Source organism: Neolamprologus multifasciatus, chromosome 11 (assembly GCF_963576455.1).
Source record: "Neolamprologus multifasciatus chromosome 11, fNeoMul1.2, whole genome shotgun sequence".
Lineage (NCBI taxonomy): Eukaryota > Metazoa > Chordata > Actinopteri > Cichliformes > Cichlidae > Neolamprologus > Neolamprologus multifasciatus.
Window position 1 is genome coordinate 5,577,529 of NC_140449.1, and position 72,089 is coordinate 5,649,617.

The 72,089-nt window shown below is 39.0% G+C and overlaps 2 protein-coding genes across 3 annotated transcripts; one reads left to right on the forward strand and one right to left on the reverse strand.

The window, feature by feature from the left end:
• Positions 1-19,105: 19,105 nt before the first annotated feature.
• On the reverse strand, positions 19,106-51,135 carry LOC146507673 (melanocortin receptor 5-like). Its single transcript, XM_085178418.1, has 5 exons — positions 50,588-51,135; positions 37,318-37,544; positions 37,095-37,201; positions 32,455-32,643; positions 19,106-28,585 (listed from the first exon to the last, which is right to left on the reverse strand). The coding sequence occupies exons 2-5, from the start codon at positions 37,507-37,509 to the stop codon at positions 28,015-28,017; spliced, it is 1,059 nt and encodes a 352-aa protein (XP_085034544.1). The 5' UTR covers positions 37,510-37,544; positions 50,588-51,135; the 3' UTR covers positions 19,106-28,014.
• Positions 20,075-27,322, forward strand: mc2r (melanocortin 2 receptor). 2 transcript variants are annotated; one of them, XM_085178432.1, is made up of 3 exons: positions 20,075-20,427; positions 21,974-22,525; positions 26,903-27,322. In XM_085178432.1, coding segments are annotated over exons 1-3 (906 nt in total). In that variant the 3' UTR covers positions 26,904-27,322. The 2 variants fall into 2 exon arrangements, with proteins under 2 accessions (XP_085034558.1, XP_085034557.1); XM_085178431.1 differs by lacking the exon at positions 26,903-27,322 and having other exon boundaries at positions 21,974-24,360.
• Positions 51,136-72,089: the final 20,954 nt, after the last annotated feature.

Here is a 72,089-nt window from a genome sequence, read left to right on the forward strand (position 1 = left end):
GTAACTACAGCCCAGCCCATGCAGCAGTATATGAATGACTAACCTCGTATTGTGGATGGATTATCTCAGTTGTTCTCCTGGCTGAAGTTTGGTCCTTTTACAGCATCCTGCCATGCGATTACATTTGTTCCTGACCACGAGAACACTCACGTTAACTTTTATCGAGTGGAAAAAAGTTAGCTTGTTTATATTATGCTAACATAGCTGTGTCGCTAGCGGTCACGTAGCACATCATTATATACCAGCTAGCCAAACTTCAGTAACCCTACAAACGTCACTGCTGTTTAGTTTTCTGTCTTCATTTATGTTGGAAGTGAATACAGAGCTGTACGTTTTAGTTTGTTTCCAAAACCCCGCAGTCAGGACATGCTATAGTGTATTTAGATGGAAGCTAGCGAGCTAACTTCCTGCTAACTTCTAACTCCGTTAAATGTCATAAATTCCGTTTTCATGGATGCCTGGATGTTAAACTCAATTGTTACACCTGGTAGAGCAGAACGCTGATCATTTTATTAAAGATGAAAGACTTTAGACAGTTTTTCAACTCTCAGTAATGCCACAGTGATCATTTGATATATGGACCTGCAGCAGAGTTTAGGCCCAGACACGGCTAGTGACGTCAGACTTAACGATCTGATATTTTCTCTGTTTTCCTCTGCGCTTTGTTTAAGTGTCTGTTTGCCTACCCTTGTGTTTCCATGTTCCTAGTGGTCCAGGTTTTCATGATTAGTTCCTTGGTTGTTTTGGTTTTCTTATCCATGACAACGGCTCTCCTTTTGTTAAAATTTGTTCTTGCCTACTTTGTCTGCATTTGGGTGCTCACTCTCGACTCCACAGGATCTGCTGCCTGCAGATCCTGGCAGGTTCCCTCCAATAATCTCACTCATTACACATTAGGAGTGAAATTCGTTCTACTTCTTGTGATCAATTTTCACTTTCACAAAACTGTTTAATATTTTACCCACTTATGTAAACAATTTCAGGGTGAAATATTTCATGGAACTGTCAAAATAGTTTGACTGTCTGTTACGTCTCACCTTTGCTAACTTCAGTCACTTACCTAGACTGCTATACTGTCATTGTACTTGTACTTAACTGACAAGTAAAATGGCCTCTTAAGGTACAGCTTAAACGAGAAACTCTGCTCCAGTTTTGGTGAGTGACTGTCAAAGGGAAATTGTTTTTATATAATGTGATCAGCTTCATGAAATGTGCTTTTTATTGATCACTAAGCAATCTACATGTCTACGTGACTTTTCACCTAATAACTTTTGTGATGATGAACTTATTCAGCTACTAACCACTTCCTGTCTTCAGGGAACATACAGATGTAGAAAAGAGAAAAACCCATTGCTCTGAGTGACGTTGTTATTTTTGTACACACACACACACACACACACACACACACAGACACACAGAAAAGTATAAATAAAGCACGCAGACAGTGATGAGACGCAGGTCGTGCGTCCATGGCAAGGTTATTATCGTTAACGAAAACTAACGAAATAACGAAAACTAGAAGTGAAAAAACATTTTTGTTAACGGAAATAAAAATAAAAACAAAAAAAGGAAAACTAACTAAAACTGTAATGAGTGTTCACAAAACTAACTAAAATTAACTGAATTTATAGCAAAAATGTGTTTAGTTTTCATTGATGTGTGCGTGTCATACAATAGTCAAGGGTGAAAATGAAGTTTAGTTTACAGATTTTTTTCTTGCTGTGTCTCATTATGCCAGCAGGTGGCAGTACGTTAGTCGAGTCGTCTGTGTTGCTGCTCCGTCCACGCGCAGAATCATGTCAGGAAAAGTCGGGAGAAAGCGCCAGAGTCCAATTTGGGATTACTTTGAATATGACTGTGTATTGGATAAAGCAAGTGTCTTGTAGTGGAAAGAGACAAATTATGAGGGACATTTCTAAAGGGAAAAAAATCCCACAAACCTTAAAGTGCACTTGAAAAGCTCACACAAGAAGGCTAACCTAGCTTACCTTGAGAAGGTAAGGGAGCACACTCAACCCTCATCCCCAGAAAACAGAAGCTAACCCCAGGCAAGGCAGCGTGATGCATCCCGAGACAACAGGACGGGGATATCTACACAACTGTGTGCGTCAATTACCTTCAAAAAGTTTATCAATTCACTTGAACCAAAATTACGAACACCCGGTGCTGCAAGAGTTAATAGTCTCATTGGGGCCAAGATATACATTTTATAGTTGCCTGGTATCGATGGTTGTTCATCTGCCTTTATTTATTTATTTAAAGAACCCATAGGTGGGAATGTGAGTTGTCTGTCTCTGCATGTTAGCCCTGCGACAGACAGGCGACCTGTCCAGGGTGCAGTATGGTAGCTGGAATAGCAACATACCCAAGGATGAGCAGAAGAGAATGACTGATATGATGAAACTGGGATTTTGTTACACTTAATTATTGCAAACACAACTAAAACTATAACTGAAACTAATCAAAACTAAACTGAAACTAAGGATTTTCAAAAAATAAAAACTAAACTAAACTAGCAAACAATTGGTAAAAACTAATTAAAACGATATAAAATTGAAAATCTGAAGTCAAAACTAAATAAAAATAAAAACTAATGAAAATTGCAAAACTATTAAAACCCTGGTCCATGGCTGCCCTCGCGAGTGAAAGACAATTGCAGTGTTTGTGTTTTCTAACTCAGGTGTCTCAAGCTGAAGAGCTGCGGGGTGATTCTTAGAAATCCTCTGTCAGTGACATTATAGTATTTTCTGTTACTTGGCACTAATCCCAGATAGCAAGTCTACATTGAAAAAATGTTGACTTTTCATCTGAATCATCATTGTGGTTGAGAATGAAATCTCCATGCTACGTAAATGCTGGACCAACTTAAAAATACTGATGAAATAACATTGTTATAATTTATTAATCATCTGTTTATAGTTCACTAGGTGAAAACAGTGAGTTTGAAAAAGCATGTGTATGGTGCGCGTGGTCAGTCTGTCAAGCGCTAGCTATGGTCAGTGCTAGCGGTCCAAGTGGAGGAGCAGAGGAGTTTGCGGTATTTAAGCAGCCCTTTGCTGCCCAATCCGACCGGGCTAAAGCTATTACAGAAGCTATTGGGGTGTTTAGCTGCAGAAAGGAGGCCGTATTCTGTTGTGCAAAACAAGGGGTTTAAACTAGTCAACACGTTAGTTGACGCATTGACACCGTGCAGCCCCACGCACATTAGTTAATGGACATTTGCCACGTTAATGCAGTTATGGCATTAACATCATTTTAACAAGATTTACGCTGGCAGCACTAGTTTAAACTATGATGAACATGCTTGAGCCACGCTATGATATCCCGTTGCGCGTCCACTTCAGTGACAAGATCGTTCCAAGCATGTATGAGCAGGAAAAGTTTAAAGTTATGGCTGAACTGTCCCAGGAATCTTCTGTTGCCCTAACTACAAATGGGTGGACCTCCACGGCAACGGAAAGCTACGTGACCGTGACCGCTCATTATATCACAGCGGAGTGGTAGATAGAAAGCGCTGTACTGCCCTATATTGCATCTTAATTTGTTTTTATATAATTGCGTGGAATGAGTCTTGAGTTGAATGTTTTTTAATAGGCAAAAAATACTTAAATAAGTAAATGGCGAGTTAAATTTTTGTCTTCTTTTTTTTCTGCTGTTTTGAAAATTGATCCGATGTGAGACAAAAAACACTTGATCCGATCCGAGAGACTTTTGATCCGTTGCACCACTAATAGAAAGCATATATAACGATGAATGAGAGAAAATGTAACCCTAGAGTGTATTTTTGCTCCCTGCCTGTTGCCCAGTGAATTTATTGTGATCTCATGTATAGTCCAGGAATCAGATTAATGTTAACTGAAGGCGTAAAAGTAGTAAAAACCTGATGGCGTTGAGCCATATTTTCATCCCCAGTCAGCTCACACACACACACACACACACACACACACACACACACACACACACACACACACACACACACACACACACACACACACAGACAGGTATTTACTGTTCTTACTGTATTCTGTAACCATGGCAGATGTAGTTCTTATTTGTCAAACAGCATTCGGAAAGTCACTCGTCGTGCTGTTGTTGACCTCTTTTCCAAGGCAACACATCTCATAAAGGCAGCCTGGTTGTGTGCACCTTGATTTATTTCAGATTTCCGTAACTATGGTAGCTTAGTAGTGGTGTCCACTGATACTAGACCACTGATGTCACTAACATCTGCAGAGGTCTGGCTAAACACAGACTTAAACCAGTTTGTTCCAGTTAGCAGGCAAGCTAAGCTAAGGAAAGCCAGTTTTATCTGTAGACAGTATCTAAAACATGGAAATAGCAACTGTAACGTCACCCACTGGTCAGTTTTAAAGCCCTGAGCTAAACATTCACACCATCACCATTTTGGTGAGTTAAGGTGGAAAATCGTGGAAAATCAAGGAATGCAACACTCTCATTAGATAACAACTTCTAATGAATTGTCTCTTCAAATAAGAATTTTTGGTGTCATATGAAGCTTGGGCATTTCATTTATGGAGAGGTTTGTTCGATTACTGAATTTTTTTTCTTCTTCTTCTTTTGGCGATTGCCACAGCAGATCATCTGCCTCCAACTCATCCTACCCCTGGTATCCTCCTCTGTCACATCAATCCTCTGCATGTCCTCCTTCACTTCATCCATGAACCTCCTCTGAGGCCTTCATCCTGCCTGGCAGCTCTACAGTATATACAGCTTTTGTTCAGTATATCAGCTATCCCTTCTCTGTGCATGTCCATATGATTTCAGCCCTGCCTTTCTCAATTTGTTTCCAGGCTCAACCTGAGCTGTCCCTCTCATGTTATGACTAATTGACTCCTATTCTTTTTTTTTTTTTTCAAAAACACTGAACTCAAATACATCACAATAGATCTCACTACCATCATGCAAACATTTCCTTTCACTCTTGTTACTATCCTTCATCGCAAATGATCCCTGACACTCATTTACACCAGTGTTGAGTTTAATGCATTCTAAGGTAATCTGTAATCACTGTAATCACATTACATTTTTCTGTTACGTGTTAATGTAACCTGTTAATGTAACCTGTTACTGTAACGTGTTACTGTACTAAATACAGCAATTGCATTACAGTTACATTTATGTTATTACTTTAGTTACAAAAGTTCTCCAGTTATCAGTGCAACAGGTGGATAGAAAGGCTGAAAAAAACTCGCACACTTTTTTCTTCCTTCACACTTGCTTCAATCAGCTGAGTTAAGTTTTTATGCAGGAAGATGAAAATGATGGAGCAGTCATAGCTTTATAGGAGTGAAGATGTTGACATTGGTTTTATTTTTATTGCTCAAAAGGATGATGGTGAACGGCAAACTGCAACCAGAACAGAAACTATGTTATGTTGCTAACACAACACCGGGTCTTTGGTAACTGGTTCTTATATAGCACTTTTCTACGTGCGTTCTACGTTTATTCACCCAATCACACCAGCACTTCCTCTAAGCTGACTCACCAAAGCCCACACTATGTCACCTTCTGATCCTGTCTGCCTCAGAGCTCACACTTTATGAATGTCACTTTATATCTGGCATTATCTCTCTCTGTCTGGCTCCACTTTTTTCCCCGTTGCTCTATCTTTCAGCCTTTCTATAGAATCACCCAAATTAAATTCAATTCAATTTTATTTATATAGCACCAAATCACAACAAAAGTCGCCTCAAGGCACTTCATAGATACAGAGAAAAACCCAACAATCATATGACCCCCTATGAGCAAGCACTTTGGCGACAGTGGGAAGTAAAAACTCCCTTTTAACAGGAAGAAACCTCCGGCAGAACCAGGCTCAGGGAGGGGCGGCCATCTGCTGCGACCGGTTGGGGTGAGAGAAGGAAGACAGGATAAAAGACATGCTGTGGAAGAGAGACAGAGATTAATAACAGATACGATTCAATACAGAGAGGTCTGTTAACACATAGTGAGTGAGAAAGGTGACTGGAAAGGAAAAACTCAATGCATCATGGGAATCCCCCGGCAGCCTACGTCTATTGCAGCATAACTAAGGGAGGATTCAGGGTCACCTGGTCCAGCCCTAACTATATGCTTTAGCAAAAAGGAAAGTTTTAAACCTAATCTTAAAAGTAGAGATAGTGTCTGTCTCCCGAATCCAAACTGGAAGCTGGTTCCACAGAAGAGGGGCCTGAAAACTGAAGGCTCTCCCTCCCATTCTACTTTTAAATACTCTGGGAACAACAAGTAGGCCTGCAGTGCGAGAGCGAAGTGCTCTAATAGGGTGATATGGTACTACAAGGTCATTAAGGTAAGATGGGGCCTGATTATTTAAGACCTTGTATGTGCGGAGCAGGATTTTGAATTCAATTCTGGATTTAACAGGAAGCCAATGAAGGGGACAGATTCTAGACTTGAGGTTTTGCTATCACTGATGTACCGTAATGGTTTTCTCTAATTGTCAGAAGGTCAGCAATCTGTTATCAAAAAGTCTCTGATAGGGGGCTTGGGTTTGATTACTTTTCAGAAGAAGAAATCCTTGCACTCTGTTCGATGACCCAATATGTCATGACTCATTGGCATTCATTATGGGAATTCTTAAAGCTTAAATGTTAGTCTTCCATCCAATATCAACACTTTTGCTTTATTGCAGATGCAAAACATTTTAATTATAGAGCAAAAATCACAGTATTACATAGAAGAGAAGGCCATTTCTCTGCTTGATTGTAGTAGTAATAGTCTTTAATTATAGCAGGCAAAGGCGGAGTGGAAAATGTTTCTTCCACCTGCCAAATTTCTGATCTCTGTTGATTGCAACAGTTATCTGACCTTTCACAGCAATCAGCCACAATATTACGAACTAACAGGTGAAGTGAACAGCATTCATGATCTCTTTGTAATGCACCATCCTGCAAAACCTAGCATTTATTGAGATATTAGTTGAAATGTACCACCCACATAACCACCAGTGCAGACCAGCGAATTATCTGGACTGGGCTGTGGACACACATGTATTATGGGCCGAAAGAAATACAATCTCGGTGCCCTGCAAAAGTCTTCTTAAAATAATGAACCACCAAAGGCAGGAACCTGGGAGCGAGAGGAGGCGGGGGGGGGGGGGGGGGGGGGGGGGGGGGGTTGAGAGAGAGAGAGAGAGAGAGAGAGAGAGAACATACCCAAGGAGGGAGAATTCACAAGAGAAAAAAAATAAACACTGACTTCGGTTCTCTCACAGACAGTCATTGACTTGTCTTACACACTGATCTTAAAAGGTTCTTAATTTGTAGGTGTCTGCACCCTCTATATACACTGAGTGGATGCTTTATCGAGTAGAGTCGCTTTTGCCTTCTCAACTGCCTTAATTCTTTGCTGTACAGATTCAACAGGGTGCTGGAAATATTCCCCAGAGATTTTGGACCACATTGCATAAAGCATCATGCATCTATGCTGCACGCGCACAGTGTTGGGAATTACACTTCATACTGTACATTAATGCCACTGTTTCGCACAATATCCAACTACAAACCTCTGTATATTTTATGTATTTTATTTTATTGTTTACTCTATTTAATTTGTAAAATATGTATACACACACACACACACGTAGAAAAACATATTTAGTATACACATCCAGTAATGCATATACTATTATATATTGTACATATATTTATTAGTCTCAGATTTAGCCATTCTTATATTTTGCTTGTTTTACGTTATTGTATTTTTGCACAACTCTGTTGCTTGTGAAGCTCGCACACAAGAATGTCACACACATGTACTTTACCAGTGTACCTGCACATGTGATGTGACAATAAAAGTGATTTGATTTGATTTGATTTGAATTACAAGAAATTACAAAATAAACTGGAAAAATCTTGAAATAAACAAAATCTATCAGTGTGATGATTTTGCATTTATCAGAACATAAACATTAGGTTAGAGTAGAATTACTTGAATTTTGATTCTGCTAACATTACTGCTACTACTGTTATTATAGTTTAGGTAGATTTATTACATTTGCCAGACTAATTTTGCTGCATAAAAAGTCGCCATCCTCAGGCAAGCTCCCTGTGTTTACTGCTGCTTTAAAAAAAGAGTTTGGGGTCACACAGCATGTTCTATATTTTTTTATTTTTTAGAAAATACAGAGACTATTTGTTTCAGCAATGATTACTGCAGTGTTCCAGTGGCACATTGATTTAAATAATGCAAGTTCAACATATGAAAAAGCTGACTGTTTTAGTCATCTTAATGACAACTGACGGTGGTGTGCTTGTTGTCTAGACATGCAAATGATTGCAGCTGCAATGATAGTTTAATTAAGAAAAAATGTAAAAGTGTTGCCATTCTTTAAAACTGTCACGTCTAGGAAAGGAATGAACAAAAACTGAAATCTCAGTGAAACACTGATGGAGAGCCATTTCTAATATATATTCTTCAACCTCAGATTGTTTGAATCCCACTTTTAGGCTACCAATAGAAAAATAAAGTATTTTTTTCCTGAGAGACAAAGAGAGAAGCGGAGGAGAGCGAGGGCAGTATACCAGCTGCCCTTATACTGCTCTCACAAATAGAGATGCTGACGCAAAAGAAAAACAAAATAACATGCAGCACAAACAGAACAGCCTTGGTGAGGAAGCCTTTCAAGGGTGCAATAACAGTGGCCACTATCTATTGCACAACGTCCTCTTGAACACGGGTTCATTTGGTGGCTTTTATAAAGATGCTCTACAAAGGCGATGACAAAAAAAGAGATCATCTAAAAGGCTGGCAGTGGACTGAGAAACAAGTAAGGCTTTTATTTGATATTTCGCTTGATTTAAAGTTCTACATTTGACCAAGGACTCAGCAAGACTACTCAAGTTAAATCTTCATCTATGTCTTGTCGTCAGATGAAGAATAAAGAAGTGCATTACCTTAAGTGCATGCTCACTCAGCTGTAAGTAGCAGAAATAACTTTTTTCTGAGTTATTGGAACCTGCAAAATTCTTTGTTCAGGTTGATATATCTAAAGTGGCAGCAGACCTGAAAGAAGAAAACAATCCTATCACAAATATATTTTGGTGAAAGACATTTTAGCCTAAAGTATAAGCAAAAAACCCAGCTAATATCTGAACAAATGAAAGCACAGCAGGCAGAGGTGGATAGGGCTGGCATTATGTGGAGATATAACTAAAGCTCTACCCATTACCATTGTTGCTCCCACTTTGTGCCCTTCTGGCTGATTCATAGGGCTTTGATCATCTTTCAATGGAAAGCCTCTTTTGACGGTCGAATTTTCCATCATCACAACACACTTGAGCAACTGTTCTAATAGTGATCATTGTTAGGGGGGAAAGCAGAAAATTCAACAAACCCCTTTAATACTTCAGCTCACTTACGAAAACTTTACAAAATCTGCAAAAAAACCCGAACATCGCTATCCTGTCTGTGGCGTCACTGGTCTTTGTGCCATGCAAACTATGTGCACGCCTTTTCCAGCTAATGACACTAAATGATCCAATCAAACCAGCTGCAGTACCCTAAAGATGTCATTAGAGTCTTGCTGCTTTAGCTGTGGGGGTTTTGTGTGGCTTGATATGCAGAGTGGGAGGATAAATCATATAGTCAGGCCCTGTAAAGCTAGCTGTTTGATCTTTGGCACAGGAAAAAAGATCCTGTGCAGAAACTAGGGATGCAGTGCATTGGAATAAATCCATAAATGTCTAAGACAGAAGAATGCTTGTGCAAATTAGAGGTCTGGGGCATTAGGAAGGGATGGAGACAAAAGATAATGAGTGGCTTTGTTTTGATTGAGAGTTTTATGTCATGCTTGTGCCTAAACAGCAGCTTAATGCATTATAAAGCACGAAAACACAGATACCAGTCTTGAAGCCCAGCCTGGTAGGATCATAGTAGACTTGAGTTGATTCAATTGACTAAAATGTAAAGTTTGAAAGTTTATTGTGTTTCTCCGGTGAGAGTTGCTCCACACGGTATATAAAGCATCTTATTTTCCTTGACGTCAAATGTGAAAAGTGTCCATATGTCTGCTCTTCTCTTCGTCCCAGGCATTTTCATGAAACATGGAACATAGGAGCGAGCTGTACCGTTTCCTGGGGGCAGCTCAAATGTGCATTTCTAACCTTAATGCAAAAAGAGATCACTTCTAAACTTGTCCCACTTTTCTACACAATCATCTTGTTTTTATCCGTTGACAAAAGTGACAATACATTTCATTGTAGTTTTTGTCCTTGTGCATTAGTTTTGTTTTTGTCAGAAAAAAGAAGATTATTCATTGAAATTAACACTGCTCTGTGCTGCTGGTGTACAAGACATATCCTGAAGGAAACCTGTCACAATGTGGTAATTACGTTTTGTTTAAACAAATTAATAAGCAATATTTTACCCAATTTATTTTCATATTTAACCAAACACAGTTTCTATATTCATAAAATCTAATGATTTATATTGTAGGTCATAAAAATATAAAATCCATTATCTCAATTGTTTTTAGAATACTTGTCTGTATCCTCCTCCTCCTCATAATCAGGACAGGAGAATTGTCTGACCAATCAAGCACAAAAATAACACAGTTAGCTGGAAAAGTGAGCAGACTTCCGTCTGCTCACTTTTCCAGCAGAACTTAGCACCTGCCCACAGCACCAACCACTATCAGATGGTTTGCTAACTGTGTTATTTTTGTGCTTGATTGGTCAGACAATTCTCCTGTCCTGATTATGAGGAGGACGAGGATACAGTCAAGTATTCTAAAAACAATTGAGATAATGGATTTTATATTTTTATGACCTACAATATAAATGAAGTGGTCTAATTTGGTCTTGATTTTGGACTTAATAAAGGACAGTGGACCAGTCGCCAGCAGCACCAGCAGATGATACAGCACCCCAAATCATCACAGACTGTAGAAACTTCACAGTGGACTTAAAACACATTGGGTTGTGTGCCTCTCCTCTTTTCCTCAAAACTCCAGGTCTTTACTTTCCAGATGAAATGCAAATTTTACTTTCATCTGAAAAGAGGACTTTAAATCTTTGAGATACCAAATTGTATTCCCAATTCCTGAAGATATCTGTGCATGGTGCCTCTTAATGCATTCACACCAGCTCTTGAGTTAACTTTTGCTGCCAGTGGTCTCAGGATTGTGGTCACCCTTGCTGCTTGTCCATCTTTTCCTATCACACTTTTGCCTTCTAATTAACTTTCCATTAATGGACTTGGATACAGCACTCTGCGAAGAGCCAGCTTTTTCAGCAGTGACCTTCTGTGGCTTACACTCTTTGTGGCAGGTAAACTGTCAAAGTTACCAGTGACTGTGATTGCGTTTGCTGAACTAGACTACACCATTAGATGTTACCTTTGTTGGTACGTTGGGTGGCACTATTGAAATTGTCTTCAACTGTGGTCAAACAAGAGATTATACAAACAAAATTGTACTTAGTTTACCCCAATGCATATCTCAAATAACACTAATGTTGCTGAATCAACCATGTATCACCCCAACCGGTCGCAGCAGATGGCCGCCCCTCCCTGAGCCTGGTTCTGCTGGAGGTTTCTTCCTGTTAAAAGGGAGTTTTTCCTTCCCACTGTCGCCAAAGTGCTTGCTCATAGGGGGTCATATGATTGTTGGGTTTTTCTCTGTATCTATGAAGCGCCTTGAGACGACTTTTGTTGTGATTTGGCGCTATATAAATAAAATTGAAATTGAAATTGAAATTATATTTCCCTTGCCATTTTGAATATGATGTCTCAGTACACAAAATCATTAAAGAAAGTATTTTCTAGTTTTGCAAAGAAGACACCTATAGCTCAAACTTTACACCCATTAAAAACAACAAGTCCTTTGAATTAATCCACCATGTATAGCTGTGACCTGACTTTAACCAACATCAAACACCTTTTATCAGACTCTGCTCAAACTCACAAAAGTTAACAGTATGATTTGTAATATTTGGATTTAGGATTTTTTGGGGGGAACTATCCATCCAAACTCCCTGTTACATCGACTTTATCACTGTCTTTAGACAGAAAAGGCTCATCTGAAGTAACGTGATGACATATTATTTAAAGCCCTAAATACTATATTCCACTGCTGCTAATAGATTCTCCTTTAACATCACTGTCAGGATGCACAAAGCCAGGTACATGTGTGAATTAATTGGTTTGCCGGTGAATCGGAGTGATATGCACATAAATATGAACTCAGCATCACCCACTATCTCTAAGGTGATCAGGAAAGTCAAATGTTTAGAATCTAAATCTAATTATTGCTGAACATTTCTTAAGCTCTCCTGTTATAACAGCACATAAATGCCAATGTTTTTAGAATGAAAAACTCAACAAAGGCGTGGTGAATCCATGCTTACCAGTGATATTAATGTATGCTGAATCTATGAGAATCTGTGAGTATGTTAATGTTCCAAAGTTTTTCTTTAGCTGGTACTCCTATCATACTGGGGATTTTATTAAGTCAAATCCATCGAACCACCCAGTCATTCTCTTTTGCTTATACTTGTCAGCATCGTGGAGGGGCTGAAGCCTATCCGAGCTACCATTGGGCAAGGGGCAGGGTAAACCCTGGACAGGTCGCCAGTCTGTAGCAGGGCTTACACATAGAAACAGACAGCCATTTACACTCACATTCACACCTATACGCAATTCAGAATTACCAATTAACCCCACTGAACAAGTAACTCTTGATTTTTCAGGTCAGAATACAGAGATAATATTTTTACATCAAGGCCATACTTCTGTACAAAGTTATTTGCCAATGTCAAGTGCCTTATACCAGAGGAATCATGAGCACCCTTTATTAATGCTTAACCCTCTCCAGGCAGGCGTTGCAGATTTGCAACAAGTAAAAGCTAACAACCTGATTACCCCACATACATATTTTATGAGTTTTTTTTTTACTCAGAAGTACCACTGCAGGTATTCTGTTGTGCATTAGCAACAAAAACTTAATTTGAGCCTGAGAGGGTTAACTCCAGGCATGTGGCATAAATGACACAGGAAATCAGCAGGGAGATCTCTTCAGAGTGTTAAATCAATTTCATGTTGCCATTTAATCAATAGCTGCCCCCCTGCACATTGCCCTCCAAGGCTTGTCTGACCTTAAGTTTAATGGCATCTGAATACTGACCACGTGCCAAAGATACACATAGTTGTGCATCTGTGTCTTCCGAGCTCATTACATTGATTTAGATTTATTTCAGTGAGACTCACTTTAACCTTAACCATAACCGTTACTTGCAATAACATTAGGATAAATTTAATAATTAACCTTTTGTCCCACATGACTCTGTAACTCTGTAACCATTGACTCCTGTAACACTAATTCATAGTTCCAATTAACAGTTAGTAATAACTGGACATCGCACTCAGACACACATACAAATATCAAATACTATGATATCATTTCTTAAACTATTTAGAGCAGCAGCTAAAGGAACATTAACTACTTTAAACAAATGCAAAATAAAACTGAGGTAACATCCGGTCTGAAGCATACAGGACACACTTTGACAAGTTGGCAGTTAAACATTGTTTTTTTTTTATTTCCGTTGTTGTTGTTTTTTTAAATTAAGATCCACTTAAGAACGCTTAACACATAATCCATCGATGACAATTTGGCAACATGGCAGTCGACCACATCTGCTGGCTGTTGACATAACAAGCATGGAGCTATGCCCACAGCGCATCTCCAAAACCACCTACCCTAAACTGTGAAATTATGATAATAGCAGGAGAAAAACAGAGTGCCTTTTCTTAAATGGCGAGAACTAATCGGGAATGGGTGAGTCACCACCTTGGTCAAGGCTGAAACAGCTTGGACAAATATCTCTGTGCATCAGCCAGCTAAAGCTCAAACCAGTGACTCAGCCAATATGTGGAGCCCACAGTAATAATATATTTTCTCAAGTGTTTTCTCATGAGAGTGAGAAAGCTCATACACTGATGAAGAGTAATACTAGGACTGTATATAACCGTGATTACTTTGATCAACCGGGAGACCGTGACTACCTGCCATGAATCATTTAAGTGACAAAAATGTTTTGTTGCACTGTCATGTAAACAGAACACGGCTTTCACATCTGTAGAAATCTTAGCTTCAAAATATTCACCTAGCTTCCTTATTCACCTAGATTCAGCATCTCTCTTAGAAGGAAAACAAAAGAATATTTAAAAAATGAATCAAAGTTTAACACAAGATTCAATAATCGCTATAGATTCTTCTTTTCACTGCAATTGGACAGCTGTAACATAACTTTGTTTTCCCTCTGTGGGATTTTGTACACAGCATGGATAGTATCATTGTAGCAAAATATGAAATAATCTTTCACCCAGTAGGACGATCATTTTCCTGGAGCCTTTGTTACTCACTGAGTCCAGTGAACAGATTTCGTTGAGCAAATGGAATTTCTTCTCGGTTAACATCACGTGTGGCAAATCTGATGGTCTGCAAGGGACAAGAGCTTCAACTTCTGCTGTGCCAAGATGTTAGAATTGTGTTGTATATCTGTCTTTAAATATTGTGTTACTCATCAAAACTGTTGTTTTGATGAGTAACATGAACAGTTGTGACTGGGGCATGCAGGCCTGTGATCAGGCACTGATTTAGGAAGCACTGGCAAAGCACACATTTTATGTATTGTGATCACGTTCACTGGAAGCCAAAATCATGACTGAGGCTGAATTTAATGAATTGTGCAGCCGTACTTAATAACATGTGGACTGTTATGAAACTTTACTCAAAGACTGCTACAGACAGCAGGATTGCCTCTAGTAGGTTTTGTGGGCTTTTAGCATGTCCATCAAATACATTAAGTGTAAAAATCGATTGTCAAATGAAGCTTATGACACTGAATAAATATAAAGTAATGACAAAGTGCTAATTTGCAATTATTAGAATCCTTATGCAGTGTTGGGGAGTAACGGAATACATGTACCGCCGTTACGTATTTAAAATACAAAATATGAGTAACTGTATTCCGTTACAGTTACCGTTTAAAAAGGTGGTATTTAGAATACAGTTACTTTGTTGAAATAAATGGATTACACGGCGGTACTTCCCTGTTTCATATTGTCGCAGGTCAGGACTGTTTGGATTTTGTTTGACAGCTACGTTCTGTTGTTCCAGGTGGCAGCGTTACGGTTGCCATGGTTACAGGGTGACACTCTCTCTGCGTGTTTCCTGGGTGAGAGAGCGCCTTTTTTGTTGTTGTTGTGCTAAGCTAATAGGCAGAATGCTACAGGTATAGCTCTAAAGAATGTAGCATCATAGGCAGTGTAGTCCGTGCTGCAGGGAGAATGGACTGCCATACCCGTTATGTGTCTGTGAGCGAGGGAGGGAGAAAAAGGAAAAGTAAGAGCTGTCATCGAGCAAAAACGGGAGCTGGAAGCATGTAAATATAATAATAACCACTGCAGCCAAGAAGAGAGCCTGACGAGCCCAGTTGTAAGTAAGCTATTAAGACTCGACTGTACACCGTGTTCGTGTTTTCCTCCAAAAACAATAAGGTCCGTTGGAGCAGCCTTTCAACGCCTCTCTCTGTCTCTCGCTAGCAAAGTTGACCCAGACAACAAAGTAAAGCTAGTTTTCAGCTACGAGCCCGACACAGAACCCACCATATTAGCCAGAGGTCCCTTTACTACGGTTCGGAGCCGCGGACCTTCAGTAACAGTAATAAATCACAGCAATAGTACATTCATGTAGTTGTAAACAGCATGATAATATATTAAGTAATCCAAAGTATTCAGAATACGTTACTCTCGTTGAGTAACGTAACGGAATACGTTACAGAATACATTTTGGGGCATGTATTCTGTAATCTGTAGTGGAATACATTTTAAAAGTAACCTTCCCAACACTGTCCTTATGCACGAAACAAAGACTATGAGCATGACAATTATCAGTGTTGGCATTAGCTCTGATGCAGTCTCTAAGTAGACTTTTTAAGCAATGCAAGGGTTAGTTTTGAAGTTTGCTCAAGAGTGGAGCATAGAATGGGAGGTTGATAGATGAATTGGTGTGCAGATGCTGTACTGGTCTGTTGTGGTGAACAGAGAGCTGTCTGTAAAAGCAAACCTCTCAATTTACCACACCATCTATATGACGGGATTGTGACCGAAAGATTGAGGCATGCCTTGGTGTCCACACAGATGAGCTGGAGGAGGTGTTTAGGAAGAGGGTTGTCTGGGCTTCTCTGTTTACCCTGGTGCCACCACAAGCTAGAGCCAAACAAGTGGCAGAAAAATGGAAAACTGGAATTCACTAGTGGTGCCACGGATCGAAAATCTCACGGTTCGGATCGGAGTTTTTTAAGTCACGGATTGGATCAATTTTCGGATCAGCAAAAAAAGAAAAAAGACAAAAATGTAACATTTACTTATTGAAGTATTTTTTGCCTGTTAAAAACATTCAACTCAAGACTCATTCCACACAATTATTTAAAAAAAAGTTATGATACAATATAGGGAAGTACAGGGCTTTGTATCTACCACTCAATTCAATTCAATTCAATTTTATTTATAAAGCGCCAAATCACAACAACAGTCGCCTCAAGGCGCTTTATATTGTAAGGTAGACCCTACAATAATACACACAGCTCATTATATCGCACTTCGCTGTGATATAATGAGCGGTCACGGTCACGTAGCTTTCCGTTGCCCTGGAGGTCCACCCATTTGTAGTAGTTAGGGCAACAGAAGATGCCTGGGACAGTTCAGCCAAAACTTAAATCTTTTCCTGCTCATACATGCTTGGAACGATCATTGCGTGGCTCAAGCACGATCATCATAGTTTAAACCCCTTGTTTTGCACAACAGAATACGGCCTCCCGTCTGCAGCTAAACACCCCAGTAGCTTTTGTAATAGCTTTAGCCCGGTCGGACTGGGCAGCAAAGGGCTGCTTAAATGCCGCAAACTCCTCAGCTCCTCCACTTGGACCGCTAGCGCTGGCCACAACTATCGCTTGACAGACTAGAATTTACCCAAATGAATATCAGCAAATGCTCATTAACATTTACTAAAATGCTCCAAGCCCATTCTTGACACCATTTCAAAGCTTAGTTGACTGGATGTTGTAAAAAAAAGAGTGTTAACCTAAAGCAGAAGTTTGCATACAGGTCAACAGCCAAGATGAAATAGTTTTGCATGGAAACATATGAGATCTTACAGTTAGAATTTCAGTAGTGTAATGGCTGAAGCAAGCAGTGAGAGCTTGTTATTTTTTCATTTACTTGGCGAAGTTTTCCAAGTGACTTCTCGCTTCTGGCATCAACTGCTGGCAGGACTGACTCACCGGGAAACTGGGTTTCCCTGGAGCAGGATTTAACTGGGAAGTACGCCTAAGGCAGGTTTGGGGAGGACAAACAGCTCCCGCTGAACATTCACTGCTCAGTATGAATACAGACCATGAAAGCATGACTTTACAATACTTTTCATAACATGTCCTACAGGGATACCTGTCTTGTGGCGTCCAAATGTGACATTTGTTAGCCACCATTCCTCAGTAGCTCCGATGCGCTGCATTACAACTTGATTTCTTTCTATTATAGAAAATCTTTCATTTCAGAATAAAATACATAGCTTAAAATGAGCTAAAAGTGACATGCAGCAAACGTTAGCTTTTAGGTTTATTTATTATTACATCAGGATAAATTGACCTGCAGCAAATGTTAGGCTTTTCCTCAAGACCAATCAGTTGTTAATTTGAGAACGGGCTGTAATTTAAGAGTAGATATAATTTATTTTCTTGGCTTGGCAGCATGCCTAGTTAGCATGTTGACATGTAGCTCAAACAGTCAGCTGATTACGATACTGCTAGAAGCAGCTGGCATGTATTTAGAAAAATATAGTCATCTTCAAATGTGTGCACCATCAAAAACACTTGCTTCACTAGTATACACAGCACAGTTTTCCATGTCAGACATTGACATATACGGCGGGCTTATCCTTATATTATCAGAATATATACCATATAATTAGTTTTTCAAAGTTAAGCACGTGTTTGTTACCTAAGCTTAATAAAATGATAACTGAAAGATAAAAATGAAAAGAAAGCGAACAGTGGCAAATGTGGCAATTTGGAAACATGACATGAGTTTGCCATGGAAATGCCAATAGTCTCATTGAAAGGCTATTTAAAAACTATTATGCTTATATGGTAAAATAAACTAGAAAACATAAAAAATCAAAGTTGCTTTAACTGGATTTAATGCGGCATCTTTGCGAGGACTGAAGCTGCTCTGAGAATGTCATAATAAAAAGGGATCAGACGCTTTTGGATATAATTATTATAATAATCTTCTGACTGCAGCCTGACAGGAATTCTGAGTCACAGCCGAGATCACAGAGTACTTTCTTTATATAAAACGACAGTGTTCAATTACAAAGGTGGGACTAAATGCATTCAAATGGAATGGCAGAATACACAGACATCGGGCGAGCTGTGAGACTTTAAATTAAAGGTCACACAACTCGTCACAGACAAAGCTCAAGATAAATGTTGTACGCTATATGATTCACAGTGAATTGAACAGTCAAACAATGCATGTAGAATCTCTAACACATTTAAAAGAAGAAGAATTTTAATAACATGCTTGTTTTTTACAGGTGAAAGCATCACGTAAACATCTGCACCACACTCAAAGACAAGAAGACCACCAAACACAGCACTGCAATCCCACGTAAAGCAGTTTGGCAATAACATCTGTGAGCTCTGAACAAACAGAATGAAAAAAATCGATTGTCCCTCATGTGAACAGCAGAGACGCTGATGTGGCCACAGCTGACTGAGGTGTACCGGAGCCAGCACGCCTCGATTTAAACCTGGACATATATGAGAAAGACACTTTGTTCCATGGGAGCTGCAGCGAGCTGCCTGTTTTCAGCGGCCCTGTGCGTGTTTTCTTAAACGTGACCTTCGCTCTTGCGATTACCCAGTGGAGGACAGCTGAAAACAACCCACGGCCTCCACTTGAGGTCAGACTAAACTCTTGCTGTAACACGTGGAGCAATTTTTGTTTCTTGGTCTTTTATATTTTTTATATATATTATATTTATATTTTATTTTTTTGTTTCACTCAACAAAAATCAATTATATTTTAAGGTAACAATAGATGAACTTTTGTAATTATTTCCAAACTCAGAACCACTTTGTTTCTATCGTTTCTCATCTAGCATTAATGTTTCTTTACTGCAGACAAGCTGCATACTACTATTTTACTTTCTCACTAAAACATGATATATTGTCTAAGCTTAGCTTAAAAGGAAAACCCCAAATCTGACCTAACATGGTCATATTTCTTTAGTGAAAACTACTGCAAATAGTTATTTTTCCAATTTTTAAAATGTATTTTTAATCTTTATAGCACTTCTACAAAGCCAGTTACAAAGTCTTTCACCTCCTGGATAAATAGGTTATAGGTCAAAGGTTGTGACAGTCCTGATCTAATTAACCATAAACTAAGGTTCGTTCTTTGTAATAGCAACACAAAAGAAAGCCAGTTAAAAGCAACATTAATATTATGTCATTATGTAGCATGTGACATTATTATTTTATTTTTTATATATGTAAACCTGCTGCCTGTATTTTTGTAGTTTAGCTCCATTGTTTTGTTTGGTAGCTGTGCATAAATTTAGTCAGTAAGTCTCATACCATTAATTTGTGTTTTAAATTCAAATTTGTATCTATAAAAAACAATTGTTACTTTTTGTTGACTTTTTTTAGGTTTTCAGAAAATATTTTTGTCATGATTTCATGAAATTATTGATGACAAGAAAGTTGAAGGATATTGCAAAGTGTGTAAATCTAAATTTTGAGACCTTTATAGGACTCATTAAGTCACAGGTATCAGTTTAAACCTGATCTCTATGTTAAAAACAGGTCAGCAGGTAAAATGTTTTTGTAAATGTAAGAATGAAGGCAGTTTAAAATGTACTGCAACTATTTAAACCAATTCTTGAAACAATATTATTAAACTTAATCAACTTTCAATGCAAAATAGCCCCAAAGTAAACATCTGCCTTTAATCAGCATTTAATCCTGGACGACCACTGTCTTGACCAACAATGAACAGCTCTATATTGAACCAATCGCACTGTCCTGAGGTGGTGGTTCCCAACCCCGTCTTCTTCACCATCGGAGCGGTGAGCTTTGCTGAGAACTTCCTTGTTGTGGTAGCTGTCATACGGAACAGAAACCTCCACTCGCCAATGTACTGCTTCATCTGCAGCCTGGCAGCCTTCCACGCCATCGCCAGCCTGACCAAAACCTTGGAAAACCTCATGATTGTGTTTGCTGATGTGGGACACTTGAATAAGAAAGGCTCTTCTGAGACCACGCTGGACGATGCAATCGACTCCCTGCTGTGCATGTCATTTTTGGGGTCCTTTTTCAGTATCCTGGCCATTGCCGTGGACCGGTATGTATGGAGCTCTTGGATATGGAAACAAATATCTTATCTTAAAATGGTTTATTTTATAGTGTGAAGAATGGTTTTCATGGCGAGATGAACATATTCCACTCTAGGCTACTCATCCCCCAAAATCTCATTTTCTAAGGCATAACAATGCTTTGGGCTATTTGAACCCTTTTAAAGAAAGAACTGACTGCTACTTACAGGAACCCACAACCATGTTATATTTGCCATATAACGAATGATTTATTCTATTTGCTGCTAATCCAGATGTTCTAAATTGTTTCTCTATGGATCTGTGGCCCCGTAATGATTTATCCTCTGCTGATATTTATATAAGGAGAATTTAAAAAGCTTTCCACTGGGCTCGGACTCTTTGATGTACAGTTAAAGGCTTACTGCAGTGGCTTCCATCATCTCTACCCAAAAATCATGAATACTTTATCACTGCAATGATACTGTTTCTCCACATTTTAGGCAGCTATCCAAATTTTAAAATCAGTCAAAGAAAAAGAGAATGCGGGGTGGCTGTAGCTCAGGTGGTAGCGCAGGTTCTACTGATTGGAAGGTTGGTGGTTCGATTCCTGGCTTCCCCTAGTCTGCATGCCAAATATCCTTGGGCAAGATACTAACCCCAAATTGCTCTCCAATGCATCCATCGGAGTATGAATGTGTGCGAATGTTAGCTATAAAGCACTTAGAAAGATGTGCTTGTGCGAATGGGTCTGAATGGGTGAATGCACAAGTAAAGCGCTTTGAGTGCTCAGATGAGTAGAAAAGCGCTATATAAGAACCAGTCCACTTACCAATGCAACATATGCACATTTATTTATAGTTCTTTTTTTTTAAAAAAGGGAACTCTGCTTACTTTCACTTATTTTTCAGTTATATCTACAGTTGAAATACTAAATGCTCGTATGGAACACAGCCGTCTTCAGTAGTTTTCCAAGTAATCCTGTGAGCCAAAAGAAAAGCTCTCTAAAAAAGAGCTGATATCCTTCATATATTCATCTCAGGATTTCACCTCTGGTTGTGAGAATAGAAGCGTCACTTGCCCCCCATTAAAACATGTTATTTATAAGAGGCAGCCAGTCACAAAAAGCTTAACTAGCAGTGGCATTAGGAGAATATAATGAGCAAAATAAAATAATTTTGTCCACTTCTGGGCTGAACAACAAGCTAATGATAATGTTCATGACCATGTCCCACATTTTTCACACAATTGGTCACCCAATTAATGCTTATGCGGCTGATATGCATTCAACTCTTAACTCTGTTTTGGGTTTCACTATCTCCTGAGAAAACAAAAAAACTTTTGACTCTTACAAAACATGTCATCCAGTGTGGATTAAATGCATTTAGGATTATTTTGTGGCACAAAGCTCCCTGCTAATGGTAATGCACCGCAGTATCATGTTATGGTTCAGTTAATGTCTTAAATTTAGGCGACCGAACTGAGTGAGGAAGCTGCAGTGAAGTTAAACGTGGTCACTCAATCCTTGACAGCCTGTGATAAGTTATGAGATAATGAAATGATTTGTTTCTCTTCCAGTTACATCACCATCTTCCATGCACTCCGATACCACAACATCATGACAATGCAGCGCACTGGGGCCATCTTGGGCATCATCTGGACTGTATGCCTGGGCTTGGGCGTGCTGATGATATTGTTCTTTGACTTCAAGCTCATCATGATCTGCTTCGTCGTATTGTTTTTCATCTCCTTGGTGATTATCTGCTCCCTGTATGTCTACATGTTCATGCTGGCGCGCATCCATGCCAGAAAGATTGCAGCGTTACCGGTTGGTGGCAGGAACAATCATCACCAGCAGCGGTGGGGGAGCAACATGAGAGGGGCCCAGACCGTCACCATCCTGTTTGGGACGCTGGTGGTTTGCTGGTCGCCATTTTTTTTCCACCTCGTCATCATCATGGTGTGCCCCACGAACCCCTACTGCGAGTGTTACCGATCGCTGTTCCAGCTGCATGTGGCGCTGCTGACGAGCCACGCCCTCTTCGATCCGGCCATATACGCCTTCCGCATCGCCGAGCTCAGGCACACCTTGAGGAAGATGCTGCTTTGTTCTGACTGGAAGCTCTGCTGGTAGAGACACCTGATTGCTTATTTTATTTTAGTCTGTTTATCCAGTCAAATGTTAGCTTTTCATCAAAGTGTCCTTCGCTCAGTTGAATATTCAAATTTTAGAGTGAACTGTGAACTTTGTTGCCGCTAAGCAGCTGTTTCTCCAAAGGGAATTCTTTAGAGACATTCTAACATCCTGTGTATTTGAATAGGCACTGTGGCACTGACTACTGTCCGCCAATCTCCTCTCTGTTTTGCTTGACTCCACTGTCTCCTCCTTTCTCCCAACACTTGGATGTTACCTACTTTCACACCAAGTGTCAATGCATTCATGTTTGAAATGAACCTCCTGTGCTAACATCCCGATGCATCCATTTTAGAGAGCCTGTTACCAATGAACATGCATTTTTTTCTCAAACCTGAGTGACACGATGTCCACATTTACAAATGTGAAAATTAAATTGACAACGCTCTCATTTTACTATCTGCTTTTATTCAGACACAATAAAAATAAGTCATCTTAAGCCAGCAAAACATCACTTATTTGAACTGAAGCTCACGTTTACATTTCTTCGTGCCATCGCCGAACACGAAACATGATCCCACAGCTGTTTGCATTGTGTCACTGCACATATACACAGAACTTAGCATGCAACTAGCAATCAAAACACAAGCTAAACCTTGATCCAGGAACATATAATGTTCAGTGTTGTTGCTGCTGCTTTTTGTGGGAACGAAAACAGAGCACTTCACAATAATCAGCAACAATCAATCATTCTGCAAAACTGCACAAATGCTACACTGGAAGTGGATGTACACTTAGCAAAATATTTGTTATCTTTACTAATTAAACTTACAATGGAGACAAAACAATGTACAGTTTTACATCAATATTCAAAGCACTTTTCATTGTGTTATACTTTTTTGATCTTACATTTTCAAAGTACTTGCAATAAACATTAAAGGAAATAACAGTAAGGCAATTACAAGACTGAACGAAGAAAAACATCCTTCTAGCGCTGTTGTTTTCTCTTAAAACAACTCTTATATTACTTTCCATCCACAAACCAAAAGGCATCAGCCTGAAAACATCAACAATATAAACAAATTCTCTGTTTTTGCAATAAATACTGATACGTAACAGCAAATAACTCATTTCTTTTAGTATCTACTGCACAGCAACATTCTGTATGAAAGAGCAGTTTCAGCAGATGGCTGCATTTCCGGTAAAAATCTGTCAAGCTTCTCAGTTTGGAGGTAGACACCACCAACACACCCTTACAGAAGGTATAGTGAAGCTATTTGTACATTCATTTTTACATTTCAAGCAGCTTTACATAGCTTTATACAGCAGGGTGGCATTGAGAAGTGATCACTGGGGGTCACAGTGACTCAACAGAGCAGTGACTTTACATTCAGATCATAGCAGAGACTGCTGTGCTACCGGGCGGATTTGAGACATTTGCTTGTTAAGTGTAGCACTAATGCAGCACAGGGCGAACAGCAGCAGGCAGAAAACTGGCTGATGACAAGTGATGTCAAAAGTTCAGCTTAGCAGGGCAGACAACTTCTCCCATGTACAGATAACAAGCAAGATGTTTGCAGTGAGGCCATTTACAAATAATGTGCAACTGGTGGGTCTGCTTGCATTGGGTGTAAACACATAATCCTCCAGAGGAACACTGAGTCCATTAAGTGTATGAGAAGAAAAAGAATCAGCTCAATATGCAATTCCTGTTTGTCGAAGAGTGCTCATATACCTCCTTTAGAACATGTGCATGCAATCTGAGCGGCATTAGTTCAAAATATGTTTTCCTCCTAAAATGACAAACTATTATAAAAACCCTGAAGATGTGCTAAAACCTATAAGAATCAGAATTGGTCAGATAGTCACCGCTCTGTAACCACCAGAATTTTGGAGGTAGACGACCTCTCAAATCTGTCAGTATTCTTGCATTAGAGCAGTGCACTGGCCTTTTGGGGGCTTTCATGGTGTGTTAGGCAACATTTTACCTCCATCACATTGCCATCATCGCACACTAGTATTATGAAATCACTTTTACAGCTGCAGGTGGTGCTTCTGTTGAGCCGTATGTGCCTTCTGCATCACTAGACGGAAGGTGCCCCTTTGTTTTAAAAATGTCTTTATAAATCGACTATATTTATGTAGCTTTTATTTATTCTAAATATGAAAACAGTTGCTTTATAATGGCACAACCCAAATGTTAGACCTGTACTACCACTGATCAGGGTTTTTACTGTGAAATGAGTTAGGCATACTCAAGATATCTTCTTGTTATCTGGTTTCACAAAGCCTCCCATCAGCAGTCATGTTAAGTGGCTATGCCAGTGGTCATTAGCTCAGTAAGTCAACCCAGAATCCCCCAATTCTACATGTAAGAATCCATATAAAAGGAGCGATGATATAGATCATTCTAGAGCTGCCTGTTTGTCTTCTCTTACAACCTGTTTTCTTAAGAATGAAGAAATTAAAAACACAATACAGGCTAAAAGGAACAAATGATTAATACATTAATAAAGTAAATTATTTGTATTCTTACTAGTAAATGATTTGTGAGCAAGTAAAGAACAAAGTCAACACTTGAAAGGATTTACTGCTTTAATCAGTTTCTTTTGAAGATTTTTGCCGCGACACAAAAGGCTATAGATAAATTAAATTGCTTTGCAGTCACCAGGAAAAAAAGTTAGAAAGTTTTCCTCTCAAACCACATCCCGCTTTGTAGTTAAGGGCCGAAGCTATCTCTTGAATCTTAAAAGCAAATGATTCCCTTTCTTCCTTCAGTTTTTCCAGCTTGGCGTCAGAGGCAGACTAAAGATTTCTCAAGACAAAATTTCTAATCGACAAAATGACACTATTTGACATAAAGCCGTTCCATATAATGGTAGCTGGCTCATTTGACCATTATCCTCTCCAACAACAGGTTCATTCAGGCAGAAAAATCCAGGAGTAAAAGAAGAATTACAGTCATGCTAGTAAGAAAACCAATAAACTGGATGGTAGTCTTCCATGCTAAAGCCAGTTGTTTCTGTTAAATCAATACATGGGGCTACTTTGATGGCTGCATGGTCCTACAGGATCTAGTGAAAAAACATTTAGTTTTTGTTCATAAAGTCACGAAGTAAAAAAGAACTGTTAAGCTTTGAAAAATAGAAATTTACTTTCTGTGGTAAAAAGTAATCTATGTGATCGATGACGTATTTGTTTGACCTTGTCATTACTTACCTACAGCGCAACGTATTCAATATGTTCACGTTAAGACTTGTTTTCTTCTTGTTCGACTATTTTCAATATAAATATATGGCTGCATCACCATTTTTCAAGCCTTAAAACCATGTGATGTTGATGGAAAAGTCCTTGACCACCCAAGCAGCCATCCAGGCTGTGCAGATCCATAAAAAAGTTCATAAGACCATAAGAGGGTCTGATTTTAACCATAAGAGATTTTATATTTATAAATTATGCTGAAACTGGTGGGAAATGAGAGGATTTGACTTTCTTGAAATATAAAATAAGCTGCCAGTTTTCCGCTTCATTTCATAACCTTCATAACCATTTTCTGCAAACCTCCACTTTCCTCTGTTTAATACACCTGAATTATTTCTGCCTCTCTTTTATGTTTTTACATATGCTGACAGCCTTGTGCATCTTGCTACTTTACTGTACTCTGGCATTACAATTCAATTTTATTTATAGAGCACCAATTCATAACAAAGGCCATCTCAAGGCACTCAATATTGTAAGCTAAAGATCCTACAATGTTTGAAAGACACGCCAACGATCACACGGCCCTCTATGAGCAAGCAATTAATGACAATGGAAGAAAAAACTCCCATTTGACAGGAAGAACCATCCAGCAGAACCAGGCTCATCTACCATGATTGATTGGGGGTGAGGAGAATGAGAAGAGAACAGAGCGAGACAGGACAAAAGCAAAACTATAGCAGAGAAAGCCAGAGTTTAATAATGGTTAATGATTAAATTCAGTAGTGGTGCACAAGAAGCGCTCTGTGCATCATAGTAACTTTGTAGCGTGGCTGCCTGTGAGGATCATTAATAGCCATTAAATACTCAACATTGATTTCTTGCAAGTGGTGAAACTATCCAGACTATCCAGGTGGCACCAAGGGGAACTGCCGTTTTTGCCATCTTAAAATTGTCTTTGTTTTTGTTTGCCAAGGTCCAGTCTTTGTTACCAGGACATGTACACACCAAAGAAAATAAGTGAAACTGTAGATTCCAGTACCTAATAGACAAACAGAGTATAGGCAACTGCAGCTACAAATAAGAGCATTTTACAGGGTTAGTTCAGCCAACATGAATGATGTCTGAGAGATCACTTTCACTTTAGTAATGTTTTAATTGATGTCTGTTTTTAGATTTAACTGGACAACCATTGCTGGCCCTGATGGAGCACCCAGTGAGTGACAGAGAGTCTTCTATGCAGAGGACGTGCTACTCTTTTTCTCTGACCCTCCTGAAATTCAAAATAATTATTTAGCATCTCAAACAGATTTGGTAGAGGACTCTGTGAAAGGTGTGGAAAAGATTTTTGATTATTATATTCAAAATCTGAATAAATATAAGTGTTGTTTCACTTGTGCTTGTTTTATGTGTGACTCTGCATTCAATATTGGAAAATATTCAGTTCATAACTGACAGTGAACTAAAACATAATTCACTGCCCTGATATGCACATGCTGTTCTAGGTAGACTGTTACATTGTCACAATTTAAAGCTTAAGGGTCTTTAAAAAAAACTAGATACTACTTACTAACCGAAGCACTACTCTCCATGACTGGGAAACAGACTTTGATGTGTAAAACTGTTGTTTTAATTTGTAGTCACGGCTTGAAAGAAAAGCAAAAAAACCCCCAAAAAACTCACTAACATATGGATGTGGATAATTCTTACCACACCTTCCCCAACTTTTGCTGACTTCATTGCCTTTGTTAATTTATGCATGTCAGGTTAATGTTCACGGAAGTACATCCAGCCGTCTAAATTAACATTTGGGTACATTTGGCAGCAATTCTGTAATTTAAAGCCAGTATATGAGCACTCTTGCAGCACTGAAAGAAAAATATCCTGTCTATCCATTTGGCTACTGCATCAGACATATTCTGGGAACAGAGAATAATAATCTTGCCTATTAAAAAAGAAAGGACAAAGAAAAAAAGATAAAAGAAATGTCAGGGAGAATGAAAAGCAGGCCACAAACAGTTTTGTATGACACACGTTACTATGAATCATGGGTTTCGACTTTAGATGATCCTAACTAAGACTTAAAATAATGCATCTAGTAAACTTTTTGTGTACATGGTGGACGCATTAGGAGATAACTCAATGTTCCAGTCTCTTTTCCAGCTTATAGTTTTCAATAGTTGCTTGTTTGACGGTACACTGTACTGTCTGAAAAGTGCAGTGAACCAGTCCTCGGGTAGTAGTATTTCTATTCCAGCGTCATCCTTTCACTGGTCTTTTCTATTTCTCAGTACTTACCAGTCAAAGCACAGATGTTCGTGCAGACGTTTCTCACACTGTAACAGCAGATGATCTCCTTAAACGTCTTCCTCATCTCCTGACTCCTGAAGGCATAGATCAGCGGGTCAATCACTGAGTTGCACATGATGAGGATGAGGTACATGTTGAAGTGGGACATGAAGCACACGCAGTAGAGATTCCGTGGGCAAGAGATCATCAGGATGAGGTGGAGAAAGAAGGGAGCCCAGCAGACGATAAAGATCCCCAGAAGGATGGTCAGTGTGATAGCCCCCTTCATGCTGGTGCGCTGATGGATGGAGTTGTAGCCGGGCAGGGCAGCAATGCGCTTCACGTGCGAGCGAGCGAGCATGAACATGTGACTATAGAGGGAGGCCATGATGAGCAGCATGGCAAAAAACATAGAGATCAGGCAGATGATCACAGGAGTGGAGTCTGAGTAGATAATGAAGACAATCCCGCAGCCAGTGCAGAAGGTCCAGATTCCCCCGATGATACAGCCAGCTCTCCTCACCGTCATGATGTTGTGGTACCTCAGTGCATAGAAGATGGTGACGTACCTGCGGATAATAACATAGTATCCACCTCAGTAACCTCTAATTTTATATCAACATTTATTGCTCACTGATGAATTACAAAAAGTCAGAAAACTTGACATTTAAACATAACGGGGACGGTGTGTGTGCTGAATACAATAACTCACAGAGAGCGAACCAGACTACAGGTCACATGAAGTGAGACATTTATTCTTGAGACATTCAATATTTAATGAGGATAACGTTAGGCAACCTCGGGTTGTTGATCACGCATAACGTACATTTATACATAAAAGGTGCAATTTTGTTATTTGGTGGCTCTGTTGTAACCTCTGGTATGAATGTAATTTATATGTCTTTGAGACAATCTCGTAAATATTAAATGTCACTGAGAAACCAAACGAATATCATATTGTCAAGTTGTCCTGATTCTTGTACACCATGTATTTATACCTGATCCATATACTGAATCAGAGTCAGCCTAATATGGACCCGAGTCCACCTCTTTCAAACAGCCTCTGGGGATGGTACAGTAGTATCCAGTATGATGATCTATGCAATGTTTGCAGTTTTATACGTGCTCCAGTACATGAAGGAATAGCAAGCATGGAAAAGGGAACAAAAGGAATGCCTATGTGTTAGAAAGAGTAAGATTTAACTCAGTTAATTCAATTCAATTCAATTCAATTTTATTTATATAGCGCCAAATCACAACAAAAGTCGCCTCAAGGCGCTTCATAGATACAGAGAAAAACCCAACAATCATATGATCCCCTATGAGCAAGCACTTTGGCGACAGTGGGAAAGAAAAACTCCCTTTTAACAGGAAGAAACCTCCGGCAGAACCAGGCTCAGGGAGGGGCGGCCATCCGCTGCGACCAGTTGGGGCGAGAGAAGGAAGTTAAATGTATATGGATCAAATATCAACATGTCTGACAAACATTTAAAAAAGAACAGTTTTTCCAGTTATTCTACATTCATTATTAAGCAGACAATTGATTAAATGGTAATCAATGGTAACAAAGACACACTTTTAAAATAGTGATCACATGCTAACTGTAGCTGTGAATGGTTGTGTGCAAACAGGACGAACTAATAAAGAACAAGGCACTGAATAGTTTGAAGGCCTTATTGCAATTCTTCCAATTATTGTCATTTGTTAGGTTCTAGAACTAAGTTATAAAATTACTGTGTCAGAGAAAATTTTAGAGTGGCATACTGGTGCTCCGTAAACCTGCGTGGGTTCTTTGGCTTCCACCCGCAGTCCAAAGACTTGCATGGTAGTAGTGATGGGATTTCCGGCTCTTTTTAGGGATCCGGCTCTTCCGGCTCGGCTCACTAAAAAGAGCCGGCTCTTTCGGCTCCGAACCGGCTCTTCAGGTTGTTTTGTTGCTTTAATTATTTAATCATTAACAATAATATAAAATTATGCAGAAAAGGAATTACTAATGTAAAAAAAGTGGTTTTATTTATATATGTTTATATATGGCCCCTAGAGACAAAGCACGTACAAACTCTAAAGCATATACAAACTCCAAAAAGCACGTACAAACTCCAAAACACATTTCTAGCGTTTACTGAACTTCCAAAACAGAGCTACCCAGATCACTTAAATTACACAATTGAAAGCATGTGTGTATTGTTTGTGTATTTATAGACAAGCACTCATATTTATTCAAATAATTTAAAAAAAAAAGTTCATTTACCTGTTACTACCACACACCAAATCCGGTTGTTGATACTTCCTGGCTTGTGTAGCCACTAGGTAACAAAAGCTCAACACTGCGCCCAGCATCCTGAAGCACTTCTGTTGTCTTTTGTACGTGATTCTGAGTTTGTACGTGATTCTGAGTTTTTACGTGTTTTGGAGTTTGTACGTGCTTCTGAGTTTTTACGTATTTTGGAGTTTGTACGTGCTTCTGAGTTTTTACGTGTTTTGGAGTTTTTACGTGTTTTGGAGTTTGTACATGCTTAGGAGTTTGTACGTGTTTTGGAGTTTGTACGTGCTTTGTCTCTAAGGGCCACCATAAATATACTTTATTTATTCACTCCACATAAAATGTAATAAATAAATCATATAATACAAAAAACAACTATTTACATTTTGAACTTTTAACTATTTAAATTTTCAGCTTTTTCCTTTTAAACAAATTTAACGTGAAACAACACAAAACACTGCAAACCACAACACAATTAAATATAAATTAAAATATTAAAACAAAAAGAAGATGCACATTCTCTGTCATAAGGGCCTGCATGATTTCTGAATCCTTTATAATCTGCAACTGAAAATAGTGGATGATTACTATACCTTTCTAATGTGACGTTGTTGTCCCTCGCTCTCTTTCTCTCTGGCTCTGTTCCTGAGCTACTGCAAGTGTAACTAACGCCCCTCCCCCCTCTGCCCAGCGCAAAGTACAGGCGCGCATGCGGAGTTTAGCGGAAAAAGGGCGAGAGAGAGGGTGAGAGAAAGAAAAAAAAAAACCCTCACGGCTCCCAATAAGGAGCCGGCTCGCGTCGTTCACTTCAAAGAGTCGGCTCTAAGAGCTATTTCGTTCGCGAACGACCCATCACTACATGGTAGGTTAACCCACCGAATTAGGAGATTTGAGACAGACGTTTTTGAAATAGAAAGGTCAAAATGAAAGCACAAGATCAAGAAATTACCAGTGTGCCATCGGTGCCTATGAAATATTCAACTCTTAATAATAATACAGCTTTGCTGTTAAATATTCAGGCTCCAAGGTGAGCTCAAGCTCAGATGAAATTAAAAGATCCATTTTTGTCAATGTGAAAAGACCATAAACAGACACGAATGGTGAAGATGAAAAAAACCTGCACATTTCAAGGATTTAAAATCTACTTCACAAGCATACAAAAAAGGAAAAGGATGAAGAGGGAAATCAGAGAAAGATGGACATTTTCTCAGTTTTCTGTCTTGCCAGATAATTTATTGCAAAGTAAAAAGTAAAAAAAGTAAAATTTTCTGTCTGTCTTATTTGCACAGATGCATTAGAGGAAGCAGCGATGTTAAATGGCCTGTATTTATATAGCGCTTTACTAGTCCCTAAGGACCCCAAAGCGCTTTACATATCCAGTCATCCACCCATTCACACACACATTCACACACTGGTGATGGCAAGCTACATTGTAGCCACAGCCACCCTGGGGCGCACTGACAGAAGCGATCCCCATGATGAATGAACCAAATTTGTTGTGTGTATCAGAGAAAGAAGGTGGAAATTAAATAAAATGTCAATTTAAAACAAAAAATGAAACTGGATCAATGCTGGTTTACTCATCTGCTTAAAATTAAATTCATTCACACAGTGAGACAACAAAAACACTTTGATCTGTTCAGCAGTGACAACTAAGATTTAGTGCGAGCAGTATTTTTCATTCATTGGAATTGTCTCTCCTCTTTACCCCATATGTGTATTTGTACAGGTATATAATGACTTTAATATATTCCCTTTGGGGTTTTTTCTTTCTTTCTTTTTTGTTTGCTTTGTTATGTTTTATGCTTTTCTTGATAATGAATAAAAACTGTTTAAAGAGAGAGAAAAAAAAGGAATTGTCAGAGGAACACATGACAGGAATTAACTGAAGGAGTGCCAAATAAGCACTGCCTCGATTTTCCTTAAAATTAATCATAAAATTACAGGGTCCTTTTTTGTTGTTATAAATTATAAAACGTCAGTTATGTTAAAGAACATTATTAGGAAACTGGGGGCGGTGGTGTTGGGCTGATGGATGAGGATTAGTTGTGACTAGAGCCTTCAATTAAAACTTCAGTTCCCTTAAAAACATTTCAAAAGGAAACTATTAAGAAACAATAGCAAAAAAAAGAAAAACAAAGATATATTTGTGCTTATACTCCCTTCCATCATTACCTGTCCACAGCAATGGCCAGCAGGCTACACATGGATGCAACGACAGAGATGCAGATCATGGAGTCCACCATGTTGTCCATCTGCCTGATAAAGTGATCCTCCACCACCAGCTGTCTGTTGTTGAGAAGATAAATGATGATGGTCTCCCAGGCGTTGGACACACTCACCAGCATGTCTGCTACTGCCAAACTGCAAAAAAAACCAAAATACTTTGTACAACCTTTATTCCGCAAACAGATGTTCAAATAAATGTTTCTATATGCACTTCCTTCTGTGTATTCAGGAGCTGACAGAATAGCGTCAGCTGCATTCGCCCTCCTGTTGTGTAAACACTTTCTTCTCACAGTCATACTGGGAAAACCAATTAATTGATTTAATGCCTGAGTACAGTCTTTCACATTCTCCGGAGGTGCAGTTGAGGCAATGCTTTGACAGTCACATGCACTCACAGCCTTTGCACAAACAACAAAGCCAGCAAAGATGGTGGAAAAATGGATCCTATCTCCCCAGTTAAAAGTGGTCACGGAAAAAAAAACTGCACTGCCGGCAGGCAGACAGATGCTTGATGCTGTTTCCAAATACTGTTACTAAATAATACTAATATTTTAAGAGCTTCTTAAAAATAAACAACACATCTATGCTATTTATGTATATTTACATGTAAAATCTGATGTTTTTCCACAGCAAAAATGGTTAAAACGGTGATCCTATAACTGCTGGTGGCTGATGGTCAGAGTACATAGTGTACATAGTGTGAACAGAGGCAGGGGCGGATCTAGGCAAATTTTCTTTGGGTGGCATGGAAATCAAATGGGGTGGCAAAATCAAAGCAATTTATTTTTTACACATATGCATGTGTTACATTCTGTATTATATATAGTTAAAATACATCAAAAGCAGTAAGTATACAGATGTTTCATATAAACGTAGTCTCTAATTTTCTTTTCTTTAGCCCACATAATTAAACATTTCAGTTACATAAAACATGTGAATTTGGATTTTATGTACTAGCCTGTATGATGAATAACTATGTAGCCCAATAAGCATAAAATCAATAAAGCTACACAACATGAGGTGATTCATTTACAAACACAAGTCTAACTAAAGTTTCACAATCTTTTTTAATTAGAAATAATCAAATTGCTTAAATTTACACAAAATGCCACAAATGAACACATTTTTTCACAAATTTTTCATGTTTTATTTGGTTAACACTCTGGGGTTCAGGGTATAATTGGCCATTTCGGACTATTTTTTGTGTTTCACCTTTAAATTTATTGATTTATTTTTGCCTTGCCTTGTTCTTTTCAGCACAATCTCATCTGTCTGAATTTACAGCTATTTTTTCCTTCACTGTACTAACACAATCGAACTGAAATCTCACACAAACATATGAGCCAAGTAAGGAAAAGGTTCTTTCACTGTAAAAACCACATACATGTTTACAGCTCTCTAGATACACAACTCAGAACCTGATTAGTCCCAATTTTAACTCTGAATTGTTCGCCCTGGACTAAATTTAGAGTCAGAAAAAGTCTAGTTTTAGTTGACACATTATTTGAGAGGTGTCGCAGAGCAAGGTCAACAATCTGGCTGTTGTTAGTTTTCTAGATTTTCCACAGCTTTCCACGTTTGGACTCCATGCCTTGACTTGACAAATGATTCGTATAATGAGTAAAAGCTTCTTGGCCAGAAGAGGTGATATTTAAAACATGCAGCTTAAGATGTTTTTCTATGCTTCGGTGCCATTTTGGTGTTTTGGTGTTCAAATGAGAATTTATGAAACTACAATAATATGTTCTCCAGGACATCTAGTTGAATCTTGTTGGCAAAGCAATTTGTTCAAGTGCCAAAGAAAATGACAGCCGAGTCTCACAGAAATAATAATGAGCACAAGGTCTTAACACCACGTTGAGTGGAGGTGGCATGTAATATGTTAATATTACAGCCCACAGGAAGCAACAGGCTCTCTTCTATTGTCTTGGTTACCAAGGCAGCATATTATATCACGATCAACATCGTGGACTGACTCACCGAATACTCACAACTTACCTATAGAGAGAAAACAACACATTAAGTAGGAATGCATTTCTTTTTCCCCCATGAATCAAATGGATTTTCAAATAAAAGATAACAAGTGTTATCCTGCAGTAACTCGCTGTACCTTAGTGTTACGCCGTGGCACTCATTCAGAACCACATGAATAGAAGCGCTATACAGCTCGCCAGAAATTCAAAGCCTTAGTTGAATGTCTGCTGTCTCTGCACAGCTGAAACATATTTGCTTTTGTCTTAGTAAGAGGATTAAGTCTTTCAAATCAGAAGACAGACCCAAACAAAGTCACAAGAAATTGGTGCTGATGTGAAAACAGACATCCAAGTATTTTTCTGATTTATACAGTAGTGTCGTTAAAAGTGTGACTTGATTTTGATGTGACAGCTGCCCCAAATATGTCATGATGTTTGAGTCCACAGATCTCTATTGGTTGGAGACAAATTTAAAGAAAGAAGGTTAATCATGAGTTGTTTAGATCATCGTTACCTAATGATTAGTCTAAGCAGGGCACAAGATTATAAGATCAAAAAGCCTCTTTTGTAACTCCCTGCTACAAATGGTTTCATTTAACCATTTATAATCAGGATAAAAGATTTATGTCATTTTCAAGAGTTCACATGTTTCCTCTGGCAACACATACTGCATGACATTTTTCTAAGTGGAAAGAATGATTCGATTTCACATTGGATTATATTGGAAATCTGCTTCGGCCAAGCTCAGGATGAGCAATTATCTGCAACTGTTCTTCGCCTTTTATAAATAAACCAACTTTTCCACTTCAGGCAAAAGAAAAATATTTTTTGCGCAACTGAGCTTTTTAATCAGTTACATGAAGGAGAAGGTTTGGAAGTTGAAACTCATTATTTCTTTGAATTCTGGCAAAAAATCCTGTTGTGTAATCACATAGAAGCATACTCTAGACTGTCACCTTGAAGTCACACTTCTACAAAACAAAAGTTAGCTCTACCTGAGCCTGTAAGCCATCTAAATTGCTTTTTATGGTTACTTGTTTTATTTTTCTTTCTTTCTTACTTGCTTGTTTGCTTGCTGGCATGCTTCCTTGTGTTCTCCTTGCTTTCAATTTAAAAGAGACCAGTAGGATAGCTCGCTTGGCATCTCCTGCCAGGCAGATCCACAGCTGAGGGGCCTAGTAGGCAAAGGCCCGGTAACCTTTCATGACCTTTCCAGAACCTTTATTCATGAACCTTTAACAGAGCACTGCCAGAGGACCTCAGGAGCCAAACTATTCTCAATAAAAACTACTGTTAGCCAGTGAAGGGCAACAGGGAGGGATTGGTATGTTGTGGTTGCTTCTCTTTCTGTGGTTTTAAAGCTGGGCAACATCAGCTGTAGCCTCTGGAGCAGAGTAAAGTGCATTACAATATTCAATTCTATAGGCAATAAAAGCATTGATGACCTTTTCAGAACAGAAAGGAAGGAAACAATCTAATCCTGGTTAGCTGTCTCGGTCGTACAAAGCATGACTGAACCACTTTAATCATTTGTGTAACATAAGATAAATCAGGACCTTTCTGAGCATAATTGATAACGGTTCATGTCTATTAATTACATCAACATAGGCTAAAGTTATTGGTTCAGTGTCTGACAGATACCTAAAATCCATCCACATAGGGGTTTATTCACATTGCATTGAAGCTGACAGTTGTTTGCTGGGGAATATTCCAGGATCGTTGTTGTGATTTCATTATTAGTTATTATTAATAGTACTGTTATTGTCTTTAGACCTATCTTCCTCAACCCCAACCGGTGGCAATGGATGGCTGCCCCTGCATGGTTCTGTCAGAGATATACTGTATTCCTTCTCATCTCAGGTTTTCTGGGTGTTATTGTAGGGTCTTTACCTTATAAGTTGAAGTAACTTGTTATGATTTTACACAACATAAATAAAACTGAACTGAATTGAATTGACTGAACTGCTGAATTGCTTTCATAGGTCATCCTCAAATGTATTTGCTATCAGGTCGTAGGTCAGTCAGGATGGTCTAATGAAGCGTATCCTGCACTCTCACTGATAGTTGCTTCAATCACTTGCATCTAAGTTGAGAAATGTTTATCTCATTGTTTTGTTTGTTTGTTTGTTTTTGTTTGTTTTTGCTTTTTAAAAGTCGTTACATTTTATTGTCTTTCTGTGGTCTCTGGTCGCCGCATTCCTCCAAAATGCTTCCTGTGTGGATGCAGCATTGTTATGGTCGTTTGAGAAGGGCTTGAAAATAACAATGTGAACTCAAATGATATGGGCCTTGAGGGGAGACATGCGTTGTTATCCAATTATAATGGCTACATTAGGATGTAGTCTAATCATAAATGTATCCATTTACACTAATATGTAGACAAGAGTGAACAAGGTTTCACTTGGGACCTATATTGCATTTTGCCCCTGGGAATGGCTGCATTACACCAAGACAGAGAGTAAGCACTGAAGGATAGAAGCATATGTTAATAAACTGCTGCTTAACAAAATCTTTTACACCTGGTAAGCTCACTTTATTAAAACGGTTTTGTGTGGTCCTCGTACATTATTATGATATTTTCCCCTTTATGTCTTAAACCACTGAGGAGTTTACCTGCAGACAAAGAAGTACATGGGGGAATGTAGGTTCTTGTTCTTCACTATAGCTGTGATGACTAAAATGTTCTCCAGCAGTGAGATGATACCCAGGATCAGAAAGACCTTAGGAGAGGAGATCAAAATACAGACCAGTGAAGAGACAGTCGGGGTAGTGGTAGCCAAGAAGAAATCACGAGATAAATAAATGAATCCAAAGTGCTACACGCAGCCATACAGACCTCGATAGCGATGTGCACCTGCTCGCATGCTGCAGGTTTGGAGGTGCTAGCCTTCTCTGATAGTGGAGGGATCAGGGTGTAGTTTTGATGATAATAGGAGTAGCCCCAGGTAGAGTTACCCAGCAGCACCTCCTCTTGGTAGGAGGATTCATTAGACACATTCATCTCTGCTGTGGGTCGGGTCTGGATCATCGCAACTCTTATCTGGAGGTCATTTTTCAAGCAGGCTGAAAGAAGAAACAAGAAGAAGAACGTGAGACTGTGTCATGCTTCATGTAAGCTTTGTAATATTGAGATTGTGCTTAATATTATGCCAGCTTCAATTACACATGCTGCAAACAAACATGATTCACCCCAAGCACCTTGTTTATTTAACAACATACAAATAGTGTTCGGTTCCTTGCAAATGTAACTCCTGTGTGTGGTCCTGGTTTGGTAAAATGGTAAATGGCCTGTATTTGTATAGCGCTTTACTAGTCCCTAAGGACCCCAAAGCACTTTACACAACCAGTCATCCACCCATTCACACACTGGGCCTCCATTAACATCCTTTTCTAAAGCTTGGTGCTGATCAGATAATCAAAAGTGGTTTTAGTACTGCCTGCTTCAGCAAAAAAATGGTGCTAGGAAATTTCCATAAAACCAAGACAGTGAGACAAGGCAGAGTAAGTGTTTGCATTTTGTATTGCACTGCAAATAGAAGTACATTAAACACAAACTAAAACCAGATGACTGCTTTAGGCTTGACTTAGTTTTGATTTGGATAACAGGAAGCAGCCTCACTTGTATAAAAAAAAAGAAGAAGAAACCCTCACTAATTTGTGTAATCTGACAAGTCGTAGCTTTACAGGTTATGTGGTGGACTGATTCTTGGCTGGGTCTTGTGTGTTAAACTGGTAAACTCACAAGATACAGCTACTGGTTTGCAGATTTTCCCGCCTTTGCCACAATCACCAAAAGATGTTTTTTAGAAATTAGTTCCTGACTTTCTTTAGGGAGTTGAAATTTAGTCATAACAAATTTCATTGGTATTTGTTTTGAACATTTCTCTTTCCTAATAAATTAAACTGTTGCAGTTTACTGCAATTAAACTGTTGCAGTGACCTGACATCACACTCTCAAGTTAGAGGGCAGATAAGAAAGCTTCACTGTTAAGAGTCACTAATATGACGAATCAGACGAAAAAACCCCAAAAACCAACTGTTAAATCCTTCATGCAGCTTAGTGATTCCTCTGTTTCTTAACACATGACCTCATAACTGGACTCTGCGGTTATGTCAAATGACGCACCTTTGGTTGCTATAAATTTGCACACATTGTTAGTACGTTTAGACACCAAATGGGAACTAAGGAAAGCACCGATATCAAAATAAAACTGTTCAAGTGAAGTGAAGCGATAAACTAAATTCAGCATTATGTCCACTCTGTCTCATTTCAGCAGAATGCCATTATCTAAATCCTTTTCCAAAGTGGCGCATCTTAGCAGGTACAGCAATTAACCACTACTGTAGCGCTAAATGAAAAAGCTACACCGAGAATCATTAAGACATTTAAATTCTATCCATGTACTTTATCTGCAGGAAAAAAAAATTAATTATGTCAGCACAATTACGTTTTTCCAGCACCAATTAACACAACAGTTATCTTAAGCAATTCAAATTTAAAATCAAAAGTATAATTTATGCTCACACATTACATTTAACCTTTTGAAGTGCTTACAACAACTAGAGCAACTTTAGATATATTGGCAGGTGAAGTCATTACCATCGATCATCTTGTTGTAATGCACTTCTTGGCTGGGTTCTCATGTGGATGTCACATTGACACACACGTGTCTGTAAAGTTGTTACAGATAGAGCAACCTTCACCCAGCAGGCAGCAGACCTACCCAGCAGGAATATGGTGCTGTGCAGAAGTCCTGAGCCACCTCTCATTTCACATGCAAACATATGTGGCGTTATATAAGGCAAAAACTGAGTTTGCACAATTGTGACAAGCACCAAAGTCAATATTTGGCATGACTTCCTCAATTCCCCAACATAGGGTGAACTCTTAGGCAAGCCTTCATGTTGTTTCTAGGATTTTTAGGATCCCCAACACCACTGGCTGAAACCCCAAACCATCACAGAGCCTCCACCATGTTTTACAGATGTCTATAGACACTCACGCCTCTCTCTTGAAGTCCTCTCCTTCCTTACAGACAAAATTCCACTGAGACCCTTTCTGATGAATCTTAGACAAACAGATCCTGTGTCAGATACAGTTTATCTACTGCAGATAGTCACTTTGTCCTTTTTCCTCCACGTTTACAGTTTTCTCTGCTTTTGTTAAGTACACACTGTTGTTTTTTGATTTTTGGGAATCATATTGTTGGTGCAAAACTACTCTGGACTTGACTGGACTAAAAATAAGTGAAAAAGAAGCCAATGCTCAAAGAAAGACCTTCATAAAACCTGAAGAACAATTGCTCAAATCCGCTTTAGAGAATTATGAGAAAGTCTATTCAGGGACAGAGGACCACAGAAAGATCAAGCCGTTGACCCTGGCCTGCAGTCTAATTGGGCTGCCAAAAGATGTGCTGGAATAATACTGATCCATGGACCTCCAATCTCCCTGTCATATGGATATGCTGCCAGAAACCACAAAGGTCCTGTGACCTGTACCCTTGTGGCTCAAAGCTGTTTGGCAACATAAAATGGATCTAAACAATATGAGGCAGGTGGCTATATATTTGAATATTTTCTATGACGTGTCTTCTCACACCGGTTTAATGATTTGGCACATATAAATACTTTTAAATATCTCTCACAACATTTACCAGATATATGGAAACTGATGACTCTTTAACCAGCTTTGACTATTTCTGTTTCTAATGCTCAAAGAAGGAAGATTAATTATTTCAGCTAGCAAAGGAGATGAAAGTGTTTTCTGAAAACTAGAAACTGATGCTTTGCAAAAAAATAAATAAAAAAAATCATTAGCAAGCTCGTGAAAGATCCGTTGTCTATTTGCTGGCTCTTATGAAAAACTGAAATTTTATTTCAAATATTTTTCTGCTTGAGACCGAGCTAGACATGAACACAGAGCACAGCAGAGAATTCAATCACATTTGTGCTTGGATTACTAAACAGGCCTCAGGTACAGCCCCTGGGCACAGTCCCAGGCCTCAAAGGAGTCAGAGGGCTGCTTAAATAGAGAGTCTTTTAAAAAGACACTTTTTTAGGTACACCTTGCTTGTACCGGTTTGGAAGCCTTTTGCATATCAGAACTGTGTTAATTATGCATAAATTGAACAAGGATTATGCAGTTGCTGCACATCCTTGAAGCAAATCTCCCAATTCACAACATCCCAAAGGTGCTCTGTTGCATCTGGTGACTGTGGAGTTTGAGTAATGTGAACTCATTGTAATCTTCAAGAAAACAGTTTGAGGTGATTTAAGCTCTGTGACATGGTGCATCATCCTGCTGGAAACAGCCTTCAAAGATGGGTACAACAGTCAGGTGGGCTGTGGCATTTAAACGATGCTTAGTGCGTACTGAGGGGCCCAAAGTATGCCAACAATCCCCCACGCAATTAACCCACCAGCAGCAGCCTGAACCACTGATATGAGACAGAATGGATCCATTCTTCAAGTTGTTTATGCCAGATTCTGATTCTAGCATCTAAATGTCACAGTAGAAATCGAGATTCATCAAACCAGGCAACATTTTTGCAATCTTCCGTTCCAATTTTGGTGGGCCCATATGAATTGTACCCTCAGTTTCCTGTTCTTAGCTAATAGGAGTGCTAACAGCTAAGTCAGCTACTGGCACAAATATGCTTCCTGGTTTGGCATGTTGTCCGTTATGTGATGCTCTTCTTCATACCATGGTTGTAAGAAGTGCGTATTTGAGTTACTGTTTCTTTCCTGTCAGCTCAGTTTGTAAATTCCATTTGAGAATTGCCGTTCACTGTGAACCCTAGAGATGGATGTCCAGGAAAATCTCAGCAGGTACCTGCAACCATGGCACATTTAATTTCACAGTAAATCTTTATTCTGATGCTCATTTGGAACTTCAGCAGTTCATCTCGAAGATATATACAGTTGCTCCGATGTTATGTTTGAATTAACAAACAGTTCAATATGTGTACCTAACAAATAGTTGGTGAATCTTTTAATGGCAACCTGAAAAATAAGGCAAAGACAGAAGTGTCAAAATCTGCAGTTCCTTGATTGGCCATTGGAGGCGGGCTCTAAATCCAAATGTCTAAAAAGGATCACAGTGTTCGAGGTTTTATTTAAAAACATGTTCATTCAGGGCTTAAAATTAGGCATGCTGCTGCTTTGACTCATGTTGGGAAAACATGTGACCTGCTGGGCCTTACCTAGACTAACTCAAATCACTGAAACGAAGCGCTGCATCGTAATTGTGGTGTAGTGCTGATGACTTTTGTAGAATCTTATTGATTCAATTCAATTCAATTCAATTTCTTTATTGTCCCACAAGGGGAAATTAGTTTAGCAGCAGGATAAAAAAAATAAACAGAACAATACTATAAAATAATAATAACAATAATAATGATAGAAAGTTCAAGGACAATTATTTGCCATTAAGGAGACAAGACGCAGTAGGGATAAAAGAGACCTGGAGTCTTTTAGTCCTCCTCAGAGAATTATCTGATAAATGATATGGCTTGCTCTCAGTTACTTCGTTAGTCTCTAACTAGCACTAGTGAGCAGTAATATATGAACCTTAACCAAACAGCTTAACAAGAAAGACACTGGAGACAAAGTCATGTACTCTGTACTTTCAGAATCCACATATAAACATGCTCCAGACAGCAGTCACGCCTGCTGCTGCAACCTGACTGGGGAAAACGAGGAGAATGGGCTGACCGAATAACGTCAGGACTTGCAGTTCAGTTTTTCAAGTGGTAATTCAAACGACAGCTATCAGAAGCTGATTATTGATGAGATGCAATAGCTGTGATGGAAAAATATAATTTATGTTGGAATTATTTAGAAAATGTCACAGTAATCAATAAACTATCAGCCACAATGGGTTGACTGCAGAACACAAAGATAAAACTGACCTCAGTACCACAAAGCTTATTTCAGGCATAACCCAAGTGAGTTTCATAAAATGTGAACATGTGCACAATATCCCACCTGTAACTTCTACAACTACAAAAACCTCAACAAAATACTTGAGAAAACTGCCTCAGCTCTCGATGACAGGTGTTTGAGATTCTGTTGATTATCTGCGTCACATCATTTCAGTAGTATTGTGTCTTGCAGCCGTGCTTGTTATGTTGAATTCAGATCTCAACATCGAAGCCCCCTGGAATCATTGCCATGTTCATAAAATCAAGACTTTGCCATGTGACATTTTCTATTTCATGGGGGAAAGAATTAAAAGAAGATTAAATGTGGCCATAAGTGAATATGTATGTTTCGGAAACAAGACTCATGGGCTATGGTAGTTAAAGTGTTATTAAGGAGCCCAATGAAACATCTCAGATATCTTTAGTCTTTAGTACATCAACAGCAGTGAGCCAGCATGAGTGGGACTTGATACTATGTTCTTTTGTTGTCAGCCCAGCTTCTGAAAAAGGAAGCTAATATGGAAATGTCAAAAACTCCATGTCCACTAGTACACACTTCTGGTGGTCTCCAAAAGTGAGCAATCTCTACAGCCCCCCATGTTAAGGTCATAGCGTGGCCTACCTCATGCTTCGACTTCTTAGCAGCAGCCGAGAAACCTAAATGATTTGCAGAGTTTTTGTAAAGAGGAAGAGAAACATCTGACTAAAGTACTAAGTCGTGTTTTGCTGAGGACCAAATTCTTCTTTCATTTAGTAACATGCAAATCAATTCATAAGCTTTATGTACTGTGTTTTTTCCCAGATGTTTGGTTGATATTATGTCTCTCCAGTGTTGGGGAGTAACGGAATACATGTACCACCATTACGTATTTAAAATACAAAATATGAGTAACTGTATTCCATTACAGTTACCGTTTAAAAAGGTGGTATTTAGAATACAGTTACTTTGTTGAAATAAATGGATTACACGGCGGTATTTCCCTGTTTCATATTGTGGCGGGTCAGGACTGTTTGGGTTTTGTTTGACAGCTACGTTCTGTTGTTCCAGGTGGCAGCGTTACGGTTGCCATGGTTACAAGGTGACGCTCTCTCTCTGCGTGTTTCCTGGGTGAGGGAGGCCTTTTTGTTGTTGTTGTGCTAAGCTAATAGGCAGAATGCTACAGGTATAGCTCAAAAGAATGTAGCTTCATGGGCAGTGTAGTCCGTGCTGCAGGGAGAATGGACTCTGCTCCACCCAGAACCAAAAGGCCACATTTGATCAAATCTGGGGTCTTTTTCTGACAAACTTCTCTAACTGTTAATTTAAGGATGACTAACTGACTAACTTTGCTTATTCCATAGCGCTCCAATGTGTGTCTGTGTTAATGAGAATGTGAAGCTCAGTGGTGTCGAAGCTAACTTCTGTGTGGTTTGTAAGGAAAGGGCTTGTTAGTATCAATTGCCCCTCCTGGGTTGTTGTTTGTTTGTTTTCTTTTTTTCTTTACATATGTTCTAACATGAGAAGCTCTGTTTTGTATTCAATGTAACAAATTTTTTGTTTCCCTTTTCTTTTTTTCGTAAACTGTATCCACAATCGCTCAATAAAAATATTTTTGAGTAAAATGAGACTACCATGAAGACTGAGAGACTGTTCATTTCTTTCTAAGAGAATAAACTTACACATTCAGCTGGGGAATCAAAGAAAAAAATGTTTTATGTAAAAAATAAAAAAATCCTTCACTGTATGAATGTTGCATGTTTATAGATGTTTATAGTTTTCTTTTACAAGAACTGGTATTTTATTTTTAAATCTGATTCACACAACAAATTTAACCTGCTGCCTGTTTTATAAAGTGTCATTTTGAATGAAGTCAATAAGACTGGAATCTATTGCCCTGTACTCTTTTTATTGTTAAAGGCAAGTTTTAGATCATTGTACATAATTTCCTTCAGGATTATTAAAGTATTCTCATTCTGATTTTAGTTTGGACTCGCTATAGGACGAGGCGTCACCTCCATCATACAGAAATGCAGGTGCAGGTGTTATGACTACGTGCAAGGCCTCAGTACAGTTTCATCACTCCCCTGCAGTGATATTTTTAGATCACTTCATTTTTACATGACTTCAGTGAGGTTGCTTTTTTAAATTCTCTTTCATAAAAGCAGAAAACAAAACAAACAATCCAGTTTCCTGAATGTCTTCTCCTAGAAGTCACATCACATTAGCAGAGGCACAGAAGAGGCCTCTCAGTATTTCATGAAAACCACAAATTACTTGAAAGTCTAAGAGCGAACATTTTGGGGTTTGCTGATGAGTCAGTGGCACAGGCGAGAGTGACTCATTAATAAGAGAAGAAAAAAGAGAGAAAAACAAAAAGCCCAGAGGAGCTTTCATATAACACCCACAAAAAAATTATCTCATGAAAATGTGTGCAGGTTGCTGGCACCTGTGCAGCCTGCATTAGAGTGTTTAGCTATTATGTTTCCTGCTTATCTGAAGTGACTTGTGTTGCAGTTTGAGGATGCAATGTCTTTACATCTGCACATCAGCAACGTGCAGATGTAAAGATGTAAGCCATTGTGCTGTGTAAACCACACTTTCAGATATCATCAGAGCCCAATTCTGTACCTAAACACCTCGTGCTCTACTACAAGTTGATCCCTCTCTGGCTCTCATTCATAATTTCTGGTGTTGACTCAAAATGTAGCTGTCATTTCTGTGAGCGTGTGTTCACACACTTACAATACCCACATTCGCCTTCAGCTCCTCCGATCGTGGGCTCTCTGTCTTTATCTCTGCCTCTTTGTTCTCCTCATTCGGGCTCTGTATTTCTCTCCTGGCCCATTTTGGTCCCAAACCAACACTCTGTGGTAATAGTGCCAGGGGGAGGTCGGTTATTGATTGGTTGAAAAAGAGTCCTTGGTGCCTTGATTGTGGCATCAAGAGACATCATGAAACGCCTTCGCTGACAGCTAATGATTGTCTGACTTCACAGCCTCACCAAGAATGCACACTATCATCAGTGTTTTGAGTTTTCAGTAATCAACTGATTAGGCAAAAAATTGCTTAATTGTCTTTTCCAATGTAAAAGGATCATAAAATCATGGAAAAACATACAAATTTCCCCATATAGATGATAACATGAGCAAAAATCCATAAATAACCGCAAATGAATGAATATTACAGCTAACACCTCTCAGCCCACACATTCAGATTTATCATTATTGTGAACTGAATGCCAAAAATGAAATACAAGAACAGCTACTAAACTCCTGTATAGTTTGGGTAGAACATTATTTCAGTATTCATCTGGGAGATAACATCAAAATACAAAACAACTGTCTTCAAGTGGCAGCTTATGTACTTTCAGGTACCTAACGTTATCCTTTCAAAGAGCAAGACAACAACAATTATACGCACCGGCACAAATGTAATTAAATCTAATCGCATGCGGTAATGACAGACACCTGCGAATCTCCACCGTTTGCAAAGGTTGCTGGCATTTCATCTTCTCCCAAGACACACGGAGAGGAAAGGCGTGAAAAATAAATAAATAAATAAATAAATAAATAAATATTACCCTGACTTATATGAAGAAATGACCAGAAAGATTATAGCAGTTTGTGCAGCAAACATAAAGTCATAAAAATTGGTGAGATCGACGAGTGCCATATTCACCTTAGCAACCACGAAGATGGGGACACAATTTTCATCATTTGGCATGTTTGTCAAAATGAATCCTCCATGCATGTAACCTTTAAAGATCCACCCATGCTGACTTTTAGAACAGAAAAAATGTAAGTGTCTGAGCATTCAAGGCAGCTAGATTCTTGTGCTTACCGTCACATCCATTTTTCCATATTTCAGTCACATTGGACCAAAGGAACGAATCAACAAGGTCACAGCCTGTTGGTTCATTCCTGTAGGTGTGATTTAGGTGACATAAGAAAGATGATTGCACCTCAATCATTCACTTGGCTGTCAGTGTGTGTGTGTATTTATGTGCATCTTGATATTTCCAGTTTTTCTAACAATGTTTTCAAAAGTCCTTCAAAATAAAAATAATTATTAGTTTCTTTTTATCGGCCAAGTGTATTTGGCTGTGAGTACCTTTAGTACACACATTCTAATGACAAAAGCACAAGGATTCAGCTTTCAGAGCTCCTCATCCTGTAACTGTTTTTCTGTTAGGCGCTCTGTATGTTCGTCTCAGCATCTGCGACGTAGTTCTTGTTTTTCCCTTTTCCAATTTCCAATAATTTGCCAGTTTTTCCTTTTAGAGGGAGTGTTTTGAAAGCTTTTGATTGATGATATTGTGTCAGAATTTTTGAGGTTAGTCTTGTCCAAGGTAAATGGTCGATCAGGTTCGGCTAATTGGGAGTCTCACTCGATACACTTCTGCTTAATGGAGAATTGCTTTTCATTGTTTTACTTTTTTTCATTCTGATTAATTCTGATAATAAGTAAACACCTAAACAAACTCCAGGCCAGCAAATTCATTTTGCACATCAGTATCTAAGCAGCAGTATTCCTATTATATTTCAGTGCTTGGCCTTACATGACACATCCCTGTTTGCTTGGTTTTTGTCCCCGCTGTCAATGCTTTAAAAATGTACTTTATGATCAAGAAAGCAAATGTTTAAAGTGGCTTATTAGCTTGATAGCTCTGACATGACACAGGACAAGCAAAAGCTCAGTGATTTGATCTTGGGAGGAGACACAAATTCCTTTGAGGTTGTGTCAGGAAGGGCATCTGGCATAAAAATGTTCAAATATGTGGAGCTACCTGCTGTGGTGGCCTCGTGTGAATAAGGGAGCAGCCTGAAGAAAGATCATAAGTATGACTCATATGCCATGAAGCAGGAAACCACTGTCCATACCACACAAGCACAATTACAACATCACATAATGTTTTTTACAGATTTAGTTAATGAGCGTTTGGTGCACTTAAAGCTTTACAATGTGGACTTCATTTCATATGCATATATGCGCCGTGCGGGCTGAATTTTAACACACGCCTGGTTTTGTATTTGTCAGTGTTAATAAAGAAACAATCAGTAGAGGTGCATATTTTTCCTCCACACTGTTTTATTGCTGCTCAATGCCTGTCTGGCCTTGCTCAAAAACACAATTATGAGCATGTGAGTAATGCAAATGAAGTTTCATGTTTCCTTTAAGTAAAAATATCAAGAATATGTGCTTTTATTTTCTGTACCTTAATCATTATAAGGTACAGAGTCTTTTCCCTTATGGTACATACAACATGTATATGAACGTGTCATATTTCAGGCTGTCTGATTGCTATTGTTGACTGAAAGGAGCGTCAGGCAGAACACGGGGCTCAGACAGCTCACGGTGAAACAGAGACCAAGTGCCGCCGGCGGAGCTCCTCTCGCTCTGATCCCCGACTAACCGAGCAAAACACTGACAATCTCAATCTGCATCTGATCTCATGATGTGACCGTGTCCAATCGCAGCGGGATGGATGATAGCAAATTCACTATGGTCAGGAGCCTCTTCAAAGGTTTCCATGGCTACATTATCACAAACATACTGTTAGTTTCTTTTTCTTCTTTCCCTCTCAGACAAATCCCCCAAAGTAACAGCACCATCACCATTCAAGTCATAACCTAACCCTGCCTGCCTTGTAACTGCTTGAAGTCTTTTGCTAATTAACTACTTGTGAGCAGCAAAAGAAACACTTAAAAGATTATTTAAATTATGTGTCAAGATAGCTGACGAGAATATCTGTTATACCACATATTAATACTGTTATGACTTTGCATTGTGTCCTTGATACTACACTGTAGACTTTAGCAAAGACTCAACGTACATGAAACCTTTTTATCATGACTGATAGGATCACGCTGAGTCTTTTTGACAGGGGTGCGGCACGGTGAAATACAGAGACAGGCTGCTGAGGAAATTGCTGGGTTACCTCTTCCTCCAGCCTCCAGCTCATTTCTGCCTTTTTTTACATTTTCTTTTCCCAGTGCTTAAAAACCCGTCAGCATCGTGTAAACACTACTAATGGCCACGGCTGAAAAGGACAGTCACAGCATCAAATGAAAGGCATAAAATAATTATTTAATTCCACAAAGTACAGATGTTTCTGATCTTTAGAGAAATGTTTTTGAAAAATCCTTCAAGCACATGAAACTCTGGAAAATAAAAATTTCTATTTACCTATTTACAGCCAACAAGATGCCTATAAATTCTGTTCATTTGTATAATAAAGTCCTCAGTTCTACTGAAAGAGGAACTTATCAGTAACATAATAGCTATATTTGTTGCTATATATTTAAATGAATATAGCAACAGAAGAAATCTGGCAGTGACTATAACACAAAAAAATTATTTCTACAGGTGACTGAAGCTGCACAGTAACTATATAGAGATATAGACCATTGGACTATATTTGCTTACAGCTGGGAAATGTTTTACAGACTATTTGGTTATGGCTAATAATTCCTAACAAACTAACGCACTTTATCACATTAATGCATGAATCCCCTCTATTGGCAGACAGCAGACGTGAGACTTCTAACGAAACCTTGACGTGAACGGCCCATCACAATCTTTGATGGATAAGTAATTTAAATGAATTAAATTCTGTAAATCATCAAACTGAATCACTCAGCCCTGCCTGAAAGCCGATTCCTATCTGTGTCTTCGTACAAGTAATAACCACGCGGCTATTTGCCAGCGTGTTCTGTCAAAGCCAGCGGAGGCTTTTGAGTCTCTAGCTACACGAGCTTCAACGCAGTTACTCGTCATAGAGTCACAGATGCCAAAGAAACCCATGTAGAAGAGATGAACGGGGCATAATGCAAACCAAATAATAGTTGTGCACGGAGGCGTGTTTTTGTTCCCCCAGCAGGAGATGTATTTATCAGAAGCTGCAGCTGGGTCAGTCAATGAAAAGGCAGCTCGTTGTCTCACACAGAGAGACGCTCGCTGCTGCTGCTTTGCCCTTGTGGTGACTAAGCTCAGTGAGAAAATCATATTTCTTCCAGACAGTTATTACAGTGACAATTAGAGCAAAGAAATCAGGACATCTCTTTCAAAATGAAGGTGGAAATCTGTCATGTTTTCTTAATTTTAATGAATCAGCTTTTACTGAATGTTGCTTTTTTTCTGCTCTAATTAAGTGACACACAAGGCTGACATAACACACGCATAAACTGCCAGCAGCTGGGCAGCAGCATGCTGAAATGAAACTTCCTTACAGCTTTTCCTGGCAGCGAGTTATGTGACACTGTGATCAATGCATGGATGCAGGAACTTAAGCGTTGCAGCAATTGAACATCTGGCAGTGTGCCATTGGACTAAGCAGCATCTGGCTCTGTGTTTCCATAGGAAGTAGCTCCAGCAGCATAAAGAGAGACCTTATCTGACTCAGGCTCTAACACTGGTGTAAAATCAATGCTGCACATTTCATTTCCTGCACAAACCATAACAAAAGCAAAAGAAATCGATGCATATTACCACTCAGCTTCAGTTCAAAACAGACAAAGTTAATGCAGGATAAAATTCCTGCCAGCTTCTTTCATGACTGAGTGCAGGTGTCGCTGCACAGCTTTGAGGCAGAAGCTTATGTGACAACTTTGCTGTACAGTGTGTTGACTGGGCTGCAGAGTTTAAAATCAGCAAAGTGTGTACTAGGGGGCTGCAGACTTGCTGATGATGTACAAGTTTAGAATATAATGCAGTGCGATTTATGGATTTGGATGAAGCTGCTGGTAGTTGAATCAAGTCTGACAATAAAGAAATAAACAAATAAATCTTGTCCAAATATGACGTTTATCATGCTGCTGCAACATCTACACTGATTTTCAGTAGATTCACTTCACTTTGTAACACAGATTTCACACAAATATCATACAGATATCTGAGAGGATAACAACAACAATAATAATAATAATAATAACAATAATAATAATAATAATAATAATAATAATAATAATAATAACAACAACAACAACAACAACAACAACAACAATAATAATAATAATAATAATAATAATAATAATAATAAAGTAGTGACAGTGATAAAATCATAGGTTCTGGTCATCCCGTAATATCATCTACTTATGTATCTGCGTTGGCTTTGATAAAAGAGATAATTAAAACACAGGATGCCTTTTGAGCTGTGCTGGAAATACATAAAGAGTGGGGCAGACAGAGATTCAAAAATGACTCACCTCTAGCGTTATCTGTGATTCAAATCTTTTCCACCTCAGATGGACTGGATGGTGTCTCTGTGGAGCATCGGATCGGCAGGTTTACGCAACGTGAGAGTGGAGATGCTGAGCTGTAAGGGAGAGAGAGAGGGAGCGGGTGAGAGAGAATAAGAGAAGGAGAAGAAGAGAGAGAGGGAGAGAGAGGAGGGATAAGGAACTCCCTCTTTAGCTCTGACAGTGTTGACACGACACGCAGCCACTTTCAGCGATTTCCAGCCTGCTCTCGCTCACAGCGGGCTGGTGGCAGCGGCAGCCAGCAGCACTGAGCTTCCCACATGCTGATGAAGATTGTGTATGTGAGAAGCTCCATCTTTCAGCGCTTACTGTAGATGTGACTCGATGTAGACCAGCAGTGCTGTGATAATAAAATGAAGTTGATATTTCAATGCAACTTCTGAATGATTTTCAGTGCTGTTGTTGGGTTACACTTCAAGTCAATGCAAGTGCATACTGTATCCTTCTGGAAGGGGGTTTAGAGTCCAAATCAGTGCACATACACCTCCTCTCTACTGTAGGAAGAGACCTGCACTGCAGCTATGTTACTGAAGCAAAATAAGTAAAAATACTAAATGCATGGCTTTTATTTTTGGACGTTTGATCAGTGTTATTCTGCGATTTGTCTTGAGGTTCAATCTTTTAATCTACTACACATATTGTACAGGTTGTTTTATACTTTAGGATTTTCCATTTTCTGTTATTTTACTGCTTTTCCACTTTAGATTGCAAAAATAGCTGAAAGAAGTGTTGCTACCCATGGAAATGCTTCAAGACATGAAGGCAGCGATAATTACATGGGTTTATATAGAGACGTGATTTGATTGGTACCTCCTACAGAAGCCGTTCTTGTTTGAAAACAAAGAAACTGATCTTCTTTTGAAACAGTACCTACAGATGGAAGCAAGCAGGCCATATGGCACTTTTCAAAAACAAGATCAACAAACTTTTTCAAAAGCCAGTACACAATGTACAAAACTAAAAACCAATACAGAATGTACACATTGAGAAAAGTAACAAAAGAAATAACACGGAGGAATTTTTTTTGCAGTAAAAATATGCATTAAAGGACCTGAGATGGTCAGTCCAGTGGGGTACCTTCACTGAGCTCGCCTGCAGCCCTAACCACAACTCTGATATGGATAAGTGGTTAAGGAATTGGATGTCTGTGGAATGTATTCAAGCTTCTCATGTGATGCCATGCACACATTGCTTGAAACTGCGGTCATGCCGTTTAGGCACAGTGACTGGGGGCTGTCATCCATCCTGACACAAAATACAGATAAGCATCCAAAGTTTAGTACTTTCAGATCTTGTTCTTGTTTTTAATTTGAAGGGTTGTTGTTAACAAAATGAAAGAGATCATGTGGCAAGAATTCAGGGTTCATAGTTCTGAGTATCAGGCCTTGACAGGCTTGGGACTGCGTTTCATCCGGTGGCGTTGTAGATCCTGTTAAAAATCGATGGAATTATGAACACAGAAAAGTACCATCAGACTTTGATCCACCATGTACATCTGCAAATCATCTGATCCAATGTCAGTAATTAATGGCAGTGTTTTCTCCTTTATTGATAAGCAGTGTTGGGAAGGTTACTTTTAAAATGTATTCCATTACAGATTACAGAATACATGCCCCAAAATGTATTCTGTAACATATTCCGTTACGTTACTCAATGAGAGTAACGTATTCTGAATACTTTGGATTACTTAATATATTATCATGCTGTTTACAACTACATGAATGTACTATTGCTGTGATTTATTACTGTTACTGAAGGTCCGTGCCTCCGAACCGTAGTAAAGGGACCTCTGGCTAATACGGCGGGTTCCGTGTTGGGCTCATAGCCGAAAACTAGTTACTTACTTTGTTGTCTGGGTCAACTTTGCTAGCGAGAGACAGAGAGAGGCGTTGAAAGGCTGCTGCAACTTATTGTTTTTGGAGGAAAACACGAACACGATGTACAGTCCAGTCTTAATAGCTTACTTACAACTGGGCTCGTCAGGCACTCTTCTTGGCTGCAGTGGTTATTATTATATTTACATGCTTCCAGCTCCCGTTTTTGCTCGATGACAGCTCGTACTTTTCCTTTTTCTCCCTCCCTCGCTCACAGACACATAACGTGTATGGCAGTCCATTCTCCCTGCAGCACGAACTACACTGCCTATGATGCTACATTCTTTAGAGCTATGCCTGTAGCATTCTGCCTATTAGCTTAGCACAACAACAACAAAAAAGCGCTCTCTCACCCAGGAAACACGCAGAGAGAGAGATCGCGTCACCCTGTAACCATGGCAACCGTAACGCTGCCGCCTGGAACAACAGAACGTAGCTGTCAAACAAAACCCAAACAGTCCTGACCCGCCACAATATGAAACAGGGAAGTGCCGCCGTGTAATCCATTTATTTCAACAAAGTAACTGTATTCTAAATACCACCTTTTTAAATGGTAACTGTAACAGAATACAGTTACTCATATTTTGTATTTTAAATACGTAACAGCGGTACATGTATTCCGTTACTCCCCAACACTGGCCGTTAGTGATTACAATGAAATGGTTAGAGCTTAACTGATATTGAAGTTCAATCAAGAAATTAAATGTTGTGCTTTAAGTCATGACGATCAATATTTAGAACACAGCTATTAATACAGGGAGGAATCCGTCCAATAGAAAAAGGCTTTACTCTTCAACCACTGGTCATTTCTAATCCAGAATAAATATGAAAACAAACTATGAGTTTATACTATGATTAAATCTGTACTGGTACACTCTATCGTCCTTAATCATCCTACACACACACACACACACACACACACACACACCGAGTCTCATTCACCCAATCACAAACACATTCATACAGCCTTTTTATCCATGCCTAAAACGGCTTTTTGCTTGCAATCATAAGGAAATGTTGCCGATGTGCTGGTTTTCAGTCAGGCTTGATAACATAGTTTAAGTGTACATGACTCTCTAGAGTCATGTTCTGAATGTGCAAAAGGTTTCAGAGATATGCAGAAGTCTTGTTTAGTTTGTAGTCAATTATTTTGTTTTATGGCCATTATTTGTACAGTGTTCTCAAATAAATATTAAAAATGACTGTAGAGAAAAATCAATATCATTATCAACAAACACATTCTTTGTGTAAGTTCAAGGTGTATATAAATTAAAATAAGTGAAAGAACAGGTGAAACATGCACATTTAAATAATTTATTTCCCCCCCAAAACACAGAAAAGATTGATATTAGACAGAACTGTCAACTCAATTCCTTTCAAACCTGGTCTCAGGCAAATGCAAAACAGAACAGTAAATCAAGCCAATGCATGCAGCAGGGATTACAGCAGGGAATAGCAAGAGTATCTACTCAAGAGCAATACAGATTACCTGAGAGCCTGGCTGCATTAAAGTGCAGTACTTATTGAATTAGTTATTTTATTTTTGTGTTACAAAACCCGTTCACCATGAACTGATGTAGATCAGATACAAAAAGCGACAAAAATATCACAGAATACAGGATAATTGAAATGTCAATGAAGCGGCTTTTTACTGGGAAAATACACCAAAATGCGAAACCTCATCCCGTGGTTTAGATTTTTGTACACGTTAATCAGGAAGAGGAAACAGACTGTCCTTGGCAATACCAGTGTGGAGAAATAACAGTGTAATGCAATAAATAAAATCTCTGTTCCTTTTTGTCCCTTTGATGGTGAAACAAGAACAGTCCTTTACACACTTTACTGCATAAAAAATAAACAGCAGTCCGCTGAGTCATTCGACATTCCAATTAAAGTATATGGTTTTGTAGAACACACATCACCTTTATCGGCTTGCATTGGTGACTAAATGTCAAATTCTGCCAATTTAAATAATGATTGATTGTATTTGTTTTTTTGGGTTATTTTTTCCCTCCTTGCACATGTGCCAGCATGCATGCAGGTAAATATGAGTACAAAGAAGCAAGCATATCGATTCGAGGTCTATTCCAGGAAGGTCACATTTTTTTTCTGTACATGATTATTTAACTTTGCTCACTTGTATTTACATTTCTATTTATTTTATTTCGCTTTTTTGCATGTTGTTTTTACCCGATTGTTCCTTATCAGATCCACTCCTGCATGTGATGGGGACATTAGCATTGCCTTATGAACAGTGCATGACACTGCTCAAATATTACAGAGCTAAAAATATGCTTTATCATGTGGCTGAATGCAGTTTCTTTGAACGCTGTATTCTGTAAATCAAGAAATATATTACAGACGTTTACAAAGCAGTGCAAACAGCCTCAGGTCTTCTGCCAGAGATTTTTCCCTTCAACAAAAAGTCTCTTGAAGATGTATAACTGTGACCAAAAATACCAAGAAAAAGTCTCACTGAAGGATTATATGATGCAGAGACACATTTAGTGTTGTAAAAGCATGTGCTACATTGACTGACTGAGCTTTTTCTTTGAAAATTATTTTAGTAAGTGCAGCAGATTGGCTGCTCTTACTGATTAGACTTTGTGCTTTCCGGTAATTAATGTTATTGAACTCCAGTCAAATTTTGTTTAACTTGTTCAAACACCACAAGTTACAACTCTAATGCACCTATAGCAATAATGGATGACTGATCCGTCTTCTTCCCCCACTGTGTTGGCACTGAATGCTCTCCACTTCAACCAAATTCTGTTCAATTTGGATTAGCAGCTAATAGAAAACACCCTGACTGCAGTAATTATGGCATGTATATACATGTATACATGTATATTTGTGCATACATGTATCACTCTGCTAAATCCATTAAATTGAAGATGTATTCAAGGGGGTTTCTAAGGTGGCTTCATTAACCATGCTTTAGCATTTCAATACTAATTTGGTTAAGGAAATATGCATGCAAAGCCTACCACTGAGCTGTTTTATTTTTAAACTATTAAGCTCCAAAGAAGCACTATAGGGCAATTTAATTATCTAACAGTGCAGAAGAGAGATGTAAATTTTTTCACTCTATCTTTTCAAGTGGTGAGTCATCAAACTTTTTCTTCTCTTTGGATTTTGTTTCACAGCAACAAAGCAAATGTCAGCGCTTCTACCTTTTTCAGCATGAAAAACATCAAAACTGTGTTAATACGTGAAACGTGTTGGTGGACGGTCTTTAACTCTGGCATGTCAGAAGCATCCTTTATGTAAACAACTTCCTCATCATCCACAATTAACCAGAGCTCCTTAAACATGACGACTTTCATCAAACCATTCAGCATATTGGGTTTAATCCATGAATACTTAGATACAAAAGCCTTTACCTTATGAAATACTGTGGATTCTACACTATTTAAGTACAACTTTTTATTTAAATAAAAGAAGGTCACAAGCAAGCCAGAGAACCCCAGAGATTTACTCACTATCTCACCGAGCCTTTCCTGTGTGATCCTTCTAATCTACTAATCTAATTATTATTTTAAGTTAGATTTTTTTCTGACATTATTGCTTCTTACAAAGTGGACTCCATACTACTTGAAGGATACAGGAAATGCTGACTGGTCAAACTGTTCAACTCCACCACCCGGGGTTGTTCTGAGTGGAGTTTGCATGTTCTCCCCATGTGTGCACGGGTTCTCTTCAGGTACTGCAGCTCCCCAATCTGAAGACATGCAGTTAGTGGGGTTAGGTTAATTGGTGACTAAATTGCCCATAGGAGTGAATGCGAACATTTTTAGTATGTTATAAACAGTGTTGGGGAGTAACGGAATACATGTACCGCCGTTACGTATTTAAAATACAAAATATGAGTAACTGTATTCCGTTACAGTTACCGTTTAAAAAGGTGGTATTTAGAATACAGTTACTTTGTTGAAATAAATGGATTACACGGCGGTACTTCCCTGTTTCATATTGTCGCAGGTCAGGACTGTTTGGATTTTGTTTGACAGCTACATTCTGTTGTTCCAGGTGGCAGCGTTACGGTTGCCATGGTTACAGGGTGACGCTCTCTCTCTGCGTGTTTCCTGGGTGAGAGAGGCCTTTTTGTTGTTGTTGTGCTAAGCTAATAGGCAGAATGCTACAGGCATAGCTCTAAAGAATTTAGCATCATAGGCAGTGTAGTCCGTGCTGCAGGGAGAATGGACTGCCATACACGTTATGTGTCTGTGAGCGAGGGAGGGAGAAAAAGGAAAAGTAAGAGCTGTCATCAAGCAAAAACGGGAGCTGGAAGCATGTAAATATAATAATAACCACTGCAGCCAAGAAGAGAGCCTGACGAGCCCAGTTGTAAGTAAGCTATTAAGACTCGACTGTACACTGTGTTCGTGTTTTCCTCCGAAACAATAAGTTCCGTTGGAGCAGCCTTTCAACGCCTCTCTCTGTCTCTCGCTAGCAAAGTTGACCCAGACAACAAAGTAAAGCTAGTTTTTGGCTACGAGCCCGTCACAGAACCCACCGTGTTAGCCAGAGGTCCCTTTACTACGGTTCGGAGCCGCGGACCTTCAGTAACAGTAATAAATCACAGCAATAGTACATTCACATAGTTGTAAACAGCATGATAATATATTAAGTAATCCAAAGTATTCAGAATACGTTACTCTCACTGAGTAACGTGACGGAATATGTTACAGAATACATTTTTGGGGCATGTATTCTGTAATCTGTAATGGAATACATTTTAAAAGTAACCTTCCCAACACTGGTTATAAATCATTTAATGGTTTGGGCCCCGAGTACATCTCCCTCTCACTGGTTTATTGATTTTGTGACGAGCATTGATTTTATGTTTGCCCATGTTTTTATGTTTATATCTGTTTCTTCTTTTAATTTAGTAACATTGAGTTTATGTTGAGCAGTGTTGAGTGACACTGAACGTTAAAATAAGAAATGTTCCATTTACTTTACTTATTTTTTTCTGGGCTGTGTTCCACTTTAGTTCACTTTATTCTGGTGGTAAAAGCGTCTATGGGGAAAACAAAGACAAATGCCTGGAATCACTCCTCTGCCACATTCTCACTGTGCTTTAGCTGATTTACTGGGCTTTGTAGTGCCGCTGCCTTTCTTCAGCTCCAGTACTCAGATGAAAGCATTGCATTTGTTGAAACAATGGCTGTTCGGAGCATGCTGAGCACAGAATTAACAGCAGATTAGGAGTTATCCTTTCAAGACTAATTTGACATGTCCCTTCTTTTCCACATTTTTCTTCAAAACCTCTCTGAGTAGCAAAAGTTGTATGTAAGTTGACGGAGGATTTTTCAATGTTCAAACGATATGCTTAGCAAATTGATTTTACTGACATTTCCTTTTTTGTACCAATGAGCTGAAGAGACTGACATTACATTACTGTTATGTGTACAAGGTAAGCTGACCCATAAATTAACAGCCTGCAACCTGATCCCAGGTGCCAGTAGGAGAAATATTCGGAAACTTTGCGCAGAAAACATATAAGTCAAAGAATTCAGGGGAAACAGAGAAGTACAAAGAATATTGATGTATAGGCTTAGGCTTGAAGAAGAATAAATTAAAGTAATGAATAATTAATTCTCTTCACAATGCTTGTTTCCTGAAAGTTTCCTCGGTAAAGGCATCAATTAGGAGCTAAAGCTTCATTTGTCAGACTGCAGTGGAAAGTAATAAAAAGAAAGCTGCTTTCATTAACTCCACAGCTCATCACATTCTCCACTCCCAGCTTAAGAAGCAGACAATTAGCGGCCATCCAGGTCTTTATGTCTTTAAGACATTCCTGCAGTTTAACTAATTGGTGTGTGTTATCTGGCTTCATGGACAGATAAAGTTGGGTGTCATCTGCATAGCAGTGAAAATGTATGCTATGCCTTCTGATGATACTGCCAAAAGAAAGCAAGTATGATGTAAACATTATTGGTCTAGCACGGAACCCTGTGGAACTCCATAATTAACCTCAGTGTGTGAAGAGGACTCTCCACCCATATGGAAAAGATATATATAAATCTTATAAAGTTTGTATCTGTCAAGTTTCATACAAGTTAGTGTGAAACTTGTATGAAAAGCATACAAGAGTGAAAAAGGATATAAGATCCCTAGAAAAATTATATAAATGAAACTTGTATGTTTTGGATACTTACTAAAACAATATATGAAAGTGAGAGTCAGAGGCCATAAGAAGATCATTTGTAACCTTCACTAAAGCTATTTCTGTGCTGTGATGAGCTCTGAAACCTGACTGAAACTCTGACAACTACTCTTTCAAGGATTTTTGATATGACAGGAAGGTTGGAGATTGGCCTATAATTAGCTAAGACAGCTGGGTCTAGAGATGGCTTTTAACTACAGCCAGCTTGAAGGCCTGTGGTACATAGCCAGTTATTAGAGATAGGTTGATCATATTTAAGATTGAAGCATTAATTAATGGCAGGACTTCTTTAAACAGTTTTGTAGGAATGGGGTCTAAAAGACACGTTGATGGTTTGGAGGAAGTAATTATTGAAGTTAACTCAGAAAGATCAATTGGAGAAAAAGACTCTAAATGAATATCAATGGTACTAAAGGTAGCTGTAGATAATGTTACATCTGTGAGATGATTATGAGTGAATTCTTTTCAAATTGCTAAAGGCATTGAAGATGACAACAGTGGGTGAATTATATTCTTAAGGTTATTTACAGCACTTCCAGGAAGACATCTACTGTGATAAAGTCTTCTCTCCACTGCTGTGTAATCCATTATTGTAAATGTTATCAGGAAATGATCAGACAGGAGAGGGTTTTCAGGAAACAATAAATGTTCAGTTTCTATGTCATATGTTAAAACAAGATCTAGAGTGTGATTAAAGTGGTGGGTGGGTTCTTTTACATTTTGAGAGAAGCCAATTGAGTCTAATAACAGATTAAATGCCATGTTGAGGCTGTCATTTTAACATCCATATACGTGGATGTTAAAATCACCCACAATAATTATTTTATCTGAGCTCAGAACTAAATCAGATATAAAGTCTGAGAAATCAGACAGAAACTCTGTGTAAGGCCCAGGTGGACGATAGATGATAACAAGTAAGACTGGTTTCTGAGTTTTACAGCTGGGGTGGACAAGGCTAAGCATCAGGCTTTCAAATGAATTAAAAGTCTGTCTTGGTCTTTCATTAATTAATAGACTGGTGTGAAAAATTGCTGCCACACCGCCCCCTCGACCTGTGCTTCAAGATTTCTGGTAGTTAGAATGACTCGGGGGTGTTGATTCATTTAAACTAACATAATCATCCTGCTGCAACCAGGTTTCTGTAAGGCAGAGTAAATCAATTTGTTGATCACTTATTAAGTCATGTACTAACAGAGACTTGGAGGAGAGAGACCTAATATTTAATAATCCACATTTCACTGTTTTACTCTTTGGTTCAGATGTGGATACTGTATTGTTCTTTCTTTGTGATTGTTTATGTTTGAGTCACTTTTTGCTGGTTTTTAGTTTGTTTTTTGTCTGTTTGGGAGCTGACACAGTCTCTATGGAGATGGGTTTTGGGGGTTTTGGAGGAGAGAAGCTGCAGGGAGCCGTGTAAGACTGTAATTCTGCTTCCTGGTCCCAACTCTGGATAGTCAATTTTTTTGGGGGGGGGATTAATAAATTTGGACAGCTGCTCCATCCAAAGTGGGATGGATACCGTCTCTCCTAAAAAGACCAGGTTTCTTTCCGAAAATTTCCCAATTATCTATGAAGCCCACATCGTTGTTTGGACACCACTCAGACAGCCAGCAATTTAAGGAGAGCATGCAACTAAACATGTTGCTCCTGGTCTGATTGGGGAGGGGACCAGAGAAAACTACAAAGTCCCACATTGTTTTGCCAAAGTTACACACTGATTCAATATTGATTTTAATGACCTCCGACTGACGTAACCAGCTGTCATTACATGAATTATAATTTTACTGAATTTACATTTACCCTTAGCCAGCAGTTTTAAATTTCCCTCAGTGTCGCCTGCTCTGGCCCATGTCTCAGATCAGAATCGAAAAGTACATGTCATATCAAGTACAAATGGATTGTTCAGTTATGATTGTACATAAAATCATGTGTATTTAATGAAAGAGTTGTGCTATACATCTATTAATACAGCAATAATGTATGTCCATCTGCAATATTGTCACGGTCCTGGGTCGGTTCGACCCAGCATTTTGAGTTTCTTATGTTTTGGTTTATTTTTGCATTATGGATTAGTTTTTATTCTCTGGTGATACTGTTTTGATTATAATTATATTCTGATTCTTTAGTTATCCGATGATGTTGATGATGATGACGATTATTTCTGGTTTAGGTTTTGTTATCTTGCCCTCATGTTTGGTTTAGGTTGCCTGTGCTTATTCTTCTCTGCCCGTATGTCCCTCTGTCTGTCCGTGACGTCATTATGCCTGTTTACGAGTCTGTGTCTCTGTCTGTCGTGTGCTTCCTGTTTTATTTTGCAGGTCTGTGCGTTCAGCTTTGTGCTCTCCCTGTCTCGTCAGTGTAATCAGCGTCAGCCGTGTCTCCCAGCTGTTTCCTCTTCGCTCCGTTCACCTCTCGTATTTAGTGTCTGTGTTTTCCCCTACTCTGTGTCGCGTCTTTAACGTCTGTTCACCCTCATCTTGCTGTGTGTTTGTAATGTCCAGTCCTCCAGCACCTCAGTTTAGAGTTTTGTTTTGCTTTTGTAAGTTTTATTTTGTGACTCATTCCTCCAGCAATAAAGCTGTGTTTTCAGTTTATTCACGTCTCCCTGAGTCCTGCAATTTTGGGTCCACCACTTCTGCTTGCCTGCCACACAGCCAACCATGACAAATATTTATCTTTAAAACCATTTAAAATAAAATAAATTCTGCTGCTACTGTAGGACCATTTCATCACGTCATATACACTTTTTTTAAAAATTTAAATATAATAAAATGTAAGAAAATTTTGTGGCTCCAACACTGTGGTTGAATGACACAAATTAAAGTATGATACGATTTTGTTTTACAGTCTCAGCTTTTTAACACTTCCTGTTCTCATCATTTAAATCTGCTAACCAACAGACAACAACAGAAAATAATTGGCCCTGTTTCAATATCCTTGATGAAAGAAGGCAAATTAAAGTGCTCTTTGATATTTGGGCACTTTTTCTAAATGGAAAAAAACCCCGTTTCAGACCTGGTACAGCAGGTACAAGTCAGCATCGGCGTAACTTTGTGCTGAACATTGGTGGGGTCAAGATCTCTGTCTAAATAAATAAATTGGGTAAATTCCCAGATGATTAAACATGCAACTATTTTGCTGGTAATACCTGAAATGAGTAAAAAAAATCAATGGCCTATTTATGCAAGATCATTCATATTTATATTCATATGCAAGATCATTCATATTCATAGACCCAACCATAAATATTGGTTGGGTCTGATTATTGGGGGGGGGGGGGGTCATAACCCCCCTAACCCCCCTGGAAACTACGCCCCTGCAACTCAGTGACTGATATTTGTCAAGTTTTTCTTTTTGTGGTAGCATGAGACAGTCCCCTAAACCCAGGTTGTACAGGTTGTACTCCAGGATGGCGTATTCATATGTACTGCTGCAAGAAGGTTTTTTGCGTGTTGCACCACAATTACAAAAATGTGGTAGAGGTAGGGCTGGGCGATATGACCCAAAATTCATATCTCGATATTTTTTAGCTGGGTGGCGATATAAGATATATATCTCGATATTTTTTTAAAGCCATAAGTTAAGAACAAAAAGAGAGTTCTTAGTCACACTGTGTCCCAGATGTCACACAGGCATTTTTATTTACATACAGCATAGATTTACATGAAGAAATTACTCAAAAATAAATTATCAGCATTTATTAAATAATCATGCTCCATAAATAAAAGAAAACAATGTTGTTTTTGTGCATAACAAAAAGCTCATAATTGTGCAGTCAAAATGTAAACTAACACACGCTGAGCATAATAACAAAGACAGATTTCACAGCTGCTCTGTTCCCAACTTCTACTGTGTGACTGACAGCCTGGAGTTTGAAATCCTCTTTGTAACCATGTCTCTTAACAGGTGCCATTTATGGCCCTTATACACACACACAATACGGTAATATTACGTTGAAGCACAGTACGTATCACTCCGCGAGGCTCCAGACTACGGTAGCCGTAATGCTCTGACAATCTATCAAGCGCTGCAGCTCCGTAGCTTACCAAAGTCGTACTAAAACATTTGACAGATTGCTGAGCGCCGTGTACCACATAAAATCGCTTCGCGGTCAGTAAGCACAACCAGAATTCATACATAAGGCGCGCTGTCAACTTTTGAGAAAATGAAGGGATTTTAGGCCGTGCAGCCCCTGTGGGCTGCATGTCGTTAGCATGGTTAGCTCGTTAGCGCGGTTAGCTTAGGCCGTGCAGCCCCTGTGGGGTGCATGTCGTTAGCATGGTTAGCTCGTTAGCACGGTTAGCTCGCTAACACGTTGACGCCGTCCAGCCCCACAACTCGCTAACGGAGATTTGCCGTGTCCATCTTGTCACTGCCTGCAGGTGAAGCAATGGGGGAGGAGGGGGAGTTGTGTTCAGTGAAGTAGAGGCGAGGCCGAGTAACGTTGCGTAGAGACAAAAGTGGACGAAAGAGAGGCAAACTTGTGGCTCCACAAGTATAATTATAACGTAACATAGACTATATCGATATAAAGGATATTGTCACATCTTATATCTCGTATGAAAATATATCGATATTTTTGAAAAACTCGATATATCGCCCAGCCCTAGGTAGAGGTACCAAGAGCAGTGCTGTTGCACGAGGGGAGCAGGACAGGGATGTAGAAGGGCATCAACTCAGCTACAAGATCAGTATCTTTTGTGTGAGGAGAAAAGGATCATACACTGCAAGAGTCCCTCCAGCAGACAACTCGTGCGCATATTTCTGACCAAACTGTCAGAAACAGACTCTGTGAGGGTTGCATAAGTTCGCAACACCCCTCAGTGAGACCTGAGGTCACACTGTGCAAATCGATTGGCATTCTCCAGAAAACATGAGAACTAACAGCTCCACCACTGGTGCCCCATTCTTGTCACAGATGAAAGCAAGTTTGGACACATTTTTGCAATCAGGGGAAGTCTGACAGCAAGGCACTTCTCCCCCTTTGAACCTTTGCAGGGATTTATCATGAAGTGGCATCTGCTGAATTAGATATATTTTTAAAAAATTAAGTAATAAAAATTGTGGGAAGTGAGACTTGCAAGCTGCTGTCCAATATGTACACTGGTAATACGCCTTATTTTTGTGTAGCCCTTAACTTTTTAGGATTTTCCTTCTCACTGAAACAGCTATGACAGTAATGATTTTTGAACATCCTCAACATGTTTGTGGTGCTCTTGGCACTAAAAAGTCATAAAATCAATATTATTTGCAGGCAGCTAAAAAAGTAACTGCATCACTTCTTTAGCTTCAGCCCACTCTCTTCTTGAAATCATGAGTTTGAAGAGTATGTTTAATAGCTTTTATTCACCTACACGTCTGTTAAATATATACAGTCTGATTGCTCATAAAGATTTAGTGCGAAAACTGGAGTAAAGTCAGAGTGATATACTGGTTTGAGTTTGTAGTACTCGCCTTGCAGACGCAGTGAGTACTGCTCACTGCTCTGACTCTGACTGGTCTTTTTTTCCTCCTTCAGAATTAGATATTATTGTTATAGCTACAACAATTTTACAATCCTCCAGCATCCGCGGTGCTTATCTCAATGTAAACATTTATACTTGTTGCTCTTGTAAGGTGCATTTGTTCTCCTTCACCTGGTTCAAACTATAAATGGCTAATTTTCCTCAAAAATGATTATTATAATTATAATTATTGCATAAATATTTCCCTTGTTACTTCCTATACGATGAAAGTCTTCACATTTTTTCCAAAACTTCCACAATCTCCGTCCAAGAGTCATCAGTGGCCTCTCAAAGAAGAGATTTGACAGTTAGCTATTATAGACATTGCCCATATGGAAAAGATGTATATAAATCTTATAAAGTTTGTATCTGTCTTGTGTGAAACTTGTATGAAAAGCATACAAGAGTGAAAACAGATATAAGATCCCTACAAAAATTATATGAATGAAACTTGTATGTTTTGGATACTTACTAAAACAATATATGAAAGTGGCCACTTTCATGAGTAAATCGTATAAGCCTTATATGATTCACTATATGAAGTAGGCCACATCTGAAGCAAGTCTTTTATAAGGTTTTTCTATTTCTTTTCCACATGGGTGCCCTTCCTACACTACTTCTCTCAGTATTAAATTGATATACAAAATCTGATTGGTTGCAGAAGAAATATGTGTTGCGAAGGTTGAATGTGATGAGCTCAAAATTACTTCTGCTGCGGTTTTCAATAATTAGTTGTAAGGACAGAAACATGGCACTGAGCAAAACAAGCCTCTGTAAAAAAAAACCAAAAAAACAATAATGTTTGTGTAAAAAGGCTTGTTTAGTCCTCCTGAAATAATTGACACCAGACATAATGAGTATCACAGCTAATGTTTACTGCAGGTGTTATTCTTTCAGTGTCAGCCCGACTACGCTAAAGGTTAAGCTGTTACAATTTAGGAAGAGGGCTCATGATTTATTCCAACAATAACAGGCAGTTTAATTTTATAGTTTCTCTGCTAATGTGAAAACAGTCTAACTTCATCTGCGACCTCAGGAAGCACATTCTTAATCAATGTAAGGCTTCCATCCCTAGTTTCCCCATATTCAACTTAATATTGAATTCAATAAATTATGGCCCACATTGCAGGATGAGAGAGCAAGGTGCCGGGGATTTGGTAAAAGATGCCTTTCTGGTGATTGACAAGTCTGCATTATATAAATGTGCAGTGTCCCTCGGTTTCTCAGTCTTATTTACCTCTTGCTCATGACATGTAGTTTCAAAACACCCAGATGGTGATGGCAAACGTCCCCAGCTAAAGCCTTTAAAACTAACTAATGGGTGATGTCACAGGAGCCACATCTTGGAATTCCTCCTCTTTTCCTCCTGCCTGACAGCTTCTTCTTCAGCCCCCTCTGTCCAAACCATCTCAGCCATGTGTCTTTAACTTTGTCTTCAAACTGGTGAAGCTGAGCTGTCCCTCTGATGAACTTCTTAATGATCCACAGCCGTCAAATCTTCGCCTATGAATTCAGTATTTCTCTTTTAAATATTAAAAACGTAAATTTAAAAAATTGCTCCAAAACCAAACACAGTGTTTAATCAACAGAGCACTACTCCCACTTTTGTATTGCACTACATTCCTGTTGTTTAAACTTTATAAATGTTATTTATTGTGCCTGCATTATACATGGGATAAAAGCAAGTAGCCCACAGCTCTGAATTTCCTCTCTTTTTTCCCCTGTTATGTTTTGCATACAGTGCAGGTTTGGGCATTTTGAAAAACAAGAATAATTGCATCCAGTATCGTCTGTGCAGTAGGTTGACTTTTGGTGACACCTTTGTTATTCACTGTGTTTGTCAGGGCTCTGTGTGCAGGCGGATGGCGAGGAGGATCCAAATGCGAGACTCTGAGACTGAATTGAAACTGAGAACCTTAGCTTTATTGCTGGTGATAAACTAAAACATGAACTGAACAATGACACTGAGAACTGAACACACAGGCATAATTCTGAGGGTACGACGCGACACTAAGCACAGGAAAACACAGGGCTAATATACACAGGGTGGTAATCAGGGAATGGGCAACAGGAGGGAGACACAGCTGGGAGAAATTGGACTAACGAGACAGGGGGAGCAAAGCTGCACACACTAACATAAGACATTTCCTGTTTTATTGTGAAAGTCTATAAGACACAAGGACGCAGACTAAGAAACACAGACTTAACACGGGCAGAACTAAAAATAAACCAGAATAAGCTGGAACATAGAACATCATCATAATCATCATCATCATCACAAGCACTGAGAATAAGAAAACAAACACACCAAAGTAACTTGAAACGCAGATTCATCATAAAACCCAACAAAGCACCAGAGAAACATAAAGAACAATCCCTCATTCAAAAATAAACCAAAACATAACTCAAAATACTGGGTCAAACTGACCCAGAACCGTGACAGTGTTTTCTGGACACACAGATAGATGGATAAACAGACTTTACAGGCTCGCTTTTCTGGATGTCTGAGTTAATGTTGGAGGATTCACACGTCACAGTTTTTCTTAAACCTCGTGCTTTATTGATACTGAAGTTTGCTCTTGATTAACATCACTTGCACTAAATCTGAAGCAAACAACAGATGATCTGCTTCAAGGGACAAGCTCTGCACCTTCTGTGTCAAAATTTTGAATTTAGTTGTGATCTGTCTTTGAATGTAGTATTTCTCATCCAGACTAATCCCGGAAACGTCAAGCTGTGATTCAGCTGTGATTGGCACTTGCGCGCCCGTGGCTGATTTCGTGAACACTTGATTTGTTTTTGCTTTGCGTTTCAAGTGAGTCATTCATTTGAAATATCATTCAATCATGCTTATTTAATTGGAGGACACAAGAATCGTGATCAAGATTACAATTTGATTAATTGTGCATTTCTGTGCCATTTCTTTCCATTTCTTTAGTTGAATTTGTGGAAAAATGCCAAGAATAACAAAGAATAACAAAGTTAATTGAATAACAAAGTTAAACGACTTGTTTTCAACAACAAGTCGATTCCCAAAGAGCAATTACTTGAAAACTTGGCATATTTTGGCATCGTGTGATGTGTCTTCAAAAATATTTTAGGAAACTGGACATGTGGTGGACAAAAGATGAAAGAAGAAAACAGTATCTGAAAGCCATATGTTTAAGTAGAACTGGAATAAAGATCAGTAGCAACCAGGTGTTATGCAAAAATTTCTGAATTATTGGTTAAATCATTGTCAGCATGCACAGAGGAGGACAGGAGAGATGTACAACAGTGAGCCATCTGTAAAACATGTTGTTAAAATGAATGGAATTATAAACATATGAAAGTACTGTCAGATTTTCATCCACCATTCAATACCGTTTGGAAAGCATCTGATTGGTAAACGGCTTCATTTTTTACCGTGACAATGATCTCAAACACATGTGAAAGCAGTGAAAGCATACCTACTGTCAGTCAATGATTGGCCTCCTAAGAGCCTGGACCTCAACTTTAGTGATACAATGGGATCATTTGATATTGAATTGAACAAATGGCAGCCAACATTCAAAGAAGAGCTTTGGATCCTTTAAGAATTAAATTCAAAATCTTGCTCCTAACATACAAGGTCTTGAATAATCAGGGCCCATCTTATCTTAATGACCTTGTAGTACCATATCACCCTATTAGAGCACTTCGCTCTCGCACTGCAGGCTTACTTGTTGTTCCTAGAGTATTTAAAAGTAGAATGGGAGGCGGAGCCTTCAGTTTTCCGGCCCCTCTTCTAAAGAAACAGCTTCCAGTTTGGGTTCAGGAGACAGAGACTATCTCTACTTTTACGATTAGGCTTCAAACTTTCCGTTTTGCTGGGTTGGGCTGGATCAGGTGACCCTGAATCCTCCCTTAGTTACACTGCAATAGGTGTGAGCTGCTGGGGGATTCCCATGATGCATTGAGTATTTCTTCTTCAGCAGAGATGGGCGTTACTTGTAACGCGTTACTGTAATCCGATTACTTTTTTCAAGTACTGAGTAAAGTAAGGGATTACTATTGCAAAAACGGTAATTAGATTACCGTTACTTTCCCGTAGGAACGCTGCGTTACTGCGTTACTAAAACCGTGATTTTTTTGGGAGAATGTCTCATGACAATGACGTAAGCAAGTGCAAGGGTCGTGACAACAGCTGTGTGCAGATCAACAGTGGATCATATATCGAGTGCGGGAGAGAGTATGAGCGTGCAGCGTTTAAAGCGTGGAAGTACTGACCTTACTTTAAGTTTGATTCCATAAAAAGTGACAAAAACATTAGTGTCCGTTGTGCGTGGGAAGAAAACTTCTTTTTACAGTGAAAAAAACCCCTAAACTTCCGAACAAGCACCGAGTAGCTACGACGTAATGGGAAACTCACAGAGAAACTGCGGTATCCTTCCACTGACCGCTGCGGCACACCTGCACCAGGGTAAACCTCCGCCTACCCTACTCCTGCTTTACAGGTGAAAATAGAGCAACAGCACCGCTGAGTCTTTGACTTTATTCATTTTCTGCTGTGTTTTACTTTCATCTATTTGAAAGAGTGAGTGTAAACACACAAAAAAAATTTTTTATGTGCTGGAATGTGCAGAAAACAGGTTTAAATATTAAACAAATTTCTTCCAGTCAGAGAATGTTGCATATAATTAATTTTTTGCTTGATGCATGAAGTTAAAAGATTAAAACTAATAAAACTAAATAAAAAAAAGTTTTTAAAAGAGACTTTTCCATTTGATTACATTTTGTATGATGGATTATGTAGAAAAAGTAGAATTGGACGGAAAGATCTATCACTTTATCACCTATTCAGGTTGTAAATCATGTTTTTAAAAAGTAACTAAGTAACTAAGTAATTAATTACTTTTGAAAATAAGTAATCAGTAAAGTAACGGGATTACTTTTGGGGAAGTAATCAGTAATTAGTTACTGATTACTTTTTTCAAGTAACTTGACCAACACTGTTCTTCAGTCACCTTTCTCACTCACTATGTGTCAATAGACTCTGCACTGAATCATATCTGTTATTAACCTCTGTCTCTCTTCCACAGCATGTCTTTGTCCTGTCTTCCTTCTCTCACCCCAACCAGTCGCGGCAGATGGCCCCGCCCCTCCCTGAGCCTGGTTCTGCCGGAGGTTTCTTCCTGTTAAAAGGGAGTTTTAACTTTCGCCAAAGTGCTTGCTCATAGGGGATCATATGATTGTTGGGTTTTTCACTGTATGTATTATAGTAGGGTGTACCTTACAATATAAAGTGCCTTGAGGTGACTGTTGTGATTTAGCACTGTATAAATAAAATTGAATTGAATGGCATAGCAGGCTGGAGAACTTCTCCTGAAGAGTATGTGAAGAAATGACAAGAGTGGTGCCTAAGAGAGTTCTCTTTGTGTCTCTCTGTGTTGAAGAATAAATGTGGTCATAGCAAATATTGCTTTGAAGCTTATATTCCTTTCTCTTTAAAATCCTTTCCCAATTTCCTAGCAAACTATAAACAGATAAAGGGTGATTGAAGACTTGTGCACATACTGTATATAGAGAGAAATGCAAACAAAAGATAAATCAGAAAACGGGGCATGCACTGGGGGCAGCATGGGGTGTCAGTATGCCCCATCAAGACATTTTTCTAACCAAAGCTGTTGGTGGTTCACTGAGAGTATTTTGGCTAAACGTGAATGACTTCATCATGGGTTACTGACTTTCAAGATTGTTAGAACTGTGCAAACTCTCTTTTTTTTCATAATAAAACTTAATTTATTTTTACTAATTATGACTGCAGTCTTGGTCATTTACCCATAGTTTTAAAAAAATCACTCACTAAAAAGAAGAGATTAAATCAAATAACAAAGTATATATTGATTAATAATAATAATAATTAATAATACATAATACATCCATTAATATCATGTCATTATCTGTCATCAGGTTTGTAAAGTGCTCCTGCACATTTCTATTCCTTCTTCTGGTTAACTCCCAGCCCACTCCTCTACCTTCCTGTTGTGCAGAATAATCACCTGATGTACAAAAGCCTTTCTGTGGAGAAGCCCTGAGACAGCAGTCAATGTACTGAATGCACTCCTCCTCTGTGTGTACGAAGGCAGAGTGCAGAGGATGGGTGGTATTGTCCATAATTGACCTAAATCTGGACAGTGTTGTCTGCACTGCCTCCACAGGGTCCAGCCTGTCTTTTGGGTTTTTTATTCAGCTGGTGTATGTTCCTCTTGTTAATACTGCTCCCCCACCAGACAGAAAAATAAAGAAGCATGGTAGAAACCATCAACTGATAAAGCCTTTGTAGCAGCTTTGTGTAGATGTTAAAAAACAACATCCTCCACTCACAGTAAAGCCTGGGCTGTTTCCTTCCTGTAGACAAGGTTAGTCTTAAGAGTTCAGTCCTGTTTATTGTCAAACAGGAGTCCTAGCTACTTATAGGATGTGACTGTTTTAAAAGCCAGCAGCTACATACAAACTCTGGGGCACTCTGATATATACAATGGGCGATGAAGCTGAAGACGTGATCACTTCGTTGAACCTGACCGAAGAGGAGGCGAGTGAGTACCATAATCTCAAAGACAAACTTGAGGCACACTTTGTAGTCAGAAGAAATGTTATCTTTGAACATGCAAAGTTCAACCAAAGACAGCAAGAAGCAGGAGAGACCGCAGATGGGTTTATTACATCCCTATATGCCTTGGCTGAGCATTGTGGCTACGGGAACAGTGAAATGATAAGAGACAGACTCATTGTCAGAATAAGACAACTCTGCATGGATGCAGAGCTCACGTTAGAAAAAGCAGTGATACGGATTCGCCAAAGTGAGCTTGTTAGGAAGCAGCAGGATCTTCTTAAAAACAACTTCAAGCAGGAAAATCCTTGTAACGTGGACATCATTAAAACAAAAATGAAACACTTCAAACCAAGAAAGACTGTGCCACAAACCACAGAGAGGAATGTGAAAAGCCAATGCAACCGATGTGAAAAGACACCCTTTCACAGCAAGAACCTGTGCCCAGCGAAAGAGGTACTCTGCAATCAGTGTAAAAAGAAAGGTCACTATGCAAGAGCAGTGTTGGGGAGTAATGGAATACATGTACCGCCGTTACGTATTTAAAATACAAAATATGAGTAACTGTATTCTGTTACAGTTATCGTTTAAAAAGGTGGTATTTAGAATACAGTTACTTTGTTGAAATAAATGGATTACACGGTGGTACTTTCCTGTTTCATATTGTCGCGGGTCAGGACTGTTTGGGTTTTGTTTGACAGCTGCGTTCTGTTGTTCCAGGTGGCAGCGTTACGGTTGCCATGGTTACAAGGTGACGCTCTCTCTCTGCGTGTTTCCTGGGTGAGAGAGGCCTTTTTGTTGTTGTTGTGCTAAGCTAATAGGCAGAATGCTACCGGTATAGCTCTAAAGAATGTAGCATCATAGGCAGTGTAGTCCGTGCTGCAGGGAGAATGGACTGCCATACCCGTTATGTGTCTGTGAGCGAGGGAGGGAGAAAAAGGAAAAGTACGAGCTGTCATCGAGCAAAAACGGGAGCTGGAAGCATGTAAATATAATAATAACCACTGCAGCCAAGAAGAGAGCCTGACGAGCCCAGTTGTAAGTAAGCTATTAAGACTCGACTGTACACCGTGTTCGTGTTTTCCTCCAAAAACAATAAGTTCCGTTGGAGCAGCCTTTCAACGCCTCTCTCTGTCTCTCACTAGCAAAGTTGACCCAGACAACAAAGTATAGCTAGTTTTCGGCTACGAGCCCGACACAGAACCCACCGTATTAGCCAGAGGTCCCTTTACTGCGGATCGGAGCCGCGGACCTTCAGTAACAGTAATAAATCACAGCAATAGTACATTCGTGTTGTTGTAAACAGCATGATAATATATTAAGTAAT

Coding starts and splice junctions, on each gene's coding strand:
- mc2r (XM_085178431.1), top strand. CDS start 20,075: ATGAACAGCTCTATATTGAACCAATCGCACTGTCCTGAGGTGGTGGTT. Junction 20,428..21,973: donor CTGGCCATTGCCGTGGACCG/GTATGTATGGAG, acceptor TTTCTCTTCCAG/TTACATCACCATCTTCCATG.
- LOC146507673 (XM_085178418.1), bottom strand. CDS start 37,509: ATGATCCAGACCCGACCCACAGCAGAGATGAATGTGTCTAATGAATCC. Junction 37,202..37,317: donor AGGTGCACATCGCTATCGAG/GTCTGTATGGCT, acceptor TCCTCTCCTAAG/GTCTTTCTGATCCTGGGTAT. Junction 28,586..32,454: donor CTGGCCATTGCTGTGGACAG/GTAATGATGGAA, acceptor TATTATCCGCAG/GTACGTCACCATCTTCTATG.